The 69,915-nt window shown below is 51.9% G+C and overlaps 1 protein-coding gene and 1 pseudogene across 1 annotated transcript; one reads left to right on the forward strand and one right to left on the reverse strand.

Moving 5' to 3' along the window:
- Positions 1-18,167: 18,167 nt before the first annotated feature.
- On the reverse strand, positions 18,168-58,803 carry LOC147412857 (structure-specific endonuclease subunit EME1-like). The gene is made up of 8 exons (XM_086480963.1): positions 58,236-58,803; positions 58,025-58,152; positions 57,743-57,835; positions 57,141-57,259; positions 56,778-56,913; positions 19,728-19,843; positions 18,707-18,896; positions 18,168-18,344 (listed from the first exon to the last, which is right to left on the reverse strand). Exons 1-8 carry the CDS (start codon positions 58,801-58,803, stop codon positions 18,168-18,170), a joined length of 1,527 nt encoding a protein of 508 aa, XP_086337089.1.
- Positions 28,666-45,052, forward strand: LOC147412858 (glutamine-rich protein 2-like; annotated as a pseudogene).
- Positions 58,804-69,915: the final 11,112 nt, after the last annotated feature.

Below are 69,915 nucleotides of genomic sequence, written 5' to 3' on the forward strand. Positions count from 1 at the left end.
TCGGAGTAGTGGTAAGCCAGATTTTGGGTTGGTTTGTTTTTTTTTTTCAAAAAATTGACTGTTTAAATTTGGCAGTACCTAAAAAGATAGTTGTTGCAAAAAAAAAGAAACCAAAAAACTTCAAGTGGCTGTGTTTTGAAAAAAACAAGCAGCACCACAGCCACACGATTGAGGCTGGACACGAAGCTGGAGGGGGGAAACAGCTCTGAGCTTCTGGGGTGGTGTTAGCCAGATTAATTTAGAAACCCCAGAACCAAACAACAAGAATTGCCATGTAATTATTGCCTTGAATAAGAAGTGCCGTGCCCATCCTTGATATGTCCGTGTAATACGTGGATATTGATAAGTAGTAAAGTTGGTACGTGGAAAGTAGAGTTGTGCGGAGAAGGAAAAAGATAAGGAAGGGTTCAGGTTTGAAAACCAAAAGATGGGGGGAGGAAAGAGTAAACCTTATGAAAAATCCCCTTTAGGATGTGTTCTGACGCATTGGAAAGATAGAGCAGGACAAGGGGGCACAGAAAATAAGAGAAAGTTAATGAAGTATTGCAATCAATGGTGGCCGCTTTATAAGCTGGAAGATGGGGCAAAAGGGCCTAAGGAAGGCGGCACGTTAGACTACAACACGCTCTTACAGTTACTGTTGTTTCTGAGGAGAGAAGGGAAATGGGATGAAGTAACATATGCTGATATGTTCTTTGTTCTCCAGGACAATCCTGAGTGGCAAAGGGACTGCGGATTAGTACCCCCACGAGACCCCAAGATCCTCGCATTCAAACAGAAAACAAAAAGAAGAACAAAAAAAAACTAAAAAGATGCTGCTTGGCTTGTCGCATTGGCCAAAGGTGTACAGAGAAAAGTCAAACTAACCCCGGGTCAGAACAAGATCTGAGTGAACTCTTTAGGCCCCCTCAGCAGCCACAAGGGCGAGATGAGGACTTAGAAAGGGTCCGTACCCCTCCACATCCTCCCTCCTCCCCACCAGATAGCCAGATACCTTCCCGAACCCGGGGAAGGCAGACAACCGAAAGTTTTCCAAGCTCCTCTCTGGGACGCAGTTGGACCGGATGGAGAAACAGGAAGAGTCAAAATACCATTCTCTTGTAACGATCTGAAGCAATGGAAAGATGCTGCCTGAAAATATCGCAGTGACCCAGTAGGCGTTACTCAAAATCTCAAGTTTATAGTAAAACAGTACAGCCCTGATTGGAATGACATGTAACTGTCCAAATGCCTAATTCAGGGCCCAAATCTGCTCTTTTGTGGCCCAAACCATCCTTTTTAGGGCCCAAAGCCTCCTTTTTAGGGTGCAAATCCTCAGTTCAGGGCCCAAACCCTCCTTTTTAGGGGCCAAGTAGTCCTTTTCTTAGGTCCAAATCCCCAAGTCCTGCTCCAAACCCTTCTTTCTAGGGTCCAAACGCTCCTTTTTAGGGTCCAAATCCCCTTTTCAGTGCCCAAACCCTACTTTTTTTAGGGTCCAAATCCCCATTTCAGTGCCCAAAATCTATTTTTTAGAAACCAAACCTTCTTTTTAGGGTCCAAATCCACACTTCAGGGTCCAAATCCACACTTCAGGGTCCAAACCCTCATTTTAGATCCCAAACCCTCTTTTTTTAGCGTGCAAATCCCAATTTCAGTGCCCACACTCTCCTTTTCAGGGCCCAAACCCTCCTTTAAACCTGACAAGATGGACCTTAAAACGGAGGGTTTGGGACCGCAAACTCAGGCTTTGAGCCCTGAAAGAGGGCTTTGGACCCTCCCAGGGAGGATTAGCACGCTCACGATGCAGCTTGGACCCTCAAATGCCTGTCTGGAATCTAAAAGGGAGGCTTTGGAGCCTGAAAGTGACAGATTGCAAAGCCAAACACTCCCCTTGGGCCCTAGAAATGAGGCTTTCGAGCCTGAAATGTGGCTTCAGATTAACAAACCCAAACTGGAAAGTAAGAATGAGGCTGTGGTCACCATTGTGTGCTTTGGGCTCTAGATAGGAGGCTTTGGAGCTTCCAAAGGAGACTTTGGGGCTTCAAAATGACGCTGAGGGCCCTGCAAATGAGTCCTTGCACCTCGAAAGCGTTAACCTCCAAAGTTAGAGATGAGGCTTTGGAGCCTGACACTGAGGCTTTGGAGCCTGACACTGAGGCTTTGGAGACTGAAAACGCAGCTGTGGCTACCAAGCAAAGGCTGTGAGTGTGAAAGAAAGGCTGGGAGCCTAAAAACGAGGATTTGGGCCCTACAAATGGGGCTTTTCAACCTAAAACGGGACCTTTGGTGCTGAAAAGGAGAATTTGGACAAGGAGGAACTGAGGCTTTGAGTCCTAAGTGGGGAGTTTGCAAATTGAAAGGAGGGTCTGGAGCCTAAAAATGAGGCTGTCCCCTCTAGAATCTGAGCTATGGACCCTAAAATGAAGGGTTTCTGACCACAAAGTGAGGCTTTGCACCCTACAAGACGGCTATGGTCCTTCCCGATTAGGGTTTGGACACTCACGATGCAGCTTGGACCCTCAAATGCCTGCCTGGAGCCTAAAAATGAGGCTTTTGGAGCCTGAAAGTGACAGATTGCAAAGCAAAACTCACCCTTTGTACCCTAGAAATGAGGCTTTCGAGCCTGGAATGAGGCTTCAGATTGAAAAACGAAGAAGCTGGAAAGAAAGAATGAGGCCAAAGTCACCACGGTGTGCTTTGGGCTCTAGAAATGAGGCTTTGGAACTTCCAAATGAGAATTTGGGGCGTCAAAATGATGCTCAGGGTCCTTTGAATGAGTCTTTGCAGCTTTAAAAGCATCAAATTTTGAAGCTAGAAACGAGGTTTTGAACCTAACCCTAAGGGTTGGAGACTAAAAACGCAGCTGTGGATACCAAACAGAGGCTGAGAGTGTGAAAGACAGGCCTGGAGCCTAAAAATGAGGCTTTTGGCCCTACAGATGGAGCTTTCCAGCTTAAAACCAAGACTTTGGTGCTGAAAAAGAAGCATTTGGAGATGGAGGAAACAAGGCTTAGAGCCCTAAGTGGGGAGTTGCCCCTTCAAAGGAGGGTCTAGAGCATGAAAATGAAGCTTGCATGCCTAGAAGCTGAGCTATGGACCCTAAACCGAAGCTTTGGAGCCTGAAAGTGAGACTTGGCCAAGTAAAGCTGACCTTTGCAGCCTAAAGATCAGGCTTTGGGCCCTGTGAACGTGGGCCTTTCCAAAGATAAACCTGACAGGATGGACCTTAAAACGGAGGGTTTGGGACCGCAAACTCAGGCTTTGAGCCCTGAAAGAGGGCTTTGGACCCTCCCAGGGAGGATTAGCACGCTCACGATGCAGCTTGGACCCTCAAATGCCTGTCTGGAATCTAAAAGGGAGGCTTTGGAGCCTGAAAGTGACAGATTGCAAAGCCAAACACTCCCCTTGGGCCCTAGAAATGAGGCTTTCGAGCCTGAAATGTGGCTTCAGATTAACAAACCCAAACTGGAAAGTAAGAATGAGGCTGTGGTCACCATTGTGTGCTTTGGGCTCTAGATAGGAGGCTTTGGAGCTTCCAAAGGAGACTTTGGGGCTTCAAAATGACGCTGAGGGCCCTGCAAATGAGTCCTTGCACCTCGAAAGTGTTAACCTCCAAAGTTAGAAATGAGGCTTTGGAGCCTGACACTGAGGCTTTGGAGACTGAAAACGCAGCTGTGGATACCAAGCTGGAACGGGTCTGCGTGGCAAGGTTTTGGTAGCGGGGGGGTTACAAGGGTGGCTTCTGTATGAAGCTGCTAGAAGTCTCCCCTATGTCAGATATAGCCAACGCCAGCCGGCTTTAAGACGGACCCGCCGCTGGCCAAGGCCGAGCCCATCAGCGACAGTGTTTTTCGCCTCTGTGATAATGTGTTTAAGAGAGTGAAAAAGTGATTGCGCAGCAGTAATTGCAGCGAGGGAGAGGAGTGAGAATATGGGACAGAAACATCCTGCAGACACCAAGGTCAGTGAAGAAGGAGGGGCAGGAGATGCTTCAGGCGCCGGAGCAGCGATCCCCCTGCGGCCTGTGGTGAAGACCACGGTGAGGCAGGCTGTCCCCCTGCAGCCCATGGGCGGTGGAGCAGATGACTGCCTACACCCCGTGGAGGGCCCTCACGCTGGAGTAGGTGGATCCCTGAAGGAAGCTGTGACTCCGTGGGAAGCCTGCACCGGAGCAGGCTCCTGGCAGGACCTGTGGCCCGTGGGGAGAGAGAAGGCCACGCTGGAGCAGGTTTGCTGCTGGTGACCCCGTGAGGGGAGCTCACGCTGGAGCAGTTGGTTCCTGAAGGTCTGCACCCAATGGAAGAAACCCACGCTGGAGCAGTTCACGGAGAACCAAACTCGTGGGAAGACTCACGTTGGAGAAGTCACGGAGGGCTTTCTCCCGTGAGGGGGACCCCACATTGGAGCAGGGGAAACGTGTGAGGAGTCCTCCCCCGGAGGAGGAAGAGGCAGCAGAAAACAACAGGGTGATGAACTGACCCCAACTCCCATTCCCTGTTTTCCCCCCTCTGCGGCTGGGGCGGAGGAGGGAGGAAAATCGGGATCTAAGTTAAGCGCGGGAAAGAAGGGAGGGGTGTGGGGAAGGTGTTTTAAGATTTGGTTTTATTTCTCATTACTCCTCTCTGAGTTAATTGGTAATAAATCACATTTCCTTTCAGTTGAGTCTGTTTTGCGCGTGACGGTAAATGCTGAGTGATCTCCCTGTCCTTATCTCAACCCCACAAGCCTGTTGTTATTTTTTTTTCTCTCCTCTCTCTCCTCTCTCCTGTCCATTGACACGGAGGGGAGTGATAAGAGTGGCTTTGGTGGACACCTGGCATTTGGGCCAGGGTCATCCCACCAGAGGAGGAGTCTCACAGAGTAGTTTAAGTACAGTTTAACTCACGCCTCTTCATTACAGTTCTCAGAGCTAATTGTGCCATTCAGAACTTTCCTGGAACTCATGACTGTATGCTGATTCTGCTCCCTGGCCAGTGAGGGATTGTTGGGGGGTAGAGTAAGCGGGTACAGGTCAACATAAATGTGTGTTCAAACAGCTTAAGCCAAAATCTGCTTTGATCGTTCCTGTGTTTCCACCAATGCTCAATGGTTTGTGTTGCTCCCATTATTGCCTCTTCGAGTTTTCCCTAGTCGGGGCTTATTCTGGTTAAGTGATCTAAGAATTGCCTTCAATTTGCTAGCCCCAGCTACGTCTCATCTCTTCAGTGTCTCAGCTTCTGAAGCGCATCTCTTTCTCTCATTGCTCTTAGTATTTTCCTTTTCTGACCATCGCCCTGGCCTGAATGAGAAATACAAGAAAGCACCAACCTGTGAAGGTAAGAGTCCTGGGAAAAGATGTGACAATTTCCTGGGACTTCAGCCTGTCTGAGTCTATAGTCTGTTGTAGTCGTATAGTCTGTTGCCTGGGCAACATTTATACGGTTGAGACTGATTTCAGAACACCAAAGCGTCTGATTCTCATCTTTCCCTGAACACGCGTTTTCAGGAACAAGCCGACTTTAACAAAGGACTTGTGTTTGAGTGGCCATGCCTGTAACCTGTTAGGCACCGTATCTGACTCTTTGTCCATGGTGTTAAAAATTGGGAATAGGTCGTTTTTATTTCCAGCGGTAGTGGGTTGATGTCTGGCGTGCCCCTGTGGCAGTGAGGTGGCAGGGGGCGGTGCATGCCCAGGACCCCATCAGTCACGTCCCTGCTGGAAGCGTTCTAGACTAATCGCGCTCCTAAATCGGAATGGTTGAGATGCTATCAAACCAAGAATGGAGTTTTGGCTTTCCTCTTAACGTGGACTGCCACGTGCCCCCAAGGGAATTGTGAGCAGAGCCATGTCACGGCTGCCCAGCTGGGGCACAGCGCTGAACGCAGCTCGGATGGAGCGCTGTGTGTAGTTCCTTCCGGCTGACTCGTTCCGGGCACAGCCCAAAAGACGAGGGGCTCAGTCCCGCACCCCTGCTGTGCTCGGTGTCCACTGGTGGGCACACCAGTGGGAGCAGCAGGCTTCAAAATCCACCCTACCTCGGGCCTCCCCAGCTGGGCCTCAGTGTTCTGGGTGGGCGGGGAAAGCCTGCTGGGCGGGCAGGCAAAGGCTCGGTGATGTCACAGCGCTAGGCGTGACACCGGCCTGGGGTTGTCACCTCGGCAACCCTTGCAAAATCAGACGTGTGGGGCAGCCACTCGGTTCAGGGGGTCGCTGCCCGCACTCTGCTCAGCCAGCTCCTACGTGGCTGCTCTTTTCTGAGGGAGAGAGCAGGATCATGGCTGGCCTGGTTCCCTGCCCGACCAGGGCTCTCACCGTGGTTTTCCTGCTCCTGGGTGGCGTTGGCCTTCCCTTCCTGCCAGGCTGGGTCAGGGTCAGGACGAGTGTGCTTAAGGAAGACCTGCAGCAAGTGCCCAGTGAAGCAGAGAGCTGGACGGCCGAATGGCCCAGCAGCATGGGCCTTCGGAGCCCCCAGCACTGGGTCAGGTTCGGGATGGGTGGGAGTCCTGAAGGCCTGAAGCAGCCGCCCTCGTTGGTGCAGTCAGCTTCCACCCTGCCTTACCTTTGGGGCCAGCTCTGGGACTGCCTTGCCCACGCAGAAACCAGCAGGATCTTTTTCAACACCTGGCAAGCCGTGCAGCTGCTCTGCATGATTTGGACCTTGCTTGGCCTGTGGAGAAAAGTGACCGGACCCCAGAGCCAGGTGAGCCGTGGAGATCAGTCCCACAGGAAGGGACTGGGCTTGTGAGGAGCAGGGAACACCAGCAGCCTTGATCAAGAAGGCTTGCAATGGAAAAACAAAACGCAGTGCGTGTAAGAAAGCCTCAGCAGGCCCCGAGAGGTCCTCCACCTCTTCTCCAAGGACATGCCAAGCCTCAGGGCTGAAACCCTGCAGGAGCCCCCAGCACGACACGGGGCTTGCTGCAGGTTTCCTCAGCCCAACGAAGCAGTCCTGCAAGGCTGCGGTTCTTTCAGAGGAAGCCAAGCCCAGCAGCGCAATTCTTGGTCCCCAAAGCTTCATTGTGCCCCTGCTCCTGTCATTTCCAGGAAAGCGGACAGCCAGTTTCACCTTCTGAGGAGACAGCCTGCTGCGGGAAGGGCGTCTTTGACCCTGGCGACATAGACTGCTGGCTGAGGGCAAACACCCCCTTGCTGGTCAGATACCTGAGGCGTTACCGCCGCCTGAAAAAGCTCCAGCACCAACAGTCTCAGAAGAAGGTAAACCAAAAATGTAAGAGAGGAGGGCGTGCTCGATCTTCCCTTGCAACTGCAGCCAGAGCAGGCGTCCGACAGAGTGGCCACAGGAAAGGCAGCGGTGCAAGCCAGAGCCGCTGTCCGTGCGTGGTTGGATGAGAGGCAGGAGAGAAGAGGCATCCGTAGCTGTGAGGTGCCCCATGGGTGCCCTGGTCCCAGGAAGAGGGGCCCACAGCCTGGCAGGGTGCCCGTGCTCCCTTGAAGTGCCTGGTGCATGCTCATATCCCGGGGAGGCATGCGGTGGTCTCTCCCCGTGTCCCTGTAAGGTGGCAGTGGCCAGTGCTTGCCCACGACCCACTGGGTTCCTTAGGCCTTAGGACCTGCAAAGCTGGTGCGAGAGCAAGCCCCGCAGCAGAAGGAGGGGCTGGTGTTAGGAATGGGGTGCATAACAATTCCAGCTGCAGTAGTTTCATTCAGCTAACAGGGAATTCTCTTTAGGGTGACAGCCAGCTGGTGCATCAGGACGTGCTTCAGCCCACCGAAGCCTCCTGGGGTGAGGGCACCTCTGCTGACTGACCTCTGCTGCTGACCCGAGGCCATCATCGACTCGATCTGTGACGTTGTTTACTGCCTAGCTGTCAGCAAAGCTTGTCGAGGAGGAGAGTTGCAAGAACTCTCTTTCTGAATAAAATAAACTGTTTAATAGTTTAAAATAAAATAGTTCTAAAAGAAACTGATAGGAGACAAAACTGTGAATTTGACTGCAGACTGCGCTGTGCCCTGTGTAATCGCTTGCCCTGGCAGTGCTCTGTTGTCCTGGTGTGTCTGGTATAAAATCACAGGCCAGCCACGCTAGGCAGGCTCCAGTCAGCCAGGGCAGCTGACCTGAGTTAGATACGGCTGTAGCCCATGCCATAATGTCATGGTCATGTTCAAGGGGGTAGGTTGGCTGAGGACAGGCTCCTGCTGAGGTTCCTCCTGCGGTTCCTTCTCCTGCTGCTCCTCCGGTTTCTCCCGAGGACTGCTCTCTGGTCGATTGTGACCACTGGATATTCATTTGGCTGAGTACGTCTCTGTTGCTATTGGTAGGGTTTTATTTCAATCTGTTGCGCTTCTACCCACGGGTCTGCTCTCCTTTTTCCCAATTCTGCTCCCTGGCCAGTGAGGGTTTGTTGGGGGCTAGAGCAAGTGGGTACAGGCTCAACATAGATGGGTGTTCAAACAGCTTAAGCCAAATTCTGCTTTGATGGTTCCTGTAATTCCACCAATGCCCAATGGTTTGTGCTGCTCCCATTATTGCCTCATCGACTTTCCCCTGGTCGGGTATGATTCTGGTTAAGTGATCTAAGAATTGCCTTGAATTTGCTAGCCCCGGCTACGTCTCATCTCTTCAGTGTGTCAGCTTCTGAAGCGCATCTCTTTCTCTCATTGCTCTTAGTGTTTTCCTTTGCCGATCATCGCCCTGGCCTGAATGAGAAATACAAGTGTAACGGGTCTGCGTGGCAAGGTTTTGGTAGCGGGGGGGTTACAGGGGTGGCTTCTGTATGAAGCCGCTAGAAGTCTCCCCTATGTCAGATATAGCCAATGCCAGCCGGCTTTAAGACGGACCCGCCGCTGGCCAAGGCCGAGCCCATCAGCGACAGCGTTTTTCGCCTCTGTGATAACGTTTTTAAGAGAGTGAAAAAGTTGTTGCGCAGCAGTAATTGCAGCGAGTGAGGGGAATGAGAATGTGGGAGAGAAACATCCTGCAGACACCAAGGTCAGTGAAGAAGGAGGGGCAGGAGATGCTGAAGGCGCCGGAGCAGCGATCCCCCTGCGGCCTGTGGTGAAGACCACGGTGAGGCAGGCTGTCCCCCTGCAGCCCATGGGCGGTGGAGCAGATGACTGCCTAAACTCCGGGGAGGGCCCCCACGCTGGAGTAGGTGGATCCCTGAAGGAAGCTGTGAATCCGTGGAAAGCCTGCACCGGAGCAGGCTCCAGGCAGGACCTGTGGCCCGTGGGGAGAGAGAAGGCCACGCTGGAGCAGGTTTGCTGCTGGTGACCCCGTGAGAGGGGCTCATGCTGGAGCAGTCTGTTCCTGAAGGTCTGCACCCCATGGAGGAGACCCACGCTGGAGCAGTTCATGAAGGAACCCCATTCCCTGTTTTCCCCCTGTGCCGATGGGGCGGAGGAGGGAGGAAAATTGGGATCCACGTTAAGCCCGGGAAAGAAGGGAGGGGTGCAGGGAAGGTGTATTAAGATTTGGTTTTATTTCTCATTACTCCTCTCTGAGTTAATTGGTAATAAATCACATTTCCTTTCAGTTGAGTCTGTTTTCCCGTGACGGTAAATGCTGAGTGATCTCCCTGTCCTTATCTCAACCCCACAAGCCAGTTGTTATTTTTTTTCTCTCCTCTCTCCTGTCCAGTTAAGGAGGGGGAGTGATAGAGCGGCTTGGGTGGGCACTTGGCATTTTGGCCAGGGTCAACCCACCACAACAATAAAGCACCAACCTGTGAAGGTAAGAGTCCTGGGAAAAGATGTGACAATTTCCTGGGACTTCAGCCTGTCTGGATCTAACTTTCCCAGCTCGCCTGGGCATGTATTTATACGGTTGAGGCTGATTTCAGAACACCAAAGCGTCTGATTCTCAACTTTCCCTGAACACGCGTTTTCAGGAACAAGCCAACTTTAACAAAGGACTTGTGTTTGCGTGGCCATGCCTGTAACCTGTTAGGCACCGTATCTGACTCTTTGTCCATTGTGGGGGATCTCAGCTGGACTGAGGTCTTTGGACAGGATGACTTGGACCTTGAGATGATTCTAGTCTACCCGTGAGAGAGCAGACAGGAGCAAGAAGAGCTGCAGCTGCAAGATAAGCCAGTCCTGAGGAAGTGTCAACTACAAGACAAGGCGTACATGTCCTTTTGGCAGAATGCGCGATCACGTGTCCGGAAATAAAACAGAATAGAAGACACAGCCGAACGTTCAATAAACGGCTTTTGCTTGAATCCATATTGGTTGGTAGGCAGAGTCCGTCCTTGCATGAGTGTACTGGGTGGTGCCGAACCTGCAGAAGGCTCAAGAAAAAGGGCGGCTGCCTCTCCCTGCAGGCGGGCGGTGGAGCGTTTGCAGGGGGAGGCAGTCGTGGCTTGCGCGGCTGTTGAACAGATTTGGGCTTTAAATGTGCCCAGCCTGGTACGCCTGGTTCCTTTCTACTTGCTGGTTGTATTCAGAGCTGAAATGCTATTTTTTAAAAAACACGAAAGCAACCAGCAAACAAAAAGCAGCTGGGCAATTCCACCCCACAACGGGTTTTCTCCCCCCGGCCCTGGCCACCCTGCCGTGCGACATTCACCACCACCATCGGGGTGCAGGACCGGGCCCGGGGCAGGGCTTTCACAGGCCGCCCTTATTTTGAGGCTCCTGGCCGTGCAGTTCCTGGGCAGTGCTCAAGCAATGGCAGCAGTGCCCACAGGCGGTATTTTGGGTCTTTCTCCCTTTCTCTCAGGCTCTGGCTCCCTGGTTTCCAGCTGTTCCCTTTCTGCCCTGCAGCCTCTTGTGCTGCTTCTCTTCCTCTTCCTCACTCTGGCTCCTCGTCCCCATCTTCTTTAGCCTCCTCTCTGCCTGCCCGGGCCCCTCGTGCTCCCCCTGCTCCCCCACCCCAGAGGCCATCGCTGCTGGGTCCCTCTCTGCCGCCCTGCCCCACACTCCCCCCTCCCGCTGGCCCTCAGGCTCTGGGGGCTGTTTCCCGCCCTGCTCTGGCCTGTGCCCCGGGGAGGGGCCATGGGGCCCGCGGGGGCGGGGCGGGGCCGGGGGAAGTGTCCCTGCAGGGGCAGGCAGCAGGAAGGAGCCCCGGGGCATGCTGGGAGCTGTAGTCCTGGGGCAGGGGCTGCCGGGCAGCCCTGTTGGTGCCGGGAGGTGCAGGCTCTGCTCCAGCCGTGGCCCAGCTGAGGTGAGGAATGGGGCTGCCCCTGAGGTGAGCCAGGCCCTTGGGCGGGCGACGGGGTATCTCCTGCCTGCTGGCTGCCCGGGGGTGGTGGGTGGGAGCTCCAAGCCGGAGCCGGACTGGCTGGGGCAGCCCCAGGGTGACCCGAGAGCTGGGCAGGGGAAGCAGAAGGAGACAGACCCCCCATCAGAGGCACTGGGCACCCTGACTCCCAGAGCCCCCCTGAGCCGCCTCAGCCATTTTCACCCCCTGCAGCTGCCCCGTCCCCAGCCCCTCCCCTGAGGCCTGTTCCGCAGCCCCAGGCTGCCCCACGGCCTGTCCTGGCAGTGGCGAGCGGGGCCTCGGGCAGGCCCAGGGCTCTGTTAACCCAGAGGCCTTCAGCAGCAGTGCGGGCAAGGAGCGGGGTCTACAGGAGCTGCTGCAGCAGGAGGGGCTCCGGCCTGGGCTGGCTGTGACAGTCAGGGTTCTTTCCCTCTGCCAGAGGCCGTGCCAAGGGCTCGGTTGTCTGTTCCTGCCCTGGGGATGTCGTCAGCTGCATCCAGCTCAGGCTGAAGCTGAAGAGATGGGCAAAAGGAAAAGTGGCTGGAGAAGGACACGAAGGGGATCCGGCTGCGAACTGCCCCCAGTGGCAGACAAGAGACAGCGGGCCTCTCCGCGTGAGGAAGGGTCCCTGTGAGTAGTCCTCAGCAGAGCTGGTCACCAACATGCACGGCGGGGTCTGTGTGCGTAACCAAAGCACGGCACAGCCGTGTAGTGTGTGTGTGTGTGTGTGCGCGCACGTGAGTTTGTGTATTGTCGAGGTAGGGACCGACACCAACAAAAATATAGGTAAAAAAAGGCAGCCTTTATTAAGTTACAAAAGCCAAGATGGTCGAGATGGCGCAGCAGAAAAAACATACCCTTTTATAACCTTTCTTATCTGTCCACCCGTTCATGCACTAAGGCTGCTAAAATGATTCGCTCAGTACCTCTGTCCATTCACCTCTATTCACACACTGACTGGCTGGAGCTCCTACTCTATTTCCCACTTCATTCTCTTGCCAAATTTCTGCTCTGTGGTATTCACTTGTTTAGTCTCTTCTTGCTCAGTCTCTTATCACCCCCTCAACCCTGTTTACAACATTCTTCATCCACTTCTTTCATCTTCTCACGGGTATACTGGGATGCTGTCGAGGCCAATTGCATCTTCCTCCGTCAGGCTATCCCCGACAATTCCCCTTTTTTGTTATTGTGCAAGAAATGTTGCATGAACAGTCTTCTGCAGGGCCCTTTGCAGAAGACTGACAAGACAAGGCAACATCCAAAGCACGGTCCCAATTACCAAGATGACTGCCCTCACCGTTTCAATCAGAGATATTAACTACCCAGACAGGCCCCACCCTTTAAACCTCCTTTTCAGTCAATCTAAGCCATCATCCTCTGTCAAACGCTTCATCTCTTCTTCTAGCTGCTGTATGCTCTTGAAAATAAGTTCTGAATGGTCAGATGTCTAATGGCAACCCAAGCAAACAAGTGGAGAATGGATTTTCAGGGTTCGCAGTAGAAAGGCACAAAGTTTCTTGATACATGACGTTTGCTAAAGTTACCCGGACGTTCTGCTTGGGTTGTGGAACTACCCATTCTTCACCCTGATGCAGGTTCCAGCACAGGCCGAACACACCCAGCAGGAACCCAGCGAGGGCCGGCATCTGTAGAGACACAAGCATAACCCCTGCCCCAGGTGATCAGCTCACACGGTCCACTCCACTGGCCAGTAACTAAATCTTTAATCTGCACTTTGACACCCTTTTGCAAACCCTGTTTTGAAAAAGGAGAAGAAAAATGTAGACAAAGAGGATGTAGAGAACTGTCCCCATAATGAAGGAAGTTAAGAACATAAAATGCTTTATCTAAACATGCCTGAGGCGGTTCCCCAATCATTCCCCCTTGTTTTTTGAAGCTGCCGCTTCAACGTGCCATGTGCACGCTCAACGACGGCTTGTCCTGTTGGGGAATGGGGAATGCCTGTAACATGAGTAACACTCCATAAACTAAACAATGTTTGAGCTTTCCGTGAAGCATATGCTGGGCCATTGTCCCTTTTAATTTGGCGTGGCACCCCAAGCACAGAAAGAGCCCTCTGTAAATGTCGAATCACATCTTTTCCGGTTTCTCCGTTATGTGCTGTTGCTACCAAAGCGCGAGAAGAAGTATCAATAGAAACATGAACGTACTTCTGTCGGCCAAACTCATTAATATGAGTAACATCAGCTTGCCAAATCTGCAAGGACTGCATAGCTCTGGGATTACTACCAAAACACACCGGGGTGTGAGTTCCCTGGCAATCAGGGCAGGCAGCTACAACAGAAGGAGCCTCAGTACGGGACAAACCAAACTGCCGTCGTAAAGCTCGAAAACCTTGATGAAAAAATTGATGTGATAATAGAGCTTGTTGCTTCGTGTTAGGAACAGTAGTTAGAGCCATAGCAGAAACAAGAGCATCACTCTTGAATTACCTTCTGTACAAAATCCGGGTCAAGTGGTATGAGTACGAACATGCATAACAAAAGAAGGTTCTTTTCATTGTTGAACGCTCTTCCAGAGTTCCAAAGCACCCCAAATAAGATTTGATTGTCTGACATAGTCAAGACCACTTTATCCAATGGATTAACCCCATTGGCTACATATGCTGAGTCAGTGACAATATTTAGAGGAGAAGTAAAAATAGAAAAACCAACAGCCATGGCACGCAGCTCTACTACTTGTGGAGAACCTTTTTGATATACTACTGTGTTGTTCCAGTTGTTGTTTTCATACCATACTGCTGCTGCTTTACCTGATTTTCCTGAACCATCTGTAAAGACAGTGGGGCCTTTTACAGGTTCTGGCTGGCTGAAGTTTTTCTGACCAAATGGTATTTCTCGAGCAAATTTCAGTAGCGGGTGCGATGGTAGATGGTACGATATTTGCCCTTGAAAACTCGCCATGGCCTCTTGTAGCTCATAAGTATTTGCCAGACACCATTCAAAATACCAGTTTGGAACAGGGAAAACAATAGTAGCTGGATCACGCCCTGTTAGTTCTAGACATGGCTTTCTGGCTTTTATGATCACATCAGCAGTGAGTTCAAACAATCCAGGAGAAGTTTTTTGTGGCCGGAATGATAAAAACATCCATTCTAAAATATGTAACGGGTCATCCCACTCAGGATTCCACTGCACCAAAGCACCAAATGGTACAGTTGTGTCAATTAGTACAAAGAATTGTACCAATCGAGCCAAGTCTATTCGAGAGACAAATTTCTCATGTCTAGATTGTTCCACCTTATGAATTCCACCTAGTGCTTCCTCATCTAATATTCTGGGTTCTGCTGGATCAGTAGAATTTTTAATAATTCCAATAATGTTTGCAACTGCGAATTTGTCAGCCCAAGATAAGGCCTGATCCAATTCAAAGATCCCATCAGTTTCTGTACATCATTAAGTGTTTTAACCTTAAGGTTGAGTTTCACAGGCTGTGGCACAACCTGTTTACTTGTAATTGTCGTTCCCAAATATTTCCAGGGTTCTACCTTTTGTCTTTTTCAGGGGCAAGAACTAACCCATATTTTTGTAACGAGTTTCTGGTCCAATTCTCCATTTCTCTCAACTGCTCCTTGCTGTTTGATGCTAACAGGATGTCATCCATGTAATGGTAACAATAACTAGTAGGGAATTTTTCCCACACAGATGACAAAGTTTGTGCTACAAACCATTGACAAATTGTTGGTGAATTTTTCGTGCCTTTGGTAAAACCTTCCATTGATACCTTTTTGAAGGTTCCACAGGATTTCAAGAAGGCACAGAAAATGCAAAATTTTCGTTGTCTTGGGTGGCTAGTGGGATAGTAAAAAAAAAAAAAAAAGTTTTAAATCCACTACAATATTTCCCCAATTCAGGGGGATCATGGCCGGTGAGGGTAGGCCCGGTTGTAGAGCTCCCATTGTAGCTATGACAGCATTAATTTGTTGTAGGTCATGTAGCAGTCGCCATTTTCCTGATTTGTTTTTGATTACGAACACTGGGGTATTCCATGGGCTGTCAGAAGGATTTTGTGTCTTTGTGCACCGTCTCGCGCTCTTCTTGCCGTTTCCCTGAAGCGACTGTCCCGCGTGTCCTTTTCTATTTCATCTAAAAGCGGCAAACAAGGTACGGCTAAGAAAATATCATCCATATAACGATAACAAGAACACTGCGTCTCACTCACTCACGCATTCAAACACTGATAACCAGTTTTTACACTATCACACGAGGAGCTCCTTTACACCATTCACACAAAAGACCCAAAAGGACCCTTGCAACTCTGATTACTACAATAGCAACTATAGCATTGAGCAGACTAAGATCCAATATCATACCTATGTCAGACGAGTTCCAATTCAGGTAGTTAAATATCAGTGCGAGTGGTGAAAATACACGTCGACATCAATGCTGATCAGCACACAGTGCGAGCACTGAGCAAATTACAGAAGCAGACCAGAAGGAATACCTGTTTCCGTAGATGGTCCTTGTCCACCCCTGCAGCGAGCCAGATGAGTCAGGGAGTCCCTCCGAGGAAAGGTCCCGGGGCGCGCCTAGGGAGTCCCTGTCCTCAGCGGCTCCTGCAGTCGGACAGAGATTGTTGCCTCTGGGATGTCAACTGAATCTGAGAAAACTCAAGTGTTATTAAGCAGGGATTCCTTATTGCACTTCAAGATTTTTTTTTCCTACGTGAGGTTTGTTTTGTTTTTTCTTTTTTTTAGGGGGGGGAGGGGGAAGGGGGGGTTTAAGGTGACCCCAGGGGTGACGCCGGGGTTCCCCTGTCCCCTCCCTACCAAAACCTTGCCACACACACACCCCCCTTTGCGGGAGCTGCGTGAGGACACTGACACGATCAATGTGATCTAACAAGTGAACCTTTATTTCCGTGTTTCCAGTGCCATTTATAACCCTCGACCACACCCAATAAATACTGATTGGCTTCATCGCAACTAACGGCCCATAGTCCAACCTGATTGGCCACTTTGCGAGTCATGTTCAAGTCACGGTCACAAATTTTCACACCCATCTTCTTCAAAAAATTACAACGGCGTCATGAATGGCGGCTGTCTCTTCTCCTGCACCTGTAAGATGTTCATGCCCCCTGCACTGGAAGTTGTTTATACTTTCAGCAGTTCTGGTACGTCCCAGCTCGGATTCTCTGGAAAGGCTGGATTGTTCACATGTCCCTTATTTCGAAGATATCCTTCCACACTCCTCCTTCCTCGGCTAACAGAGAATGCAAAACCATGCGAAGGTGAAAAATGGCATTTCTCATGTGGGTACATCGGTCAGCTAACAAGTCCAAAGCATCAGCTCTCCGATTGGTTAGGATTTCTAATATTGCCTGTAAGCGGGTTATGCAGTTAATGTTATAGAACGGTTCTCTGGCTCCCGCTATCAGTTCGTTGGGGTTCCAACTAGCTGGGCCATAATGTCGTCTGATTCTCTCAGTGGGCCGCTCATCCTTTCTCCATTTTTGACCACTGTTTCGGGTCAGACTGGTATCAGTCCTCCTGTTCTCACATCTCAACTCATCGTACACCCTAATTCCTAGCTGGTTTCCCTCATCAGAGGCTAACAGGAAGAATAGGGGCCTAAAGGATCCCACCTAGCATATACCAGACCAGTTTGGTGGCAATCTTCGATAGGCTGCCGTCCGCATATCCAGTAATGCCCTTGCAAAGCCCAGGTCCCATTGGCGAAGGGGCCTTCCCACATTGCAGAGTCTATGGGTTGCTCAGAATACAATGTGTTTCCCGGTCCTAGTGCTCCTCCTAAAATGGTTTCGTCTCCATATCGATCACAATATTTACATTTCCACACCCCCGATTCATTTCTCCACACACAGTTACATCCCCACTTACTTTGATTAGTACTAGACCAAAATGTTTTAAACAGTGTGAGGGTTTCATGTCGATGCTGCCACGCCCATTGGTGCACTCGTACAGTAGGATTTTTGCTGGTGGTATTATCTCGCAGGCAGAAAGGGAGTCGGGGATCAAACTTGCTGTCTCGCCGGGCAGCTTTAGCACCCTCTCTGCAGGGACTGGTGAGGGAGCATTTTGCCCAATTGCACAAGTAATCACCAAACCGCCCTTTTCATTTTCAGTGAGCCTCCTTCAATATTGCCACCCTCCTCCCCCCAGCTCACTGACAGGGGGAGGAGGAGATCGTTTGCCTGCTGCTCATTTTTTCTCTCCTCGGTCTTACAGGCGCGAATCGGGAAAGAGGGTGCAGAGGGGATGTTGGGCTTTTCTTTAATCCAATTGGATAGGAATATTTTTAAGATTCTAGTGGGTTTTCTGTCCATTACTTCTCTAGGTATTCCTTTTTTCAGCCCTTCCATCCACAAATCGACCCTCTTTCTTTTTCCCTCACTGTCTGACACTCTCTTAACAACATGTTCCCCAATCTAATGAAAAGAAAGCTTTTTTTCTGCAAACTGTTCAGATCTCATCATTCCATGCATATAATCAGATTTCAAGACCCTCTATCAATCAAGCTGTCTGGAGACTGAACCAGGGCAGTCTAAATTGATATCTGAAAATTAGTCTTACTCCTTCCCATCTGCCACAGTGGAACACTGAGTCTATTTGGTGAGGCAAAGCTCTTCCACCTCACTAGGGCAGGTACTGGGGGGCAGCACCGCGTTGCTTTAGCATTAGGAGTTTTCACAGTGGAGAGGGAAGATAACTACTTGCAGTAGAAAGTATTCCTTTCGACAGATGACGTACCTGTCTTCATTCAAGATGGCATATTAAGAAGCAAAGATCGTTATTATTCAAAATAATTTATTTTGGATAAAATAAATAAAAGGAACTGTCGACTCTCAACCATGTCCAACTCGTGCTCTTCTGGAAGATGTTGACCGTCTTTCTTGTGTAAACTCCACCCGTTCAGCAACTTCATCCAACCTTCTGCTACAATCAATTCTAAATCTGTTTTAAGTCTTTAAACTAGGATCGATGACTGTTTGTTCTCTAAGTCCTTGTGCTAGGCAGAAAACTGAGTACTTGAACCAGGCAAACAATAAAATCCTCATTGCCTGGGGCTAGCCAGTGAAATACAAAGAGAGGCCAGGACTGGGGGCAGTCATCTGCAGATAGATTTGGCGGGAGAGCTCTGGGCCGATCCACCGGGAGCTGGCTGTCACACCGTCGCCGCGGCACACGGGGATATTCGCCAGCATGTTTTCCTTCTCCTGCTCCAAAGAGCATCTGCTATAGGCCTAAAAGCAACACAAAGGAACAGCAGTGTCATCCAGTTGCATCCGTTGCTCAAAAAAATAATCCAAGCTCTGCGCCTGTCAACGCTCCACCCTTTCACAACGGACGCTCCTTTTTCACCCCGTCTCTCCCCAGATCTCATTTGGGAGCTCACAGGCTGACGCAGAACCACTACTGCTCCCTCAGTAGCCTGCTCTGTAAGGCCAAAGCAATGGGTGCCGTGGCACCAGTTCCCTCACTGCCTTACTAAACAGCTCGCACAGAACTGTTGTGTCCAATTTAATACCAATGAAATGATTTCTTCCCCTCCTTACGTTAGCTGGCTGCCTGCACACAGTCCTCAGTATTCCTGAGGCATCCTCACCCGGTACAGAAGCTGAGGAGAAGGGTAGACGGACACAATAGCCTCAGCCGTCTTGAGGCTGACCCGGTTAAATTGTTGTATCTGTCTCTTCCAAGCTTCCAAGAGACCCTTTTGAGAAGGAGCCGCCTTCACCCCTCTGCACCACTCCTTCTCTAAGCTGAAAGGGAGCCCCGTCTTCTCTTGCTCTCGCCTGGGGAGAACAAAGGATGGGAAAGAAAATGAGGCAATGAGGCTGCAAAGAAAATCCTATCCCTGCACCTGTTGTCACACGGCCAGAGAAGGAGAGCCACCTCTCACTCTGTGCTGTTACAGACACCACTGGCATCAAAGTAAATGCTAAAAACTGGGCCCGATTTTCTTTACATCAAATTTCCTACTGAAAAAGAAACGATCCTGTACTTGGGAGCAATCCTGACACAAGCCAACACACATACAAAGTGGTAAACAAGAATTCACTTTCTGACTGTCAACAGTAATGAAACACTTCTACGTGTCACTGTTAATGACATCTCACCTCTTCTCACGGCCGAGATGTGACATACAGCAGCTGCTGTGACAGGAATGCTACGATCGTGTGGGACAGCACAAGGGGGCTTGCTTAGCCACTGCTGTGCAACCTGCTGCTGTTCTTCCTTATCCATGGCAGCAGCTAAGCAGTTCCTGCTCAGTAATATGCCTCTCTTGGCTACACACCGAAGAAAAGCTGGTGCTGTAAAAGCCCAGCTCTACTTGCATTCCCTTCCCACTCCTTAAATCAGACTGACAACAAGAGCTTTGCTCGATGTCAAGTGAGACTCCAATGTGAAACCAGCATCTGTCCCCACCCCTCCCCGGGCAGGACCTCCGTTTCCAAGAACCAACCCTGTGCTGAATGAGCAGCTGCTCTGTGTCGCCTGGTCTTTCAAAATCGTTACACCGTGTTGCCCTGAAGTGCAGCCCCGTACCTGCTGTTCCCCCGCAGTCCCTGTGAAAGTGCAGCCTCTCCAAAGAAGACATGACCAAACCTCGTCTGCTTACTCACTTGAATGGTGCTTCAGCTACAGCTTTTGTGAACACGGTGGCGTATGCTCCGAACTCCCCCCAGGTCTCAAAAAACCTGACTTGGATTTGTTTCCTCAGCTGCACATCGAGCAAGGCCTGTAAAGATCATTGGAAACAAGAAATGGAACAATGGATCTTCTCACATCCAACTCCACTCTTGGTTGAAAGGGTCACAGCATCTTGCTCGAGGACAAGAACATCGAATCTCTCCCCGTTTGGGGAACAGCTCATTTAAGGCACTGAAGTATTATGGGGCAGCCTGTCTCCTGCCAGTTAAGAGCAGTTGAGTGCCATTTCAGCTGCTGCAGCTCCTCAGTGGCAGGCGCTTGTTCCACGCAGGCCAGCCAGCCCAAGGCAGCGCTGACATGCTTTGCCAGCGGGCCACAAAGGGAGAGAGATGCTGAGCGAGACGGACGTCAGGATGGAGATGTATGAGACACGTCGGTCCGTGGTACAGCAGGGACGTCCCTGAGCAGGGGGGAGCTGAGCACAAAGAGCTCTGTCCACAGACACACGGACTAACGGGGGCTAAATCCCCCCCGTCCAAAAAGTGTGGGACTGGGTCAAATGCTCAAGCAATGGCAGACAACAAGAGCTGGTGGCACAATAACCTGACCTTCAGAGGCAGTTCGCCATCCTTCTGAGTTTTTCGTTGCATTTAATAATTGAGCTAATTTCTCATCTTCTTTTGAATATCTAGGAGATCCTTTAGGGAGCATTACAGTTCTGGTGGGAATTAGTGCCATCTGTAATGCTTGTTGTTGGGCTACCTTCCTGGCAACTTGATCTGCCAGTCTGTTCCCTTCGGCTCTCTTTGTATTTCCTGTTTGATGTGCTTTACAGTGCGTGATTGCCACTTGGGCCGGTTTTTGAACTGCCAGTAACAATTGTAATATCTCCTTCTGATGCTTTATATTTGCCCCCGGGAGGACAATAGTCCTCTTTCTTTCCCTAATGCCTATGGACATGGACTACTCCAAAAGCATATTTTGAGTCTGTTCAGGTGTTTACTTTCTTTACTTTACTTAGTTCCAATGTCCGTGTTAAGGCAATCAATTCTGCCTTCTGAGCTGATGTCGTGTTAGGTAATGCCTTTGCTTCTATGACAGAATTTTCAGTTGTTACCGCATATCCAGCCTATCCAGTTCCGTTCTGTATAAAGCTGTTGCCATCTGAACAGTTCCCACTCAGGGTTTCCAAAAGGGACATCTTTTAGGTCTTCACGACTGGAATATGTGTGTCCAATAATGGCTGTCAGTCCACAATTCATCATCCAGAGACGACACCGGCTGCCCATTCCCCAAAACGCTCTTAACTCGTGCATAGTCTGAGGTTCAGGAATGGCACAAATTGCTTCCTTACGAGCAGTTCCCAGCTTTCTCTGTCCCTTTGGAATCTCAAACCCCAAGCAGATGACTGCCTGGCTTTCAATCGGGGCTTTCTTCTTAGACGCCTTATACCCATTAAGTCCCAGGAAATTCAAAAGTTCAACGGTTACCTGGATACAAGCTGACTTTTCTTCAGTAGCTATCAGAATGTGTCCACATACTGTAGGAGCAGGTGTTCTGGTCGCGAAGTTACCATTTTCTCCATTGTCCAGATTCCAGTTCCTTTGCCAGCTGGCTACCGAAGATCATTGGGCTGTTTTTAAAACCTCGGGGTAGTCGTGTCCACGTTAGCTGTACTTTGTGTCCTGTCTGTGGGTTTTTCCATTCAAAGGCAAACAATTTACGACTCTCCTGTTCCAGAGGTATGCAAAAGAAAGCATCTTTCAAATCAAGCACTGTAAACCACTGGTATGTCTCTTTAAGGGCAGTCAGCAATGTGTATGGGTTTGCCACCACTGGGTGGAGGCCTTTGACAGTTTGGTTTACAGCTCGCAAATCTTGCACTAACCTATAGTTGCCCCAAGTCTTCCGTACTGGTAAAACAGGAGTATTATACTCTGACTCCCACTTCTCTAAAATTTTGGACTCCAGAAATTTATCAATTAAATTTTAATTCCCTCCTTTGTTCCAGGTTTGATTGGATATTGTTTAATCCTTACCAGTCTCGCACCTTCCTCTAATTCAATTTTTACAGGTTGTGCCAATTTAGCTTTTCCTGGGCTATCAGTTTCTCATACCATGGGGATTACTGCATAATTCATTTCGGGGGGAATTTCCTATGCCTTTGGTTTTTCTATATCATTAAAGTTTCTCCTATCTTCGATTCAAGTACTTTTAACAACATTTAAACATCCATTTTCAAAAATGATTTATGCATTTAATTTAGATAACAGATTTCTTCCCACTAAGGGTATTGGACGTTCTGGAACATACAAAGATTCATGTGTTACATGGTTGTTTTCAAATTTCAGATCCAGGGGTTGTAGGAATGGCCAGTTATCCTCTTTCCCTGTGGCTTCAATAATATTTGCTGGTTTTTGCTCTTATCATTCCTTTTTGTGTATTCAAAACTGAGAACGTTGCTCCAGCACCTATTAAAAATGTAACCTCTCTTTTTTTTTTTTCTTTTTTTCCTCCCAGCCCTCAGTCTTAAGGGGGTTATTAAATGAGTACGATATTGAGTTTTCCTGGACACTGGTGAAGAGGGTTCTATTTCAGATTCTTTGTCCTCTATTCCACTACTGCCTGGAGAGGCTGGACCCCTTCTGCACCAGTGTCCCGGGACAGTTGCCCAGATCTAGGCTGAGGTTTGTGTTCAGGAGGAGGTACTGGGACAGGGGGGTGTATGAGGTCAGCAGGAGCTGCCGGGGCGGTAGGAGCAACATCTAGTTCAGGACCTGTATCTCCCTGTCCCCCCTTTTTAAGTACTAAATGCCTAAGACAAGTTTTCAACTTAGTCCATGCAGAGCAGCGCTCCTGATCCTTTTTATCCTTTATCATAAGAGACATTACTTGATCAGTCAACCCACATTCTTCCTGCCACTCAGATTTTTCTCTTAGATAAAAGAATAGATCCACATACGGAGCTTGGTCCTGTTTTCCTTCCCTTTTACAAAATAACATCAATTGTAAAATAGTGTTATAGTTTAGGGTCCCATTCAAGGGCCATACTTCTCCATTTTCTAGCTTATACATTGGCCATACATGATGATAATATTCAGTAGGTTGCTTCTTACGTAGCTCTTCATGCATCTTTTTCCAGTGAGCCAAAAGACAACCTAAAGGAGAAGTCCTTGGTATGGGACTCTCATTTCCTTCCTTGTACAATATTGGAAGGAATATTATATTTTAAATTACCACAATGTAATATGATACTTTCAACTCTCACACCGTTCTTTTGCTTCACTTCTCTCCGGATGCACCCCTCGCGGGATAACAGAAACGCGGATTAAAGCTCCACACTCGCTTTGTAGCTGAGCTACGTCTCATTCAAACCACAATTAACAAGGGCCCAATATTACTCCCACACAATAAATCATCAACAACAATAGTACTATCAAAATAACAATTAAAACAGCAGCTTTATAATAATATGTTTATATTAAGGTACCTTTACCGGATTACCACACGGGGACTCACAGCCCTTTACCAATGCGAACCCTGCGGAGCTTTCGCTCCGTCTTACCGGGCGGTGCCCAGGCTTACACAGACGGGAATTCCCCAGCCCCAGCTCTGTGGAACTTTCGCTCCGTCTGACAGGCAGGCTATAATATAATCAGTTGAACGATGCTTCTGTTGCTGGTGAAACTCCTCTTGGGCCTTGAGGGACAGGTGGGGTTTGGCAATGAAGTTTGAGACTTCATCTTGCTTGTCCCCCTTGTTGGAAGGGCATGAATAAATCTCCAGGTAACAAAACAGGAATTGGTGTGGTTACTCTTGGCCTTTTCCTTCCCCTCCTACTCTGAAGAGGATGCTGTCCTCCACAGTATCACAAGCTGATACTTGTCTGCTCCCGGGGCATTGATGTAACTGTATATTGATTTCCAACCATGTCACTTCAAGGAAGCTCAGCTGTGGGAGCTTGTGCTGCTGGAGAGCCCTGTAAGTGGTAGCTCATACAGAAATGGGCCCTTGTCCAGTTTAGTTACGATTCCAGTGGAAAACTGGTTTCAGTCCTCACCTATCCAAACGCAAAGTAATTTGCTGTGTATCACCACTTTCTTACTTTATCTCCTGCAAAAACCACTTGATTAGTGACCTTACCCTCCTGCATGCCTTAGGCAGAAATGTAAAACAATCAAGCTGTGGCTTGGTAGCTGTCTTTTGGCAAGATGTGGGGTAGATTATGGGGTGAACTTGTCCAGAACTCTCAGCAGAAAGTTGCTCTTCTCTCCAGTTTTCTAATCTGATGGATACCTGGTTTTGAGTGAGATAGATATAGTCTGTTACTGGAGGTGTAAAATACAGAGGTAATATCTGCCGAAAAGCAGCCTGTAAGCTCTTAGTGCATCCTGGTTGTGTCGCAGCATCTGCTGTGGAGCTGTGCTGTGCCAGGCAGAGGTGAAAATGCAGCTAGGGTTAGGGCATGCTGTGAGTGTCTGTACTTGCCCTCTCTGCTACACGTTCTTTCTGGTCCAGTTGAGTGATTTGAAAAGTGTCTTCCCACCTCAAGTGGCCCGTCAAACAAAGCCCTTGATCAGCTCTTCCTGCTCTGTTTACCATCACCAGCGATTCTGGTGGTGTGAAGCCTGATGGCAGAGTGAAGCAGGGTTCAGCTTTGTCCCTGTGTTGTTGCTTGTGAAAGGTAGGACGTGTGCTACTCGCTCAGAGCTGTATGCTTCCCTCCGCCAAAACTGGCCAGAAAAACCTCCGGTTGTTGAAACACAACCAGTCTGCAGGTCTGCCTGGCTCAGCTCCCCCAAAGCTGGGTCTGGGCAGTTAGGAGGTGGGGGTACTCCTGTGGCTGAGACTCACCGTGGAGCAGCCTGCTCTGGGCTACAGTGAGATCGGTGTGGAGCATCCTGTCCTCCCTCTCCAGGCTCTGCACTTCAGGATCCCTGGCAGTGGTGTTACAGCCAGAAGGGAGGCGAAAGCCGTGGCTGGGAGCAGCCCCAGAGCCCTACAGTGGTGACTTGTACTTTGTGCCGTTCTTTGTGGGCTTCGTAGTGAGTTGGCTGGGCTCCTGCGTCCTGGCTCGCGCCTTTTCTCCCTGTTCTAGTAGAAATCACGTGCCTTGTTAATTAACGAGTGTTACGCAGTGTAAAGGCTGATTTATTGTCCTGGGAGTGTAGCCTGGTGTGATACCCAGATTTGGTATCCTATGGAGCCATAAGGGAAAAATGCCAAAGGTGCTTAAAATTGCACTTCTGAAAGGGCTGCGCTAAAGCGGCAGCAACAGGTCAAGTCACTCAAAACGCAGAATTCGGAGCCTTTGAGACAGGATGTCACTGCGAGGTTATGCTCTCTGATTGTGTGCTCTTTGTGTCTCAGAGCTTGCAGCTGGCTTGGGGCTGTGCTTTCACCAATGCGTGTGGACTCTTTGGATGTTTCCTCATCCTCAAGAAAAGGAGTGGAGCACCATCTGTTAAATCATTTCAGTGGCTTTGAAATTCAGTACTTTGTACAGAGAGCTGATGGTCTGCTTCAAACCCAGAGCCCAGCAAACTGCCATGAAGGAGGAGAGTGCGGGTGAAAAACTGGAGTGAGCGTAGGGCTGTGCCTACTTCCCCACCCCCATCTCTTTCCTAGGTTTAGACTGGGCACAGGGATGTTATCTGTCCTTCCAGCTCTATCTCTTCACAAAACACTTTGTTCTTCCATTTTGCTCATAGACTCTGTTGTAAATGCAGCACTATTTTTCTTGGTGATTATCACTTGAATGCACACTGTTAGCTCCAGAGTTTGTTTTAGCATTTCTTAACCCGTTTGTCAGCACTTCACGAAAGCAACAGGTTTATGCACCTGGGAATGCTGTTTCTTCATGCCGGTGATAATCTTGCCTTGAACGTGTGGTGCTTTATTACTCCCATCAGAATGAAAGCACAAGTTAGAGTGTGCAGGTTATTTCCCCACCACCCCTCAGTGTTCTTTGGTATTCTTGTTTTATAAAAATGGTGGTTGGTTTGGGTTTTTTCTCTTCTCTCTTTTTTTTTTTTCTTTGTCTTTTTCGGCCCAGAAGCTAAGATACCACAAGCATCTTTTCTGACTCTCCAGAAAAAACCCCCAGCAACTCTTTTAACCCGACTCGTAATCCAAGGGGTTATGCCAGGCAGAAGTGCAGCTGTGGCTTGCTTCTGTTGCCCTCTTCTGTCTACGTACAAATGGAGGTCTTGTGTCTGGGAGAAAAACGTTCTTTATTATTTGAATCATTTTTCAAGCCACCTTCTCATGACAGTTCTGACTTGCACGTCTTGATATGTCCAAAGATCTGGAAGGAAAAGGAACGGACTGTGGTAACCTGTGCATAAGCTCTCGCTGCATCGGAGCAGTTCTCTTGAGATTTGATGTGGTTGTAGGTAGATCTTTGGCTTGCAATATTTTTCTTTTCTTTGCAGAGAAAATTGAAGAAGAAAAAGGGAGAACTTCTCTTTAGGATCCGGGTAGGTCTACCTGTTGCCTACCATACTCTAAAAGTAAAGCAAAATTGCATTTAACACCAGCCATTTGAAAACAGCATTTAAAACCAGAGTGATGTGAAGCACTGCTGTTGTTGCTAGCTGCTGTGTTAGCCTTTAAGCATAGCAAGGAATGTGTCTGCTTTCTTTGTGGAACAGAAGGATATTGATTTGCTGAAACTTCACGTATTCATGAGCAAAATAGTGCTGAATTTGAGCTCTGTAGGCCAGTGCACCATTTGTTTAAAAAAGCCTTTTCCCTAGCCTGGCTGTTGTAAGCAGAAATGGTGCTCATCTGTGGATGCACACGAAGGGTGGGATGGCAGCCAGAGGGAATCCTTTTGGTATTTCACAGCTCCTGCCAGGAGTTTTGTTACTGTCCAGACTAGATAATAAATTAATAACTAATCTAAGCAGGTAGGTAGTGCCTGTAATTGAAATTGATGGTCTGCTGCTCTCTTGTGATGCTTAATCTTAGTTTATTACAAATATTCTTCCTTCTCATAAGAATATTTTCCCTTCAGGATTTAGACGTGACTTTGCATTTGGAAGAGGCCTCAGAAATAGCAGTGCAGGGGAGGCTGGGGAATCTGTGTGCAAACAGCAATTAACTCTTAAGTCCAAGGTAGCTGTGACTTTAACCGCAAAACCTGGCAAGGAGTAATGTCACTTTGGCCAAAACAGAGCCATTGGACACCTTTTATACAGTTCTGGGAGGTTTGCAGCAAACCAGCCCGTGGAGTAGGGCGTGCGTGTGAAGGACAGCTCTGCAGATGGATCTCTGGAGCTGTGGTCCTTCTAAAGGACCTTCTTCCGTCACATCCCTCAGTCTGACTTGCTCACCCAGCTGGGCTTGCACTCTGGGCATTGCCAGGCACTGAGGAGTTGTGGGAATAGTACTGGATCAGCCTGCTGTGCTGGATGAGGAGTTTCGTGTAGGAGTTTTTTGACCCAGGAGGGCTGGAATCAATATTCAGATGGGCTTTTTGATGGGCAGTGGCTTGTGTTCTCATGCTGCTCAAGTATTAGATTGAAGGAGGTTATGTTCAAGGAGAAAAATCTTGCTATCTAGGGTGTCCAAAACGCCTGGGCTCTTGAGAAGCCTCTGTGGCCAGAATCCTGGCAAGACCTGAGCTGACGAAGAGGAGGGGTACCAAGTGCCTCGGTAGGACGCTTGGCTGCGCTCCCTGTAGAGAGTATCAATCCGGGGGGTGCAGGTGGGCCAGGGAAGTGTTACAAAATGCTGGATGTTCCTCTTTGCTTCAGTGGTTAGATCAGCCCAGGTTATCACCTGGTGACACGTGCATGCCCACCACCATGTCCTTTCTGAGCTGGGAAGGTTTGTGCTGAGTTCACTACGTCAACCAGCACCCTCTGGCAAGTGAGAGGTTTGGCTTATGGACAGCAAGTCCCTGGCCAGTATCAGAGGCTGATTGCTGTTTGGTGTGAGTCTGAAGACTCTGTTACGTCTGGACGCTCTCAGTGCATCCTAGTTCATATCTCTGTTATTTTTTTCTACTGCTGCTGGAAGTTTTTCTGGATAAAGGTTAAAGCCAGTTACACCTGTAGTTTTTGCATGAACCATGTGAGTGCCAAAGTAGCGTCAGGAAGGAGTGGAGCCTTATTTCCCAGTGCATCTCTTCACCATGTGTCAGGTAGCACAGCTCATCAGTGTACCTTTTTCCTTCCAATTGCTGGTTGCTCTGAGCTTGCAGAACTGTGTTGGAATTGGTTTTGTCCTGCTCTTTCCATTAATCCAGTTTAAAAAAAAAAAGAAACAAATTTGTTTCTGCAAACTTCCTTAGGCTTTCTTTGCCTGAGCAGGTATTATTAAGGTCCTTACGCCCTCTGAAAGAGCCTTGTGTGTTTGGTGATAGGAGAGAAAGGTAGCGAGCCACAGTGCGAGTCTCCGATCCTTCAGATGAACTAGTGAGTCCAGCAGGTGAAAAACAGCCCGTTGTAATAAAGCATGTGCCCTTTCCAATGAGGAAAGGGCAGGGGCGGGCTCAGGGTGCAGAGGGGGGCCGCTGGGTGCGGGGCCACGGGGAGCCGGGATGGGGGTGCGAGATGGGGGGTTTTAGCTGGGAGAGGGGGGCTGGAGGGTTGAGATGGCGGGGCTGGGGGCCGGGGCGGGGAGAGCTGGTAGGGGGGCTGGAGGTTGCCGGGGTGACGGGGAGGGGGACTCTTCATCCCCCAGAAAGCGCTGCCCTCGGTGGGGGGCACCCTGACAGCGGTTGGATGGGGTTTGGTTGCTTTCTGTGGGGAGGAGGAGGCTGGCGGCTGCCCATCCCTCCTGTCCTCCCAGGACTCCAGGCAAAAAAGCTCCTGGGCTCCCCCCTGTCCTCCCAGGTCTCCAGGCAAAAAGGCTCCCGGCCTCCCCAGGTCGGGCTGTGAGTTTTCGGGCAGGGCAGCAATGATGGCCCTGCTCAGCCTGTCCCAGCTGCTGGACATTGCCATCGGGACGCCCGAGGTCGGGGCCGTCAACTTGACGGTGCTGCACAGCCTGCTGCAGGCCGTGCTCTGGCACCTGGGCCTGCAGGACCTGCCCGCACAGGAGCAGGGGCACCTCCTGGAGGGGGACCAGACCGCCAAGGCACGCCCCAAAGAAGGGGGACAGGGCGGAGGTCCTTTCCCTGGGAAGGACCCGCTGCAGGGGACGGCAAGCAGCCCTGACATCGCCTCCATGGCTGCCGACATGGAGCAGATGAAGAAGAAGATCCAAGTGAACGCGAGCGGCATCTCCAAGGTAGAGGCTCTTGCCAGTCCCCTGGGTGCTCCCTGACGAGACGCCCCCTCCTCTGGGGTTTGCACGGCTGTTGTGCTTCCCTTAGACCAAGGTCTGGTTTAAGCCCAAGCTCATGGCAGCACGTGGGGCTTCACTATGGGGAAGGGATGGAGTTTTGGGGTGGAAGAGCCGAGGCTGAAATGCTGCCCCTCACGTTGCCATCAGCAAGTTGTGGTGGGTCCAATACAGCCCCCGGAGCCCTTAGCTCTGCTGTCCAGAGAGGCTCAGCACCCCTGGAGGTCTGTCCCCACCCCCCTCTCCATCCCTCCCTTCCCTACTCCTGCCCTACGGCTGAGTACGGCGTCAGCTCCCCAGGCAGCTGAGAGGCTCCATCAGCACCTCACGGGTCTCATCTCTCACCGCAAATCCCCTTGGCTCACCCAAGGGCTAAACCCAGCACCGGTGGGGACAGGAGAGGGGCCTCATCCTGCACAGCACTGAGCTGCTCGTGGCCATGCTTCACTTGGGCATCCCCGATGGGAAGAAATAAGCTCAGGTTCAAGGAAAGAGCCACTCTCAGTGCTGCAGGGCCGGATCCTGCTGGGGCTGGGACAGGGAGAAGGCAGCAGGGAGGGTTTCCCTGGATGGCTGAGCAGAGAGCGCTCATCCTGCTCAGGCAGGCCCCTGCTTGATGGCTCCCCGCTTCGTTAGCAGCGGTTGCTGCTGCCCTCCTCGGCCAGGCTGTGGTAGAGAGGGTGGCAGCGACTCTTTGCTCTTTGGATTGGCTTAGTCAATTTTGGATTGGTCCCCTGGCACCCAGACCACCACCCCAGGGATGCAGCCAGGATCCCCTGGCACCCAGACCACCGTCCCAGGGATGGAGCCAGGGACCCCCAGCATGCAGACGACCATCCCAGGGATGCAGCCAGGGACCCCCAGCATCCAGACCACCATCCCAGGGACACAGCCAGTACCTCCAGGGACCCAAGGAGGAGGAACAGGGGTTCGATCAAGCCCCCCCCCCCCGCCTGGAGCCCAGCCGTCCTGGTACTGAGACTGTCCCTGCTGAAGCCACCCACGGTGCTCTGGAGATACAGATGGATGCCACAAGCCCCAAGGAGGGAGGCAAGGCTTTGCCCAGCGCACAGCTTGCCCTGGCAGGCCACCCAGCAGCGGGCACCTTCTCACTGACAGCCCAGGAGATCCCCCTGGATGCCGATCCCAGGGTCACATCCCCTTCGCAAGAGCTCGTGGTGCCCTGAGGGTCCTCGGGCTCCAGCAGCGCCTCCGAGCGCTTCGCAGAGATGGTGGAGGCTCTCCGCCAGATCGGGCACCTCGGCCACCTCTGCACTGCCCTGAAGGAGCAGGTGGCCCAGCTGGAAGACAGCAAGCCAGACCACGCCGAGCTTGAGAAGCTGCGTCTGCTCTTCCTGGAGGGAGGTGAGAGCCCTGACAGGGCTGGTAGGGGGATGTTTTTCATGGGGACACCCAAGGTCAGGGGCTCCTCACACCCAGAGCCTGGCCCCGAGGGTGAGACCCCCTCGCTGACCCTTGGACCATGTCTTTCTAGACAAGGAGAGCATCACCAGTGTCCTGGCCAACCTCTGGGGCTCGGTGTCCTCCTTGCAGGGCCTGGCCAGCGATCTGCAGGGCCAGAAGGAGAAGGTGAGCCAGTGGCAGACCCTGAGGGGGATGCAGGGATGACAGGGGGGCTTTGGTCAGGGACGGGGCAGGTGAAGGGCTCCCATGCTGGGACGACAGGAGGGAGCCGTGCCCTAACTCTGCCACTTCTGTGGTTCCCAGATCAGGCAGCTGGAGGATGCCCTTGGGAAGCTGGGGGTAGTTGGAGCCGACCAGCAAGCGGATGGCATTGGCCAGATCATCCAGCAACTGGGGTAAAAGAATGGGAGAGGGTTTCCTACCCCATGGGGCTGCAAGGGAGAACCCCCCATCCCAGTTTGGGGGGGATGGGAGCCCCCCAAGCAGCCTCGTGGAGGCTAAGCCTGCCTGTGTCCCTGCCTCATTGGCCAGGTCCATGCTGCAGGAGATAAAGCAGGAGCTGAAGGATATGGGAGAGCAGCAGGAGATGTCCAAGGCCACGCTGGAACAGCTGGTGACCAAGACAGCTGACCAGCTGCAGGAGCAGGTGAGGTCCAGGGGGAGCGCTCCCACTGCCCGCCGGCTCAGTGGGGTGGTCCTGGCAAAGGTCCTGGTCACATCCCCTGGCTGGATGGGGCCATTGAGCCTCAGCGTCACCAAGGCTGGTTGGCTGCATCCGTCCCATCTCAGAGCCGATTCCTTCTTCCTTTTCTGCAGCTGGACAAGCTGAGGGTGATGGTGGAGAGTGCGGGGCAGGAGCAGGCAGCGTGCCCCACCTGCAGCACAGACATCAGCACGCAGGTGGGGCAGCTCCTCCAGAGCTACGAGAAGCTCCAGGAGGTGGTGGACTCCTTCATGTCGCGGCAGCCGGTGGGCAAGGTGGTGAGGCAGGTGCCGGGGAGGAGCCAGGTAGGGAGATGCCAGCATGGGGGGCTCGGGAGGGGGTTGCCAGGACCTCCCCTGGCTTGTCGTCCTTCCCTGTAATGGGGGGAAGCCCCTCGCTGCCCCCCACGTTGGCTTGTATGAGTCAGCAGCATGGAAGGAAATTAAAACCTTGATGCAAATGTCCTGCTGGCACTGAGAGCCTGGGGCCACTGGCCCAGTAGCCTGGGTCTTTCCCACTGGGCAGCCAGCCCCTCCTTGCATGGCACTGCCTTGCGTTTTCCTCCCTGAAGCAGGATGAGTCGCTGCTGCAGCACATTGAGGCCGCTCTCGTGAAGGTGCAAGGGGACTACGAGAAGCTCAGGTCTGTCACAGGGAACCTCCTGGATGACCATCACCAGAAGCAGACAGATGTCGAGGCAGGTGGCTGAAACCCCCATAGGGTCAGAGCATCCTCCGGGCAGACCCCAGGCTGGGGACCACAAGGGAGTTGTCCCCCTGCCAACCTGCTCGCAGCCCTGTGGAGGTTCAAAGTACCTTTCCTGGAGGTTTTTTGGGCGGTGGGTGGCAGAGCAGGGAGTGCTCAGCTGCCTGGGAGGCTCCGACCCTGCTGTGGTGCCATGGGATGCTTTCTGTGTTGGAAGGCTCTATTCCAGTCCCTGGAGAGGCTGAAGAAGGAGAAAGCGGGCAAGGAGGACCTGCTGCTGGGAATTGATATGGTATGTCCCCGAGGGGCTCCGGCACCAGCCAAGGGGGTCCCAGGCAGGGTGACAAACACCCCTTGTCCCCTGGGGGCTCGGTGGCAGAACTGGCCAGGGGGAGGGAGGATTTCCAGACCAGATGCAGGTCCCTTGTCAGGTCCCTCCGTCTCCCTCCAGGTCTCTTCAGCTGGTGGGAGCAGCCTCACAGCGGTGATGGGGTGAGCGGGCCACGTAGCCGCTTCTCCGTCTCCTCCCGACACGAGCTGGCCCTGCCCTTCGTACCTCCAGCCTTTCCTTACCCCTCTCCCGCCTTGCCCTGTTGCTAGAAAGCAGACAAATCCGCCCTGGCCAGCAAAGTCAGTCGCACCCAGTTTGATGCAAGCGTGGAGCGGCTGAATGAGATGAGCCAGGAGATGCTGAGCCGGATGACGTGCCAGGAGCAGGGTTGGCAGCAGGCCCAGAGGCAGCTGAGTGAGGAGATGGACTCGAAGGTGAGGGGTGGCTCGTCCCAGCTGTGTGAAGTTGGCACTTTGGGGGCTTGGCAGCCCAAGGCAGCATCCCTCTGAGGATCCCCCCCTCCTGGCTTTTCCCTGGGGACCATGATGTCCCAGCCCGGGGCAGCCAGCTGAGGGGGTGCGTCCGTCCACAGCTGGACCGCCTGGAACTGGGGCCTTTCTGGCAGCAGCTGGAGGAGCACTGGAAGGGGATCCTGGAGCAGCTCAAGGAGAAGCTGAAATTGCCGGAGGCCGACGGTGCGGCTGGGATTAAGAAGGGAGTGCGATGGGGACGGGGACGGCTTTGAGGACAGCACTCACCCCGTTCCCTCTGGCTATCGCAGCCAGTGCCTGCGTGGTAGCCCAGTATCGGCCCAGTGTAGCCAGTGAACCGTGGGGATGCTGGCGAAGCAGCTGTGCCTTCTCCTCCCACCAGTAGCAGGTTCCTGCCTAGGAGGGGGCACCTGCAAGACGGAGCCCTCCTGAATGGAAACCGGGGTGTGGGTGCAAAGGCTTCCTGGAGTAAGGGCAGGGAACAGTGGCTTGTCCCCCCCGGGCAGCGGTGCGATGCGCAGCGCTGCGGAGCGGGGTTGTGACCTGCCCTCCTGGCAAGGCGCAGGGGGGTAATTAGCGCTGACGAAGCAATGAAAGCGAGGTGAGGGCTGGTTCGGATGGCAGGATTGGGCGCCTGCGCCCTTCATCTCGCTTCCTCGCCTGCCCTGAGCAGCCACAGGCCCCTGCCAGGTCTTGGAGGTGCCAGAGGGACCAAGGCGAGCGTGTCCCAGTCCTTGGGGCAGTTGTGACGAAGCTCATCCTAAAAAACCGTGGGAATCCTGCATCCCTCAGGCCTGGCAGTTGCTCCCAGGCTGGGAGCACCCCACCCCAGCAAGAGGTACGGGAAACCCCCCATTTTGTCTTTCCCAGCACCCCCAGTTCCCATGGAACTGGGATGCTGCGGGTGTCCTTCGGAGTACTTCCCATGACAGTGATGGTTTTTGGGCGCTCCCCTCTGCGGATTCTCCGGTGCCTAATACGAGGTGGAGGTTTCTCCTAGGTGGTAGCCCATGAACATCCACTCTCCTGTGGAAGGATATTTACCAAGTAAGGGACATGTGAACAATCCAGCCGTTCCAGAGAGTCCAAGCTGGGACGTACCGGAACTGCTGAATATACAAACAGCTTCCGGTGCAGGGGGCATGAACATCTTAGAGGTGCAGGAGAAGAGACAGCCGCCATTCATGACGCCGTTGTAATTTCTTGAAGAAGATGGGTGTGAACATTTGTGACCGTGACTTGAAGATGACTCGCAATGTGGCCAGTCAGGTTGGACTATGGGCCGTTAGTTGCGATGAAGCCAATCAGTATTTATTGGGTGTGGTCGAGGGTTATAAATGGCACTGGAAACACGGAAATAAAGGTTCACTTGTTAGATCACGTTGATCATGTCAGTGTCCTCACTCAGCTCCCACACTCTCCCCCATCGTACCCCCTTTATTTTGTAACCAGCTAGCAGGCTGGGACCTTACTGGGATGGTGGGGGATAAACGAGGCTCAAAACCCCACGGTTCCCCCCAGCAAACGCTGTAACTCGCTACAGCGAAGGGACCAGCACCTTGCTGCTGCCTGCAAGCCACCTGCCTGCGTGTGGGCCAGTCTGTGTCCCCCCCAGGAGCTCACCCTGCCCTTTTCTCCTCCCCCAGGGCTCATTTCCACTGCTTGTCCTGCGACGGGTCCCTCAGCATGCTGGTGCCTGGCCAGTGAGTAGCACCAAGCACGGGTGCACTGCGGGGGGCTGCATGGGTGGGATGGGGAGGAGATGGGTGGTGGCGGTGCCCTGCTGTGCCAGGCATGGGGGGGTGGCTGCCTGGGTGGGGTCTGACCCTGCCCAGCCCTTCTGCAGCACTGCCCATCAGCAGGGGGACGGGGACACCTCCTCGGGAGGCAGCAGGCAGGGGGAATGCTGGGGGGTACAAGCCCGTGGGTTTTGGGGCATTGCCCTGAGCTGGAGTGGGTCATTTGTCCCCTGTCACCCACCTGCGGCTCCTGCCCTCCTCAGGCGTGTCGTGGCCCTCCCGTACATGCGGCCGTTGCCCCCCTGCCATGCCGGGCGCCCCCACACCGTCCTTGAGCGGGAGCAAACACAGCAGCACAGGTAAAGGTAGGGGACGCAGGGACCCATCCCTGGCCCCTGGGGTGCAGGGGCCCCCTGCCCCGGGGAGGGAGAGCTCTTCCTTGGGTGGGGGTGGAGGGGTTCATGGGGGCCTGGCCAGGGGAGCAGAGATGTGCTGCGGAGCTGTGCTTGCCCCAGGTCTGTGGGGGTTTACAGCCCGCTCTGCGTTGCCCTCTCTAGCCCAGGTCTCTGTCTCAATGGTGCTGAAGCCGCATGTCACGAGTTGTGTCTGGTCTCAGCCTGACCTCAGGCTCAAGGGGGAGTCAGGTGCCTCCTGTGAAACAGGTCACTGAAATTAGGAGCTGCAGCTGGGTCAGCCCAGCTCCTGCCTCCTGGTGTCCTGGGCGTGGGGTGCAGGGACCTGCCCTGGCCATGACCTGCTCACCGGGGCTGTGGGGAAAGAGCAGCTCCAGCCCGGTTGTGGGGGGAGCCGGGAGGGACCTCACTGGGGAGCAGCCCCCTGGCCCCCTCCTCGGTGTAGCAGGGTGAAGCACAGGGTGCCACAGTGCTGGGTGCTGAGCATCCCCGTGCCCCATCCCACAGGGAGCGGGCAGCCGAGTGCAGATACCCCAGCGTGCCGTGGTCCTGTGGGGGCCGGCACACCGTCGGCGAACAGCTGCAGAGGGGCCCTCGCAACCAGCCCAGCACCCCACGGCCGCTCCAGTGCCCAATCGTGCTCTCCCTCAAGGTAGGGACGACAAAGGTAAGGATAGGGTGGGAGAGACCGAGGCTGGGAGGGTGATGCTGAGTGTCTGGAGGGAATCTGTGCCTCAGGTTCCCCCGGGGAGAGCTGGGTGTGGGAGGGTTGCGTGGGGATGCTGAATTCGGTCCTGTGTTTCAGCCAGTCTGCTCTCTCTTCCCAGTACACTGAGATGGAGCTGTTTGGTCAGGATGACCGCATCTCCAGGGGCCAGAGGGACGGGTAGCTGCCTGTGCTCGTGGGTAAGGATGGTACGGCCAGGGATCCGCTGGGTGTGAAGGGAACAGCCAGGCGGGCAAGGCACCTATGGGGTGCCAGGTTTTCCCCCACCCCTGTTGCCCCTGGCTCCCCCTACCCCAGCTCCCTCTGGTCTCTCCTGCCAGGCTTCCTGAGGGACAAGCCCACACTGTCCTCAAGGCAGTGGGACATCCAGGACACTGGCCTCCTGCTCTCACAGCCCCAGAGCGCTGGGTCCTCACTCAGCCAGACGGCTATGGCCCTCTCAGGGCACCGGGGGCGGGGACAGGGCACCCCCCTGATCTCTTCTGGTGGGTGGGGGTGATCAGGGGACTGCATCTGCGGCTGGGAAGGGTGGGATGAAGGTCTGGGGTAGGATGGGGAGGGGCAGGATGGAGGGGGAAGACTGGAGGATGGGGCAAGCAGTCCCCACGTTGGAGGTGGAGTGAGGTGGGGAGGCCATGGGGGGCTTGTTCCCGGCCGGTGTCTGCTTCAGGGTGGGGGCCAGGACCCCATTTCTCAGTGTCTCTGGCCGGGCAGGTGCCTGCCCCGTCCTGGGCTGGCAGAGCTGCCCGCAGCCGGTGCCTGCCCCGTGGGCTGCAGGGGGCTAACCCCTGCCCCTCGCCCCCGGGCACCACCGCCTCGCTGGAGCACAGGCCAGCCTCGTCCCATAGCCACCTCTCCCAAGCGTCGAAGCTCCTCCGGCCCCAGCTGGATGGATCCAGCGCCCCAGCAGCCCGGTGGGACTGGGGGTCCCTGGCCGAACACCCACCACCCCCACCACCGAGCAGGTGAGCAAGTGGCTCCAGCGAGCGGCAATAAAGGGCGATGGGCAGCCAAGCGCCTGCGTGGCCTGAATGGGGTGGCCCTGGGTTGGGATCTTCCCATCATCAAGGAAGGGTCAGCAGCATCCCTGGTCCTGCAGCCACCTGTCAGCGGAGGAGCTGAAACCACCCCCTGTCCAACCCCCTCCCAGGGTCTGTGCTGGCCCCGTGTTGCCGTGCTCCCTCTGACACCCCCTGGCCTCTACGAGCCCCGACGGCCCCTGCCAGGGGAGCTGGTGGCCCCAAAGAGAGTCTGGGGGAGCAGGAGGTTGATGCTGCTGCTGAAGGAGGTGTGACATGGGGACCTCAGTGGGAAGGGTGGCGGCAGGACACGGCTTAATGCCAGAAGCAAATCCCACCCCAAGCCCGCAAGTTTGCTGTCGCCTATCCCAAGGGATGAGCATCACTGAGCTCGTTTCGTTATCTCCAGGTGGAGAAATCCCCTTTGTCACCCCCTTGTCCCTCTTCCAACGCTGCCATTGGTAGGAAAATGGAGGCACCGACCGACCCCACTGCCGCCCAGTTCAGGGGCAGCTGATGCTTCCCACCTCCAGAGCAAAGTACCATAACCCCTTCTCTGCCCCCAACCTTGAGGGGACACATCCCTTCCTTCCCTTTATGCCACCCCCACGGCTTGGGGCTGCTTTTCCCCAGCCCCTTTCTGCCACCCATTCTGTGAGAGGAAGCCCCACTGCGTGCTGAGACCTAGCACAAGTTGTGTCACAAGTGAAGAGGTACCAGGCAAGAAACCCCCTGGAAGCAGTGCGGGGATGTGTGGCCACGCACGTGGGGACAGCCCTGGCTCCCCCAGGCAGGCATGCAAGGACACATGGCCGGGGGCAGGGATGGTACAAAGCTGGTGGGCCTTCTGGGGTGAGCAGGAGGGTGCGAAACCCTGAGGGGAACCCCAGAGCAGACCCGTGCTGGCAGCGGGACAGGTGAGCTCCCATCAGCCTGCGGAGCTGCTGCACCCCAAAAATGCAATCCCAGCCAGGCTGGCACCGAAGGGGTTCGTGGTGAGCCAGGGATGTTCCTGCCTTGCTGCACACAGGCTTTAGGAGAACTCATTTCTGAGCTCACTTCGGAGCAGTGGTAAGCCAGATTTTGGGTTGGTTTGTTTTTTTTAAAAAAATTGACTGTTTAAATTTGGCAGTACCTAAACAGATACTTGTTGCAAAAAAAAAGAAACCAAAAAACTTCAAGTGGCTGTGTTTTGAAAAAAACAAGCAGCACCACAGCCACACAATTGAGGCTGGACACGATGCTGGAGGGGGGAAACAGCTCTGAGCTTCTGGGGTGGTGTTCGCCAGATTAATTTAAAAACCCCGAAACCAAACAACAAGAATTGCCATGTAATTATTGCCTTGAATAAGGAGTGCCGTGCCCATCCTTGATACGTCCGTGTAATACGTGGATATTGATAAGTAGTAAAGTTAGTACGTGGAAAGTAGAGTTGTGCGGAGAAGGAAAAAGATAAGGAAGGGTTCAGGTTTGAAAACCAAAAGATGGGGGGAGGAAAGAGTAAACCTTATGAAAAATCCCCTTTAGGATGTGTTCTGACGCATTGGAAAGATAGAGCAGGACAAGGGGGCACAGAAAATAAGAGAAAGTTAATGAAGTATTGCAATCAATGGTGGCCGCTTTATGAGCTGGAAAATGGGGCAAAAGGGCCTAAGGAAGGCGGCACGTTAGACTACAACACGCTCTTACAGTTAATGTTGTTTCTGAGGAGAGAAGGGAAATGGGATGAAGTAACATATGCTGATATGTTCTTTGTTCTCCAGGACAATCCTGAGTGGCAAAGGGACTGCGGATTAGTACCCCCACGAGACCCCAAGATCCTCGCATTCAAACAGAAAACAAAAAGAAGAACAAAAAGAAACTAAAAAGATGCTGCTTGGCTTGTCGCATTGGCCAAAGGTGTACAGAGAAAAGTCAAACTAACCCTGGGTCAGAACAAGATCTGAGTGAACTCTTTAGGCCCCCTCAGCAGCCACAAGGGCGAGATGAGGACTTAGAAAGGGTCCGTACCCCTCCACATCCTCCCTCCTCCCCACCAGATAGCCCGATACCTTCCCGAACCCGGGGAAGGCAGACAACCAAAAGTTTTCCCAGCTCCTCTCTGGGACGCAGTTGGACCGGATGGAGAAACAGGAAGAGTCAAAATACCATTCTCTTGTAACGATCTGAAGCAATGGAAAGATGCTGCCCGAAAATATCGCAGTGACCCGGTAGGCGTTACTCAAAATCTCAAGTTTATAGTAAAACAGTACAGCCCTGATTGGAATGACATGTAACTGTCCAAATGCCTAATTCAGGGCCCAAATCTGCTCTTTTGTGGCCCAAAGCATCCTTTTTAAGGCCCAAAGCCTCATTTAGGGTGCAAATCCTCAGTTCAGGGCCCAAACCCTCCTTTTTAGGGGCCAAGTAGTCCTTTTCTTAGGTCCAAATCCCCAATTCCTGCTCCAAACCCTTCTTTCTAGGGTCCAAACGCTCCTTTTTAGGGTCCAAATCCCCTTTTCAGTGCCCAAACCCTACTTTTTTTAGGGTCCAAATCCCCATTTCAGTGCCCAAAACCTATTTTTTAGAAACCAAACCTTCTTTTTAGGGTCCAAATCCACACTTCAGGGTCCAAATCCACACTTCAGGGTCCAAACCCTCATTTTAGATCCCAAACCCTCTTTTTTAGCGTGCAAATCCCAATTTCAGTGCCCACACTCTCCTTTTCAGGGCCCAAACCCTCCTTTAAACCTGACATTATGGACCTTAAAACGGAGGGTTTAGGACCGCAAACTCAGGCTTTGAGCCCTGAAAGAGGGCTTTGGACCCTCCCAGGGAGGATTAGCACGCTCACGATGCAGCTTGGACCCTCAAATGCCTGTCTGGAATCTAAAAGGGAGGCTTTGGAGCCTGAAAGTGACAGACTGCAAAGCCAAACACTCCCCTTGGGCCCTAGAAATGAGGCTTTTGAGCCTGAAATGTGGCTTCAGATTAACAAACCCAAACTGGAAAGTAAGAATGAGGCTGTGGTCACCATTGTGTGCTTTGGGCTCTAGATAGGAGGCTTTGGAGCTTCCAAAGGAGACTTTGGGGCTTCAAAATGACGCTGAGGGCCCTGCAAATGTGTCCTTGCACCTCGAAAGCGTTAACCTCCAAAGTTAGAGATGAGGCTTTGGAGCCTGACACTGAGGCTTTGGAGACTGAAAACGCAGCTGTGGATACCAAGCTGTAACGGGTCTGCGTGGCAAGGTTTTGGTAGCTGGGGGGTTACAGGGGTGGCTTCTGTATGAAGCCGCTAGAAGTCTCCCCTATGTCAGATATAGCCAATGCCAGCCGGCTTTAAGACGGACCTGCCGCTGGCCAAGGCCGAGCCCATCAGCGACAGCGTTTTTCGCCTCTGTGATAACGTGTTTAAGAGAGTGAAAAAGTGATTGCGCAGCAGTAATTGCAGCGAGGGAGAGGAGTGAGAATATGGGAGAGAAACATCCTGCAGACACCCAGGTCAGTGAAGAAGGAGGGGCAGGAGATGCTGCAGGCGCCGGAGCAGCGATCCCCCTGCGGCCTGTGGTGAAGACCACGGTGAGGCAGGCTGTCCCCCTGCAGCCCGTGGGCGGTGGAGCAGATGACTGCCTACACCCTGGGGAGGGCCAGCACACCGGAGTAGGTGGATACCTGAAGGAGTCTGTGACCCCGTGGGAAGCCTGCACTGGAGCAGGCTCCTGGCAGGACCTGTGGCCCGTGGGGAGAGAGAAGGCCACGCTGGAGCAGGTTTGCTGCTGGTGACCCCGTGAGAGGGGTTCACGCTGGAGCAGTTGGTTCCTGAAGGACTGCACCCCATGGAGGAAACCCATGCTGGAGCAGTTCATGGAGAACTGAACCCGCAAGAGGACTCATGCTGGAGAAGTCACGGAGGGCTTTCTCCCGTGAGAGGGAGCCCACATTGGAGCAGGGGAAGCGTGTGAGGAGTCCTCCCCCGGGGGAGGAAGAGGCGGCAGAAAACAATAGGGTGATGAACTGACCCCAACTCCCATTCCCTGTTTTCCCCCTGTGCCGCTGGGGGGGAGGAGGGAGGAAAATCGGGATCAAAGTTAAGCTCGGGAAAGAAGGGAGGGGTGGGGGGAAGGTGTTTTAAGATTTGGTTTTATTTCTCATTACTCCTCTCTGAGTTAAATGGTAATAAATCACATTTCCTTTCAGTTGAGTCTGTTTTCCCGTGACGGTAAATGCTGAGTGATCTCCCTGTCCTTATCTCAACCCCACAAGCCAGTTGTTATTTTTTTTCTCTCCTCTCTCCTGTCCAGTTAAGGAGGGGGAGTGATAGAGCGGCTTGGGTGGTGTCCTAGGTTACAGTGTAAAATGTGCCAAAAGGAAAAATAAAGGATTCTATTACCATCTTCAGGAGCTGTTGAGACCAGGTGGGGCGGTGCTCTCTGCCTCCCCCCTCTGGACTATCTTCTGTTAATGGGCACAACAATGCCTTGTCACCTGACCCATGGATAACTGGCTCCTGGACTATCTCCTGTTCATGGCCCATCAAGGAACTGCCTCAGGACTCCCCATCCCATTGTGAGATGCTCCGCCCGGGGGGAAGAAGCCAAGCAGTCCTTGCCAAATAACAACTGAGATTTCGAATATCCTAGCAGCCTTCTTCCACTGGATTCCCAGAGGAGCTTTCCCCCCCAACTGGAGTTCCAGAGGACAAGAGCTACCTACCTACCACTGGACCTTCGGAGGAAGACCAGACTCTTTTACCTGATTGCTGCTTCCACAGAACTACAGCCATCGCTTCAGGAGGACTGCAGCCAGCATCTTATCAGGCTGCTACTGCCACCCTAACAGGGTGTCAGGTTGTATTTCTGACTCTGTCAGTGTAAACCAGTGGGTTGGTTTTTTTTTTTTCCCTGCCTTGTGTTATATATATATATATATATATAAGTAAAGTACTGTTATTCCTATTCCCCATATCTTTGCCTGAAGGCTCGTTAATTTCAAAATTATAATAATTTGGAGGGAAGGAGGTTGCACTTTCCATTTCAAGGGAGGCTCCTGCCTTCCTCCGCAGACACCTGTCTTTCAAACCAAAACAGATGAGCACTTGGCATTTTGGCCAGGGTCAACCCACCACAACAATAAAGCACCAACCTGTGAACATAAGAGTCCTGGGAAAAGATGTGACAATTTCCTGGGACTTCAGCCTGTCTGCATCTAACTTTCCCGGCTCGCCTGGGCGTGTATTTATACGGTTGAGACTGATTTCAGAACACCAAAGCGTCTGATTCTCATCTTTCCCTGAACACGCGTTTTCAGGAACAAGCCGACTTTAACAAAGGACTTGTGTTTGAGTGGCCATGCCTGTAACCTGTTAGGCACCGTATCTGACTCTTTGTCCATGGTGTTAAAAATTGGGAATAGGTCGTTTTTATTTCCAGTGGTGCTGGGTTGATGTCTGGCGTGCCCCTGTGGCAGTGAGGTGGCAGGGGGCGGTGAATGCCCAGGACCCCGTCAGTCATCTCCCTGCCAGAAGCGTTCTGGACTAATCGCGCTCCTAAATCGGAATGGTTGAGATGCTATCAAACCAAGAGTGGAGTTTTGGCTTTCCTCTTAACGTGGACTGCCACGTGCCCCCAAGGGAATTGTGAGCAGATCCTTGTCACGGCTGCCCAGCTGGGGCACAGCGCTGAACGCAGCTCGAAAGGAGCGCTGTGTGTAGTTCCTTCCGGCTGACCCGTTCCGGGCACAGCCCAAAAGACAGGGGGCTCAGTCCTGCACCCCTGCTGTGCTCGGTGTCCACTGGTGGGCACGCCAGTGGGAGCAGCAGGCTTCAAAATCCACCCTACCTCGGCCCTCCCCAGCTGGGCCTCAGTGTTCTGGGTGGGCGGGGAAAGCCTGCTGGGCGGGCAGGCAAAGGCTCGGTGATGTCACAGCGCTAGGCGTGACATCGGCCTGGGGTTGACACCTCGGCAAGCCTTGCAAACTCAGACGTGTGGGGCAGCCACTCGGTTCAGGGGGTCGCTGCCCGCAGTCTGCTCAGCCAGCTCCCACGTGGCTGCTCTTTTCTGAGGGAGAGAGCAGGATCATGGCCGGCCCGGTTCCCTGCCCGACCAGGGCTCTCGCCGTGGTTTTTCTACTCCTGGGTGGCGTTGGCCTTCCCTTCCTGCCAGGCCGGGTCGTGGTCAAGACGGGTGTGCTTAAGGAAGACCTGCAGCAAGTGCCCAGTGAAGCGGAGAGCTGGACGGCCGAATGGCCCAGCAGCATTGGCCTTCGGAGCCCCCAGCACTGGGTCAGGTTCAGGATGGGTGGGAGTCCTGAAGGCCTGAAGCAGCCGCCCTCGTTGGTGCAGTCAGCTTCCACCCTGCCTTACCTTTGGGGCCAGCTCTGGGACTGCCTTGCCCACGCAGAAACCAGCAGGATCTTTTGGAAGACCTGGCAAGCTGTGGAGCTGCTCTTCATCATTTGGACCTTGCTTGGCCTGTGGAGAAAAGTGACCGGACCCCAGAGCCAGGTGAGCCATGGAGATCAGTCCCACAGGAAGGGACTGGGCTTATGGGGAGCAGGGAACCACAGCAGCCTTGATCAAGAAGGCTTGCAATGGAAAAACAAAACGCAGTGCTTGTAAGAAAGCCTCAGCAGGCCCCGAAAGGTCCTCCACCTCTTCTCCAAGGACATGCCAAGCCTCAGGGCTGAAACCCTGCAGGAGCCCCCAGCACGACACGGGGCTTGCTGCAGGTTTCCTCAGCCCAACGAAGCAGTCCTACAAGGCTGCGGTTCTTTCAGAGGAAGCCAAGCCCAGCAGCGAAATTCTTGGTCCCCAAAGCTTCATTGTGCCCCTGCTCCTGTCATTTCCAGGAAAGCGGACAGCCGGTTTCATCTTCTGAGGAGACAGCCTGCTGCGGGAAGGGCGTCTTTGACCCTGGCGACATAGACTGCTGTCTGAGGGCAAACACCCCCTTGCCGGTCAGGTGCCTAAAGCGTTACCGCTGCCTGAAAAATCTCCAGCACCAACAGTCTCAGAAAAAGGTAAACCAAAAATGTAAGAGAGGAGAGTGTTCTCGATCTTCCCTTGCAACTGCAGCCAGAGCAGGCATCCGACAGAGTGGCCACATGAAAGGCAGCGGTGCAAGCCAGCGCCGCTGTCCATGCGTGGTGGGATGTGAGGCAGGAGAGAAGAGGCATCCGTAGCTGTGAGGTGCCCCATGGGTGCCCTGGTCCCAGGAGGAGGGCCCCACAGCCTGGCAGGGTGTCCGTCTCCCTTGAAGTGCCTGGTGCATGCCCATGTCCCAGGGAGGCATGCGGTGGTCGCTCCCCGTGTCCCTGTAAGGTGGCAGTGGCCCGTGCTTGCCCACGACCCACTGGGTTCCTTAGGCCTTAGGACCTGCAAGGCTGGTGCGAGGGCAAGCCTCACAGCAGAAGGAGGGGCTGGTGTTAGGAATGGGGTGCATAACAATTCCAGCTGCAGTAGTTTCATTCAGCTAACAGTGAATTCTCTTTAGGGTGACAGCCAGCTGGTGCATCAGGACGTGCTTCAGCCCACCGAAGCCTCCTGGGTTGAGGTCACCTCTGCTGACTGACCTCTGCTGCTGACCCGAGGCCATCATCGACTCGATCTGTGGCGTTGTTTACTGCCTAGCTGTCAGCAAAGCTTGTCAAGAAGGAGAGTTGCAAGAACTCTCTTTCTGAATAAAACAAACTCTTTAATAGTTTAAAATAAAATAGTTCTAAAAGAAACTGATAGGAGACAAGACTGTGAATTTGACTGCAGACTGCGCTGTGCCCTGTGTAATCGCTTGCCCTGGCAGTGCTCTGTTGTCCTGGTGTGTCTGGGATAAAATCACAGGCCAGCCACGCTAGGCAGGCTCCAGTCAGCCAGGGCAGCTGACCGGAGTTAGATACGGCTGTAGCCCATGCCATAATGTCATGGTCATGTTCAAGGGGGTAGGTTGGCTGAGGACAGGAGAGGGGGCTCCTCCTGAGGTTCCTCCTGCGGTTCCTTCTCCTGCTGCTCCTCCGGTTTCTCCCGAGGACTGCTCTCTGGTCGATTGTGACCACTGGATATTCATCTGGCTGAGTATGTCTCTGCTGCTATTGGTAGGGTTTTCTTTCAATCTGTTGCGCTTCTACCCACGGGTCTGCTCTCCTTTTTCCCAATTCTGCTCCCTGGCCAGTGAGGGTTTGTTGGGGGGTAGAGCAAGAGGGTACAGGCTCAACATAGATGGGTGTTCAAACAGCTTAAGCCAAATTCTGCTTTGATGGTTCCTGTAATTCCACCAATGCCCAATGGTTTGTGTTGCTCCCATTATTGCCTCACAGACTTTCCCCTAGTCAAGGATGATTCTGCTTAAGTGATCTAAGAATTGCCTTGAATTTGCTAGCCCCAGCTACGTCTCATCTCTTCAGTGTCTCAGCTTCTGAAGCGCATCTCTTTCTCTCATTGTTCTTAGTGTTTTCCTTTGCCGAACATCGCCCTGGCCTGAATGAGAAATACAAGTGTAACGGGTCTGCGTGGCAAGGTTTTGGTAGCGGGGGGGTTACAGGGGTGGCTTCTGTATGAAGCCGCTAGAAGTCTCCCCTATGTCAAATATAGCCAATGCCAGCCGGCTTTAAGACGGACCCGCCGCTGGCCAAGGCCGAGCCCATCAGCGACAGCGTTTTTCGCCTCTATGATAACGTGTGTAAGAGAGTGAAAAAGTTGTTGCGCAGCAGTAATTGCAGCGAGTGAGAGGAGTGAGAATATGGGAGAGAAACATCCTGCAGAAACCCAGGTCAGTGAAGAAGGAGGGGCAGGAGATGCTGCAGGCGCCGGAGCAGCGATCCCCCTGCGGCCTGTGGTGAAGACCACGGTGAGGCAGGCTGTCCCACTGCAGCCCATGGCTGGTGGAGCAGATGACTGCCTACACCCCGTGGAGCGCCACCACGCTGGAGTAGGTGGATACCTGAAGGAAGCTGTGACTCCGTGGGAAGCCTGCACTGGAGCAGGCTCCTGGCAGGACCTGTGGCCCGTGGGGAGAGAGAAGGCCATGCTGGAGCAGTTTTGCTGCTGGTGACCCCGTGAGGTTGGCTCACGCTGGAGCAGTCGTTTCCTGAAGGACTGCACCCCATGGAGGAGACCCACGCTGGAGCAGTTCATGAAGGAACCCCATTCCCTGTTTTCCCCCTTTGTCGCCGGGGGGGAGGAGGGAGGTAAATCGGGATCAAAGTTAAGCCCGGGAAAGAAGGGAGGGGTGCAGGGAAGGTGTTTTAAGATTTGGTTTTATTTCTCATTACTCCTCTCTGAGTTAATTGGTAATAAATCACATTTCCTTTCAGTTGAGTCTGTTTTGCCCGTGACGGTAAATGCTGAGTGATCTCCCTGTCCTTATCTCAACCCCACAAGCCAGTTGTTATTTTTTTTCTCTCCTCTCTCCTGTCCAATTAAGGAGGGGGAGTGATAGAGCGGCTTGGGTGGGCACTTGGCATTTTGGCCAGGGTCAACCCTCCACAACAATAAAGCACCAACCTGTGAAGGTAAGAGTCCTGGGAAAAGATGTGACAATTTCCTGGGACTTCAGCCTGTCTGCATCTAACTTTCCCAGCTCCCCTGGGCAGTATTTATACGGTTGAGACTGATTTCAGAACACCAAAGCGTTTGATTCTCATCTTTCCCTGAACACGCGTTTTCAGGAACAAGCCGACTTTAACAAAGGACTTGTGTTTGCGTGGCCATGCCTGTAACCTGTTAGGCACCGTATCTGACTCTTTGTCCATTGTGGGGGATCTCAGCTGGACTGAGGCCCCTGAACAGGACGACTTGGACCTTGAGATGATTCTAGTCTACCCGTGAGAGAGCAGACAGGAAGAAGAAGAGCTGCAGCTGCAAGATAAGCCAGTCCTGAGGAAGTGTCAACTACAAGACAAGGCGTACATGTCCTTTTGGCAGAATGCGCGATCACGTGTACGGAAATAAAACAGAATAGATACCATATTGGTTGGTAGGCAGAGTCCGTCCTTGCATGAGTGTACTGGGTGGTGCCGAACCTGCAGAAGGCTCAAGAAAAAGGGCGGCTGCCTCTCCCTGCAGGTGGGCGGTGGAATGTTTGCAGGGGGAGGCAGTAGTGGCTTGCGCGGCTGTTGAACGGGTTTGGGCTTTAAATGTGCCCAGCCTGGTACGCCTGGTTCCTTTCTACTTGCTGGTTGTATTCAGAGCTTAAATGCTATTTTTTAAAAAACACAAAAGCAACCAGCAAACAAAAAGCAGCTGAGCAATTCCAGCCCGCAATGGGTTTTCTCCCCCCGGCCCTGGCCACCCTGCCGTGCGACATTCACCACCACCATCGGGGTGCAGGACCGGGCCCGGGGCAGGGCTTTCACAGGCCGCCCTTATTTTGAGGCTCCTGGCCATGCAGTTCCTGGGCAGTGCTCAAGCAATGGCAGCAGTGCCCACAGCCGGTATTTTGGGTCTTTCTCCCTTTCTCTCAGGCTCTGGCTCCCTGGTTTCCAGCTGTTCCCTTTCTGCCCTGCAGCCTCTTGTGCTGCTTCTCTTCCTCTTCCTCACTCTGGCTCCTCGTCCCCATCTTCTTTAGCCTCCCCTCTGCCTGCCCGGGCCCCTCGTGCTCCCCCTGCTCCCCCACCCCAGAGGCCATCGCTGCTGGGTCCCTCTCTGCCGCCCTGCCCCACACTCCCCCCTCCCGCTGGCCCTCAGGCTCTGGGGGCTGTTTCCCGCCCTGCTCTGGCCTGTGCCCCGGGGAGGGGCCATGGGGCCCGCGGGGGCGGGGCGGGGCCGGGGGAAGTGTCCCTGCAGGGGCAGGCAGCAGGAAGGAGCCCCGGGGCATGCTGGGAGCTGTAGTCCTGGGGCAGGGGCTGCCGGGCAGCCCTGTTGGTGCCGGGAGGTGCAGGCTCTGCTCCAGCCGTGGCCCAGCTGAGGTGAGGAATGGGGCTGCCCCTGAGGTGAGCCAGGCCCTTGGGCGGGCGACGGGGTATCTCCTGCCTGCTGGCTGCCCGGGGATGGTGGGTGGGAGCTCCAAGCCGGAGCCGGGCTGGCTGGGGCAGCCCCAGGGTGACCCGACAGCTGGGCAGGGGAAGGAGAAGGAGACAGACCCCCCATCAGAGGCACTGGGCACCCCGACTCCCAGAGCCCCCCTGAGCCGCCTCAGCCATTTTCACCCCCTGCAGCTGCCCCGTCCCCAGCCCCTCCCCTGAGGCCTGTTCCGCAGCCCCAGGCTGCCCCACAGCCTGTCCTGGCAGTGGCGAGTGGGGCCTCGGGCAGGCCCAGGGCTCTGTTAACCCAGAGGCCTTCAGCAGCAGTGCGGGCAAGGAGCGGGGTCTGCAGGAGCGATTGCAGCAGGAGGGGCTCCGGCCTGGGCTGGCTGTGACAGTCAGGGTTCTTTCCCTCTGCCAGAGGCCGTGCCAGGGGCTCGGTTGTCTGTTCCTGCCCTGGGGATGCCGTCAGCTGCATCCAGCTCAGGCTGAAGCTGAAGAGATGGGCAAAAGGAAAAGCGGCTGGAGAAGGACACGAAGGGGATCCGGCTGCGAACTGCCCCCAGCGGCTGACAAGAGACAGCGGGCCTCTCCGCGTGAGGAAGGGTCCCTGTGAGTAGTCCTCAGCAGAGCTGGTAACCAACATGCACCGCGGGGTCTGTGTGCGTAACCAAAGCACGGCACAGCCGTGTAGTGTGTGTGTGTGTGTGTGCGCGCACGTGGATTTGTGTATTGTCGCGGTAGGGACCGACACCGACAAAAATATAGGTAAAAAAAGGCAGCCTTTATTAAGTTACAAAAGCCAAGATTGTCGAGATGGCGCAGCAGAAAAAACATACCCTTTTATAACCTTTCTTATCTGTCCACCCGTTCATGCACTAAGGCTGCTAAAATGATTCGCTCAGTACCTCTGTCCATTCACCTCTATTCACACTCTGACTCGCTGGAGCTCCTACTCTATTTCCCACTTCATTCTCTTGCCAAATTTCTGCTCTGTGGTATTCACTTGTTTAGTGTCTTCTTGCTCAGTCTCTTATCACCCCCTCAACCCTGTTTACAACATTCTTCATCCACTTCTTTCATCTTCTCACGGGTATACTGGGATGCTGTCGAGGCCAATTGCATCTTCCTCAGTCAGGCTATCCCCGACAATTCCCCTTTTTTGTTTTTGTGCAAGAAATGTTGCATGAACAGTCTTCTGCAGGGCCCTTTGCAGAAGACTGACAAGACAAGGCAACATCCAAAGCACGGTCACAATTACCAAGATGACTGCCCTCACCGTTTCAATCAGAGATATTAACTACCCAGACAGCCCCCACCCTTTAAACCTCCTTTTCAGTCAATCTAAGCCATCATCCTCTGTCAAACGCTTCATCTCTTCTTCTAGCTGCTGTATGCTCTTGAAAATAAGTTCTGAATGGTCAGATGTCTAATGGCAACCCAAGCAAACACGTGGAGAATGGATTTTCAGGGTTCGCAGTAGAAAGGCACAAAGCTTCTTGATACATCACGTTTGCTAAAGTTACCCGGACGTTCTGCTTGGGTTGGGGAACTACCCATTCTTCACCCTGATGCAGGTTCCAGCACAGGCCGAACACACCCAGCAGGAACCCAGCGAGGGCCGGCATCTGTAGAGACGCAAGCATAACCCCTGCCCCAGGTGATCAGCTCACACGGTCCACTCCACTGGCCAGTAACTAAATCTTTAATCTGCACTTTGACACCCTTTTGCAAATCCTGTTTTGAAAAAGGAGAAGAAAAATGTAGAAAAAGAGGAGGTAGAGAAGTGTCCCCATAATGAAGGAAGTTAAGAACAGAAACTGCTTTATCTAAACATGCCCGAGGCGGTTCCCCAATCATTCCCCCTTTTTGTTTTTTGAAGCTGCCGCTTCAACGTGCCATGTGCACGCTCAACGACGGCTTGTCCTCTTGGGGAATGGGGAATGCCTGTAACATGAGTAACACTCCATAAACTAAACAATGTTTGAGCTTTCCGTGAAGCATATGCTGGGCCATTGTCTGTTTTAATTTGGCGTGGCACCCCAAGCATAGAAAGAGCCCTCTGTAAATGTCGAATCACATCTTTTCCGGTTTCTCCGTTATGTGCTGTTGCTACCAAAGCGTGAGAAGAAGTATCAATAGAAACATGAACATACTTCTGTCGGCCAAACTCATGAATATGAGTAACATCAGCTTGCCAAATCTGCAAGTACTGCATAACTCTGGGATTACTACCAAAACACACTGGGGTGTGAGTGCCCTGGCAATCAGGGCAGGCAGCTACAACAGAACAAGCCTCAGTACGGGACAAACCAAACTGCCGTCGTAAAGCTCGAAAACCTCGATGAAAAAATTGATGTGATAATAGAGCTTGTTGCTTCGTGTTAGGAACAGTAGTTAGAGCCATAGCAGAAACAAGAGCATCACTCTTGAATTACCTTCTGCACAAAATCCGGGTCAAGTGGTATGAGTACGAACATGCATAACAAAAGAAGGTTCTTTTCACTGTTGAATGCTCTTCCAGACTTCCAAAGCACCTCAAATAAGATTTGATTGTCTGACATAGTCAAGACCACTTTATCCAATGGATTAACCCCATTGGCTACATATGCTGAGTCAGTGACAATATTTAGAGGAGAAGTAAAAATAGAAAAACCAACAGCCATGGCACGCAGCTCTACTACTTGTGGAGAACCTTTTTGATATACTACTGTGTTGTTCCAGTTGTTGTTTTCATACCATACTGCTGCTGCTTTACCTGATTTTCCTGAACCATCTGTAAAGACAGTGGGGCCTTTTACAGGTTCTGGCTGGCTGAAGTTTTTCTGACCAAATGGTATTTCTCGAGCAAATTTCAGTAGCGGGTGTGATGGTAGATGGTACGATATTTGCCCTTGAAAACTCGCCATGGCCGCTTGTAGCTCATAAGTATTTGCCAGACACCATTCAAAATACCAGTTTAGAACAGGAAAAACAATAGTAGCTGGATCATGCCCTGTTAGTTCTAGACATGGTTTTCTGGCTTTTATGATCACATCAGCAGTGAGTTCAAACAATCCAGGAGCAGTTTTTTGCGGCCGGAATGATAAAAACATCCATTCTAAAATATGTAACGGGTCATCCCACTCAGGATTCCACTGCACCAAAGCACCAAATGGTACAGTTGTGTCAATTAGTACAAAGAATTGTACCAATCGAGCCAAGTCTATTCGAGAGACAAATTTCTCATGTCTAGATTGTTCCACCTTATGAATTCCACCTAGTGCTTCCTCATTTAATATTCTGGGTTCTGCTGGATCAGTAGAATTTTTAATAATTCCAATAATTTTTGCAAGTGCGAATTTGTCAGCCCAAGATAAGGCCTGATCCAATTCAAAGATCCCATCAGTTTCTGTACATCGTTAAGTGTTTTAACCTTAAGGTTGAGTTTCACAGGCTGTGGCACAACCTGTTTACTTGTAATTGTCATTCCCAAATATTTCCAGGGTTCTACCTTTTGTCTTTTTCGGGGGCAATAACTAACCCATTTTGTTGTAATGAGTTTCTGGTCCAATTCTCCATGTCTCTCAACTGCTCCTTGCTGTTTGATGCTAACAGGACGTCATCCATGTAATGGTAACAATAACTAGTTGGGAATTTTTCCCTCACAGGTGACAAAGTTTGTGCTACAAACCATTGACAAATTGTTGGTGAATTTTTCGTGCCTTTGGTAAAACCTTCCATTGATACCTTTTTGAAGGTTCCACAGGATTTCAAGAAGGCACAGAAAATGCAAATTTTTCATTGTCTTGGGAGGCCAATGGGATAGTAAAAAAAAAAAAAAAAGTTTTAAATCCACTACAATATTTCCCCAATTCACAGGGATCATGGCCGGTGAGGGTAGGCCCGGTTGTAGAGCTCCCATTGTAGCTATGACAGCATTAATTTGTTGTAGGTCATGTAGCAATCGCCATTTTCCTGATTTCTTTTTGATTACGAACACTGGGGTATTCCATGGGCTGTCAGAAGGATTTTGTGTCTTCGCGCGCAGTCTCGCGCTCTTCTTGCCGTTTTCCTGAAGCTACTGTCCCGTGTGTCCTTTTCTATTTCATCTAAAAGCGGCAAACCAGGTACGGCTATCAAAATATCATCCGTATAACGATAACAATAACACTGCGTCTCACTCACTCACGCATTCAAACACCGATAACCAATTTTTACACTATCACACGAGGAGCTCCTTTACACCATTCACACAAAAGACAGAAGAGGACACTTGCAACTCTGATTACTACAATAGCAACTATAGCATTGAGCAGACTAAGATCCAATATCATATCTATGTCATACAAGTTCCAATTCAGGTAGTTAAATATCAGTGCGAGTGGTGAAAATACACGTCGACATCAATGCTGACCAGCGCACAGTGCGAGCACTGAGCAAATTACAGAAGCAGACCAGAAGGAATACCTTTTTCCGTAGATGGTCCCTGTCCACCCCTGCAGCGAGCCAGATGAGTCAGGGAGTCCCTCCGAGGAAAGGTCCCGGGGCGCGCCTAGGGAGTCCCTGTCCTCAGCGGCTCCTGCAGTCGGACAGAGATTGTCGCCTCTGGGTTGTCAACTGAATCTGAGAAAACTCAACAACAACTCAGTGTTATTAAGCAGGGATTCTTTATTGCACTTCAGGATTTTTTTTTCCTATGTGAGGTTCGTTTTGTTTTTTCTTTTTTTTAGGGGGGGGAGGGGGAAGGGGGGGTTTAGGGTGACCCCAGGGGTGACGCCGGGGTTCCCCTGTCCCCTCCCTACCAAAACCTTGCCACACACACACACCCCCCCTGTGCGGGAGCTGCGTGAGGACACTGACACGATCAATGTGATCTAACAAGTGAACCTTTATTTCCGTGTTTCCAGTGCCATTTATAACCCTCGACCACACCCAATAAATACTGACTGGCTTCATCGCAACTAACGGCCCATAGTCCAACCTGATTGGCCACATTGCGAGTCATGTTCAAGTCACGGTCACAAATGTTCACACCCATCTTCTTCAAGAAATTACAACGGCGTCATGAATGGCGGCTGTCTCTTCTCCTGCACCTGTAAGACGTTCATGCCCCCTGCACCAGAAGTTGTTTCTACTTTCAGCAGTTCCGGTACGTCCCAGCTCCGATTCTCTGGAAAGGCTGGATTGTTCACATGTCCCTTATTTCGAAGATATCCTTCCACACTCCTCCTTCCTCGGCTAACAGAGAATGCAAAACCATGCAAAGGTGAAAAATGGCATTTCTCATGTGGGTACATTGGTCAGCTAACGAGTCCAAAGCATCAGCTCTCCGATTGGTTATGATTTCTAATATTGCCTGTAAGCGGGTTATGCGGTTCTCTGGCTCCCGCTATCAGTTCGTTGGGGTTCCAACTAGCTGGGCCATAATGTCGTCTGATTCTCTCAGTGGGCCGCTCATCCTTTCTCCATTTTTGACCACTGTTTCGGGTCAGACTGGTATCAATACTCCTGTTCTCACGCCTCAACTCATTGTACACCCTAATTCCTAACTGGTTTCCCTCATCAGAGGCTAACAGGAAGAATAGGGGCCTGAAGGATCCCACCTAGCATATACCAGACCAGTTTGGTGGCAATCTTCGATAGGCTGCCGTCCGCATATCCAGTAATGCCCTTGCAAAGCCCAGGTCCCATTGGCGAAGGGACCTTCCCACATTGCAGAGTCTATGGGTTGCTCAGAATACAATGTGTTTCCCGGTCCTAGTGCTCCTCCTAAAATGGTTTCGTCTCCATATCGATCACAATATTTACATTTCCACGCCCCCGATTCATTTCTCCACACACAGTTACATCCCCACTTACTTTGATTAGTACTAGACCAAAATGTTTTAAACACTGTGCGGGTTCCATGTCGATGCTGCCACGCCCATTGGTGCACTCGTACAGTAGGATTTTTGCTGGTGGTATTATCTCGCAGGCAGAAAGGGAGTCGGGGATCAAACTTGCTGTCTCGCCGGGCAGCTTTAGCGCCCTCTCTGCAGGGACTGGTGAGGGAGCGTTTTGCCCAATTGCACAAGTAATCACCAAACCGCCCTTTTCATTTTCAGTGAGCCTCCTTCAATATTGCCACCCTCCTCCCCTCAGCTCACTGACAGGAGGAGGAGGAGATCGTTTGCCTGCTGCTCATTTTTTCTCTCCTCGGTCTTACAGGCACGAATCGGGAAAGAGGGTGCAGAGGGGATGTTGGGCTTTTCTTTAATCCAATTGGATAGGAATATTTTTAAGATTCTAGTGGCTTGTCTGTCCATTACTTCTCTAGGTATTCCTTTTTTCAGCCCTTCCATCCACAAATCGACCCTCTTTCTTTGTCCCTCACTGTCTGACCCTCTCTTAACAACATATTCCCCAATCTAATGAAAAGAAAGCTTTTTTTTTTTTTTGTGCAAACTGTTCAGATCTCATCATTCCATGCATATAATCAGATTTAAAGACCCTCTATCAATTAAGTCGTCTGGAGACTGAACCAGGGCAGTCTAAATTGATATCTGAAAATTAGTCTTCCTCCTTCCCATCTGCCACAGTGGAACACTGAGTCTATTTGGTGAGGCAAAGCTCTTCCACCTCACTAGGGCAGGTACTGGGGGGCAGCACCGCGTTGCTTTAGCATTAGGATTTTTCACAGTGGAGAGGGAAGATAACTACTTGCAGTAGAAAGTATTCCTTTTGACAGATGGCATAGCTGTCTGCATTCAAGATGGCATATTAAGAAGCAAAGATCGTTATTATTCAAAATATTTTATTTTGGATAAAATAAATAAAAGGAACTGTCGACTCTCAACCATGTCCAACTCGTGCTCTTCTGGAAGATGTTGACCATCTTTCTTGTGTAAACTCCACGCGTTCAGCAACTTCATCCAACCTTCTGCTACAATCAATTCTAAATCTGTTTTAAGTCTTTAAACTAGGATCAATGACTGTTTGTTCTCTAAGTCCTTGTGCCCGGCAGAAAACTGAGTACTTGAACCAGGCAAACACTAAAATCCTCATTGCCTGGGGCTAGCCAGTGAAATACAAAGAGAGGCCAGGACTGGGGGCAGTCATCTGCAGATAGATTCGGCAGGAGAGCTCTGGGCCGATCCACCGGGAGGTGGCTGTCACACCGTCGCCGCGGCACACGGGGATATTCGCCAGCATGTTTTCCTTCTCCTGCTCCGAAGAGCATCTGCTATAGGCCTAAAAGCAACACAAAGGAACAGCGGTGTCATCCAGTTGCATCCGTTGCTCAAAAAAATAATCCAAGCTCTGCGCCTGTCACCGCTCCACCCTTTCACAACGGAAGCTCCTTTTTCACCCCGTCTCTCCCCAGCTCTCATTTGGGAGCTCACAGGCCGACGCAGAACCAACACTGCTCCCTCAGTAGCCTGCTCTGTAAGACCAAAGCAATGGGTGCCGTGGCACCAGTTCCCTCACTGCCTTACTAAACAGCTCGCACAGAACTGTTGTGTCCATTTTAATACCAATGAAATGATTTCTTCCCCTCCTTACGTTAGCTGGCTGCCTGCACACAGTCCTCAGTATTCCTGAGGCATTCTCTCCCGGTACAGAAGCTGAGGAGAAGGGTAGACGGACACGATAGCCTCAGTCGTCTCGAGGCTGACCCGGTTAAATTGTTGTATCTGTCTCTTCCAAGCTTCCAAGAGACCCTTTTGAGAAGGAGCCGCCTTCACCCCTCTGCACCGCTCCTTCTCTAAGCTGAAAGGGAGCCCTGTCTTCTCTTGCTCTCGCCTCGGGAGAACAAAGGATGGGAAAGGAAATGAGGCAATGAGGCTGCGAAGAAAATCCTATCCCTGCACCTGTTGTCACACGGCCAGAGAAGGAGAGCCACCTCTCACTCTGTGCTGTTACAGACACTGCTGGCATCAAAGTAAATGTTAAAAACTGGGCCCGATTTTCTTTACATCCAATTTCCTACCGAAAAAGAAACGATCCTGTACTTGGGAGCAATCCTGACACAAGCCAACACACATAAAAAGGGGTAAACAAGAATTCACTTTCTCACTGTCCACCGTAATGAAACACTTCTACGTGTCACTGTTAATGGCATCTCACCTCTTCTCACGGCCGAGATGTGACATACAGCAGCTGCTGTGACAGGAATGCTGTGATCGTGTGGGACAGCACAAGGGGGCTTGCTTAGCCACTGCTGTGCAACCTGCTGCTGTTCTTCCTTATCCATGGCAGCAGTTAAGCAGCTCCTCCTCAGTAATGTCTCTCTTGGCTACACACGGAAGAAAAGCTGGTGCTGTAAAAGCCCAGCTCTACTTGCATTCCCTTCCCACTCCTCAAATCAGACTGACAACAAGAGCTTTGCTCGATGTCAAGTGAGACTCCAATGTGAAACCAGCGTCTGTCCCCACCCCTCCCCGGGCAGGACCTCCGTTTCCAAGAACCAACCCTGTGCTGAATGAGCAGCTGCTTTGTGTCGCCTGGTCTTTCAAAATCATCACACCGTGTTGCCCTGAAGTGCAGCCCCGTACCTGCTGTTCCCCCCCAGTCCCTGTGAAAGTGCAGCCTCTCCAAAGAAGACATGACCAAACCTCGTCTGCTTACTCACTTGAAAGGTGCTTCAGCTACAGCTTTTGTGAACACGGTGGTGTATGCTCCGAACTCCCCCCAGGTCTCAAAAAACCTGACTTGGATTTGTTTCCTCAGCTGCACATCGAGCAAGGCCTGTAAAGATCATTGGAAACAAGAGATGGAACAATGGATCTTCTCACATCCAACTCCACTCTTGGTTGAAAGGGTCACAGCATCTTGCTCGAGGACAAGAACATCGAAGCTCTCCCCGTTGGGGGAACAGCTTATTTAAGGCACTGAAGTATTATGGGGCAGCCTGTCTCCTGCCAGTTAAGAGCAGTTGAGTGCCATTTCAGCTGCTGCAGCTCCTCAGTGGCAGGCGCTTGTTCCACGCAGGCCAGCCAGCCCAAGGCAGCGCTGACATGCTTTGCCAGCGGGCCACGAAGGGCGAGAGATGCTGAGCGAGACGGATGTCAGGATGGAGGTGAACGAGACACGTCGGTCCGTGGTACAGCAGGGACGTCCTTGAGCAGGGGGGAGCTGAGCCCAAAGAGCTCTGTCCACAGACACACGGACTAACGGGGACTGAATCCCCCCCTGTCCAAAAAGTGTGGGATTGGGTCAAATGCTCAAGCAATAGCAGACAACAAGAGCTGGTGGCTGCGTGCCATCAGTTTGAAAAGGACTCACCTCTTCCACGTCCATTCTGGTTACCACTGGGCCAGAGTCCTCAGCTTTCCTTTTTCTCCCTTTTCGCTGTCCCTCCTCTTGGTTTCCATTCACCGCTGCCTGTCCCAGTGTGGTTTTTGACGGAAATAGGAAAGACCTAAGAAGAGTAAAGCAAGGTTGGGAGCTCACACTCTTCCCCAGGTCATTGTGGTGACAGGCTGGATGGACCTTTGCTTCTGTTTCTATACAACAAAGCGTGGAGCAGTTCTGGGTGGGAACACCTCTTACGCTCCGGTCTTTGCTAGAAGGAGTTAATGTAAGCGCTGATGGTGTTTTTCAAGGGCAGAGACAACACAGAAACATTTGGAGGGAAAAGAGTTTAACCTGAAACAATTTTGTGCTCCAACTACGGCCAGCGCCAGAGTTTTCCCGGGCATTTTCTCCATCGCACGAGCTACGTAGCTCTGGAGGGTCTCCTGTCCTTCTGCAGAGCCCTGGGCCTCCTGCAAAGATCAACAGAGAAAAGGAGTTAAACCCTTCTGAGGTGCACATGCAAGCGCAGCAACCTATGGCTCTGATTCTGCAGCTGGATCTGCAGATGAGAAAATCTGTTTGCGATGCTCCTCAGGGGCAAGCAGGCAATACTTGATGCAGCACAAAGTTACGGCAGTGGCCTCACTGCCCTTTATTTCCTGCCCTAACCCGTGACAGGCAGAAGGAATTCAAAAATAATCTCACTTCATCTGCCAATGTTACCTCCTCAAAAATCTGTGACAAGTTGTAACTGGGAATGAAAAATTGTCAGAACTTTGCATTGTACAACCCTAGTGGTTTTGACCCGTTAATGGCTTCTAAAACCAGATTTCTGGTTTACTGAAACTGTGGCTCCAACCCCCATCAAAACCTTCCTGCCGTGAAGGGGGATGACAACCACCACCTTCACAGCAAGGCGTGTCTGGGGGCACAGAAGTCATCAGCACTCTCACTTGTACGCAGTTGTGAACCATGGACAAAAGCTCCTCCAAGTGAAGCACAGCCAGGACATTGGGATCTTCTGCCCGTTCATCTTCTTCTTCCATCTGTCCAGACAGGAAAACCAACAGCCAGACCAACAGTCTGCTTCTGAGTCGCTCCAACCAGCGCTGCCACTCAGAGCTCTGAGGCAGGGAGATTCGAGGGTTTTTACTTGGGTTGCTAAATACAACTGCTAACGAGTGCAAGTAACAGAGGAAGGAAAGGGCAAGAACAAGGAGATTTTGCTCACAAACCTGAGATGACACGATTTTCCTCCTCCAGGTGATGCTGCAGGGAACAGTCTGATTCTCAACCAGGCAGGAATAATTCGTGGCCTGCAAGGCACCGAGGATCTGTTCACCGCATTCGGACTGGAAGAGAGCTGGAACCGGTGCCTGGGTCAGGCTTCCACAAAGAGGAGACCCCACTCAGCCCAAGGCAGAGGTGGGCTGTGGGGACAAGTACCAGGATCCAGCACCGCCGTTAGGTATTTCTGGCAGTCCCCTGGTCGCTGAGCTTTCAGCATCGTGTCAAAGACCCTCTTCCTCTCTTTTTCCTGCTCCTGCTGCCTCCTCCGTGCTTCTCGCTCCTTCCTCCTCTGCCACGCCACCTGGCAGGGTGCCTCCCTGTCCCTCTGACTGTATTTGGACTTCTTGGGCAGGGGGGATGTTTCTGGGCTCGCTCCGCTTAGCAGGGACCTACTGGGCTGCTCTGTGGAGTCCCGCCGAGAGGCCGGCAGCAGGGACCAGGAGGGCCTCTCGGCATCAGCCGTGCCATGGCAGCTGCTGCCAGACCCTGCTCCAAATGCCAGGGCTTCCCACGGCCGTCGGCTGCCCAGTGCCACCGGGTCACCACGGGCACAAGGGCCAGTTCTCCAGGCTGCATCCCCACTGCCCAGGTGGGGGACCTTGAAAGCCACCTCCCTTCTTACTTCCACTCTTCTCTGGATCCTCTCAGACAAAGGGATGACCTCTACCACGTCTTCGTCTTCGTCCTCCTCTTCCTCTACCGCCACCACATCGTCTACCACCATGTCGCCTACCACCACCCCATCATAATCCTCCTCCTCCACATCTAGCACCTCCTGCTCCGCCTCCTCCTCCAGATTTTCCTCCTCCACCAGCTCTTCCTCCTCCTCCCCCAGCGCCTCCTCCTCCTCCTCCTCGCTGTCACTGCTCAGCACCACCACGGGCACTGAAAGCCTCTCCGGACGGGCACATAGGGACAGGCCGCGGCCCGCCTCGCCGGGCCGTGGCGGTGGCGTTGGCGGGGGGTGCAGCAGGGAGGCGAGGGCTGGCAGCTCCCCGTCGCTGTGTGAGTGCGGGGGGCTCTGCGGCTGGGCCGCCTCGGCGGGGCGGGGGTAGGGCCCGGCGGCGAGAGGGCCCGGCGGCGAGAGGGCCCGGCGGGGAGGCTGTGCTTGAGGAGGGGGGTGCCCCGGGGGAGGGCCCTGCCGGGACAGTGGGGTCAGGACCTGCGGGTGGGAAGGGCCTCGGGTGGTTCCCGGCGCAGCCTGCTGGGAGCCATCTCGGAGCGGCGGCCGCGGTGCTGGCGGCGTCCTCTGTTGTGGAGGCCAAACTGGGCGAGGATGGGTCCTGCGTGACCTCTCCAGGCTGCTGCTGGGCTGCCCTCGCAGTGGAGAAATTGATCGTCCTTGGAGAAACAGCGTTTGTGTGCGCCGGGGAGAGACCGAGCCACGAGGGGGGCAGGAGTCGGGAGGCTTCAAAAGTCCCCTTTGTTCCTCGGGCAGTGTCGCGGGCAGAAATATTCCCAGGGTGTCCCTGGGGCGGCATCAGAACGGTGAAGTTTTGCCGCTGATGCCCGATAGGACTTCAGTCGAGTTCCAAACTCTCTGTTTCGGCCTTCTCTAGGTAAGCGCTGTGCCCTGCATGTCTGATGCTTTGGGGTTCAATTTTTTTATGGGGAAGCTTCTTTCATGCAACACAAAATGTAGCCCAGGAGTTTTTCTGAGAAAAGTTCGTTGGGCTGTAACTCTGTGGCATTTGTGTGATTGAGACTAGCTCGTGTTCATCTTTGCCTCCTTCCCTGTAGTCTGTCAAGTCTCAGAGCCTTTCTTTTCCTTAATGGGTAAGCTCCTGAAATTCATGGCTCTTTGTAGAGCAATTAGCCTTCTCTCAACACTACCTCTAGCTCACTGTGCATGTATGGTAATTTAATTAAGATTAAATTAATGCAGTGGCTTCCCTCAAGTTAAGGAGAGAACATGACGAGAACCACTCTTCCATACGAAGCTGCTGCTCAAGAGGCTAAATAGAGAGATTCAGAAAAATTGGATTTGCCTGCTCACTGCATGAAAAGCAGTACGGAAGAGATTTACAAGAAGAACTAATTCTATCTCAATCATTTTTAGCGGAGAGGAGGTCATGAGAGGGTCAGCTTTCTTGATAAGAAAACCAGTGTTTTCTGTCTGTGTCTTTTGTTGCTTTGTTTAAGGAGGAATTCTGTGGCGTGAAAGGTAGTCTGTGTTCCAGAGAAAGTCAGTGTCTACAACAGCTGATTATTTTTTTTTCCTTGACTTGCCCTGGTTGTAACTCGAGAATTTGCACAAAATGCTTCACTGAGCGTGTTCAGGGTAGGAATTCTATGTACGCCGGTGTGTAGTCCTGGCTTGGAGTCTTCTCGTCTGTAAGAGTTCAGAGTATGACTGTGTAAGGTACCGCCCCGCGGCCGAGGAGGAAGCTGAAAGGGAGATCACAGCTTGTCTGTTCTCCAGGCCATGTCAGGCCCATCCCAGCAACCAGCAGTGCCTGTGCCTCATGTGACGAGGCCTGGCTGGAACAGGAATTTGTGCCAGGCCTTCGGCATCGCTGCCGAGAGTTTTATTCCTCCCTGGGCAGCAGCAGCAGCAGCAGCACTTGAGATGGGGCCTTTTTGCAGGGGCCTTAGGCCGTGGGGGTCTTGTTGCAAATCTGCAGTGGGTAAGAAAAACTCCTCTACCCACAGTGAGATCAGTAGAGACGTCCTTTAATAACGATGCGCCCCGGGGACATGGGATCCTTCCCCAAGATGTCCGCCTGCACATTGCAATCAACAGAGATTTAGACAGTAAATTGATACATAGTTAATTTATACAATACAGATTTAATTTCATCCTCTCGATGATTGGTTCTTCTCTCAAGACAAGTACCATCCAAGGCTGTTGGGGTGTGGACTAGCATTCATATGAAGGAAAACCACATAGCTCGTGTGTAAACTGTAGGAAAATGGAAGAGTTGGTGGTTTAGTGACACGCTCAAAGCAAAAGGAGTCTTTTAGTGCTGGGTGTTGGTGCTGAGGGTTGCCAAGTCGATTGGCAGCTTCACGTAAGCCATTTGAGAACAAGGCCCTGAGAGCAAGGATCTCCAGGGATGTCTCGGGCAGGGCTGGGAAGGGGTGAGGGAGGCTCCAGGCTGCTGCAGAGGGGTGGGTGGTAAGTAGGGTGTGGGGGATAGCTGGGCTGGCTCTAAATGTCCTGGTAATGAGCTGACAGTCCCCGTGTGCGGTCTTGGCTCAGGCTTTCCAGCAGTAGCTGTGAGCGCAGCTTCAAGGCAGGAGGCGGGGAGGGCAGTGAGGAGGCTGGGATGCTCTCCTGGGTACCCGTCGTGGAGATGCTGTGGCTGGAGTTCCACTGCAAATGTTCTTTCCCCCAGTTGGTCCCCAGCCCGAGCCAGGCCCTTGGTTGGGGTCAGTGCCCGTGGCAGAGGAGCAGATCAGAGTGATGGCTGGCTCAGCATGAAGCATCCAGGAGGGTGCTCCTTGCCTCAACGAGCTCCCCCCCATCCGGGGCCTTGCTGGAGACAAACACATCCACCTCTGCCTTATGCCTGTGCCGGCTGGTCTGCAGGAGCTTTGTGCAGCATGGGGTCCTGCTTGAATATCAAGAGAGGTGCTCCTCCTTGAGTAATTGCTCATCGAGATGGCTAGCAGTGTCCCACCGCAGCACCAGCACTGCTGACGCCTTTTGAAATCAGTGGTAACCCTGTCTCCTAGGAGCAGTCTTGTTCTCTATCTCCTTTCCGTGTGAATATATATATTTTTTTAAAGATTCTGTGATGAACTTTAAATAGGCTTAAACTTGTCCACTTTGTTTTTATACAACACTGATAGTAGCATCCTTTTCTCCTCTCGTGGCCCCACTGGCACAGCTAAAATGCCAAAAGGAAGAAACAGTTCTTTGTTTGCTCGTTGTCCTACGTGGCAGGGGGCTATGTTTTATGTAATTCTTGTCCGGGTGCTTCAGAGCTGACAAAGCTTTCTTGTGTGTGAACGGCATTGTGTGCGAGGGCTGGCGGGGCCAGCAGGAGAGCAGAGACCCAGAGCACTCACAAATGAAGAGGCACAAATGGAGGTTAATTTCGGAAGGAAGGGAGAGCGATGGAGAAGTGGAAATGGTGAGAGGTTTGTCATGGGTCACAGAGACGGTGGCTTGGAAAATGGTAGCTCTGAGCTCTTGGGGAAGCCATTGCCGGTGGTCAGGAGGAAAACGGGTCCTCGAGCAGTGCCTGGGTAACATCCAAAAAAGCTCTGCAGAGCTTTAAGCTGCTCTGTGCTGTTTATTCCTCTGCTGCTGCATGGAAAGATGGCCCGGTCAGCCCCTGCTCTGTCACCATGGGCTCCACGGCTGAGCAACCGCCAGCGTTGTCCTCCTGGGGACCCGTCTGGGGAAGTGGTGTGTTATTTGGGGCTGTCGGTGCTCAAAACGCCCAAGCAAGAGTGTCTGCATTGTAGGAGGATTGCCTGTCCCTGTGTCTTCTCTGAAGTGCTTGTTCTTCAGTTCCCAAACGGTCTCGAGTCAATTTGTGGCGATGCAGTGTCTCTTGGTGTTGGTTTTAAGGAACTAAAAGGATTTGGCTGTTTTTTCCCCCTTTCCCAAAATGAATTAAAATGCAGAATTAATTACATTCGTGCTGGGCCACACCAGTCATCATGGTGAAGCTCACTGAAAATGGGGTTTGGCATGTGTTCTGTGCTGGTCTACAGAAGTGTTCTGCCTAGGTTGTTTTTTTTGGTTTTTCTTTCAAGAAACAGTCCTTTAGCATTTACTGTGCTGTTGCTTCTTCCATCTCTAGGCAGGCTAGAAAGCGTGGAGATGCTGACCTCTGCCAAAGTGATGCAACTGGACTTTGTACTGCTCCAAAATGCAGTCTTTCTTAAGGCAGGAAAAATAACCTGCCTTACATTGTGAAAAGTAAAACTACCCTAATAAATCCAGTGTGGGTGAAGTTGTGTTCGCTGCATGCGTGCTGCTTTCTCATAAGATTTTACTTCAAAATACACTGTATCCAACATAAATGAAAGAATGCCTTTTTTTGTGGTGATGCTGGAGGGAAATCATCATATACCTCATGTTAGAATACAAAATTCCGGTCCACAGCTCTTGGGTGCTGGAGTCATGTCCTCTACATGCAAGTTGGTTTTAATGTGCTGTGGCACAACGCAAGGAGCTGTACGCTGACAGTCTGGGTCTTGCATACAGTAGTGTAAGACGTAGCACTGTTTGCCTGGAAGTTTGGTGAGGAGAGGCGTGGGTATAAAAGGAAAAGGAGTTGCACTGGCAAAACACCTACTGATATTTGGAATGGCTTTCAAATCTCCTAGAGATGTGAATATCGCTGTCATGGAGCTGCTGATAATGGCGTATGCACTGAAGACTTCCTGTGCCAGGAACATCATTGGGGTCATCCCCTACTTCCCCTACAGCAAACAGAGCAAAATGAGGAAGAGAGGCTCTATAGTCTGCAAGCTGCTGGCCTCAATGCTCGCCAAGGCAGGTGAGTGTCACAGGGAGCAGCAGTGTGGCAGGCTTGGGCGCTGCTGGGCATCCCAGAGAGCATCTCTCCTTCTGCTCTTCTTCTGTTTGATGTGGGGACCTGCTGCTGAGCCCTTGAGCCACTTGGGGGAATTAAGTTTCTTTGGTTTAATTTTAATTGTTTGCAACTTGCCCCTGGGGAAGCGGCCTAGAAGTGTCATATTGAAGTGCAGTGTCAGCCTAGTGCTGTGACTTGTCGCATGCCTGTTTCTCCTTGTGTCTTTGGAACTTTTTTTGTTAATCTCTTTATGCTTCCTTTATCACATGGCACAATAGTCGGAGTAATAGCTAAAACAGTCTGGAAAATGGAGATATTTGAGGAACTCCAGCCATGTGGGAGTTGTGTCAAGGAGTTGTGGGGGTTTTTTCTTTCTTTTTCTTTAGGTTTAACACACATGATCACTATGGACCTTCATCAAAAGGAAATTCAAGGCTTCTCTAGCTGCCCAGTCGACAACCTGAAAGCATCCCCTTTCTTGCTTCAGTATATACAGGAAGAAGTGAGGTTCCTTTAGTACTCTATATATCAACTTGTCTTAACGTGACAGCAGCATTGGGCCTCTGCTTATGTGGAGGTTGTGTTGTCAGGCTAGGTCAATCGTTCTGAGAATTAATTCTTTCTTAGGAGGTACCTATTGCATGTTTCTATGGGAAAATGTTCTATTGTACGATTGTGCCTGGAAAGCAAGTGAACTCTTGATGATAAGCAGAAGATGAGCTCGCCCTCTGTAGAGTTAGTGCCATTTGAGAGATGCTGTTTGTGTTCCTGCATGTAATCACCTTTTAAGTCCCGTTAAACTGTCTCCTCTCACCCTTTGTTCCGGGGTGGATGTCTGACTGCTCTGAATTATTGATAGGCTTTGTCTTGGGCTGAGTGTAGGAATGCTGAGCACAGCAGGGCTGGGGGCAGGGCACGGAGGTTTTATTTGCCGTGTGCAAAAGACTGATGATTTACGGCCACACAGTGCGAGCAAGGCTTCCCGCTATGGGGAGGTGGGCCCTGGGTTCAGACCTTCCTCTGCAGACAGCAGTAGCTGCCGCTGGTCCGTGTAGGGCAGGTTAAATACAGTGAATGTTCCCACCTTTGCCCGTTTTGAGTGCAAGGCCAAGGCCTTCTCTGCGCTGGCAGTGGGGCTGTGCATGCTGGTGAGAGCCAGGGTTTGATACCTCTGCCCCCCAGAGCCCATCACCACACCTTCCCCTTCCTTCCCCTCGCTGTGTTGCCACAGAATGAAGATTTGGGCCTGGGGAAGGAGAGTGGGTGCGATGGTTCAGGCATGTATCAAATCAGCTACTTGCTGGCAAGAAGGTCTTTACTTACAGAACTTTTTATCACATCCCGATTCCAGAAATGCAGTTATTGTAGCCAAATCTCCTGGTGCAGCTAAAAGGTAAATGGATGCTTTCCTAGATGGTTAAAAGTAACTTGGAAAAGATCTGAGCTGATGGGAAATGCACCAGGAAAAATATGGGAGGGTGGCAAATGGATCAGCCATCTGGTCTGTAAGTCCTCCGTGTCTTGAAACAGGGGGGGAGTCTGTAGTGGTGCAGATGGGCAGCTGAACTGTGCAGTTCCAACCCTGTGGGAGTAAACTCTGGAGGTCTCTGCTGCTGCAGGGCTAGGTGGTTCACCTGGGGCCAGGATCAGCCTTGCTGCCTGAGTTTCAGCAGTGGCTGACTGTCTCAGAAAGCATTTAACATGTGGAGGAATGCCAGGAGAGCCCTGTGGTGGAGCCGAGGGGTAGAGTGGGCTTTGGGATATTCAGGAGGAATGAAAAGTCGCTTGTGGTGAAGTTTCTTGCGGGGGAACAGCCACAGAGGTGCAGCCTTTGCTTGCCCTCTTGGGTCTGGGAGAGGCCTGCTGCACTGGGCTGTGAAGTTGCATCGGCCCAACATCTTCCTGACATGCTGCGGTTGTCCTGCAGGGCTCAGTCTTACGCTGAGAGACTACGGCTGGGACTAGCAGTGATCCATGGAGAGGCTCAATGTACAGAGCAGGACATGGACGATGAACGTCACTCCCCTCCGATGGTCAAAAATGCAACTGTGCGTCCTGGTCTGGAGCTGCCGTGTAAGACTAAGCTTCTCTGCTTACCTTTGGGCAAAACCAGAGAGAAGTTTGGTGGAAATTGCTGTTGCTTTAGCTGTGTCGGTAGAACCAACCTAATGGCAGTTGGATCAGTGGAATTTTTCTCATGGAAAGGTTGATATCAGTGAGTTGTAGGAGAAGGTACAGGGGAAGGTTTTTATTTGACTCTTTCTGGCCATGCAGAGCATCAGTGTTGTCCTTGGCTGCGCCCACTCAACAGTGTCAGACTGACGAACCTCTGGTAAAGGCGGTGTTTTTACAGTGCTCAGCAACAAAACTCATTGAGCTAATGAACAGAAAAGAAACGCAGAAGTGTACCTCACGTGGGACCAGCCACCGAGACTGCTGCCCCCGCTGTGGAGGGGAGGGCTGGCCTTTGTCTTCCCCTCTTGCTGCAGCCGTTGTTACGGCTGGAGACTTTCTTCGTATTGGCAGCCAGGTGATGATGTTCCAGGGTCTGTTTTGAGAAGGTTTTGAGGCTTGTGTGGCTAGGGTGAACAGGTTCTCCAAGAGCATTGCTGAGCTTCTTCCTGTGCTCTTGCCATCGACGATTAAGCTGCTGATCTGGGAGCACGGAGCAAAAGAAAAAAGGAAGAAACCTGTGTTCTGGGAAATGCCGTTTTCTTAGGATTGGTTGTGTTCCTGCAAAAGCAGCGGTCAAGTAAGATCAGTACAATCAAGATCAGCTCCCTCTTGGGAGGATTTTATCTTTCTAGGTAGATGGGGGTAGGACAGAAATGGAGTGCAGTGACTGTGGCTGAGAAGTGAGCGTGGGAAAGGGTGCGTGGTGCTGTGTGTGGTAAGGAGCTACCCATCAGGCAGCCAAACTCAATTATACCGTTGGTGGCTAGGTCTACTGATAAGCGTCTCCTCCCATCTTTTGAAGTTTAAGGAGAACATCCCCCTGGAAGCAGTGCGGGGATGTGTGGCCATGCACGTGGGGACAGCCCTGGCTCCCCCAGGCAGGCATGCAAGGACACATGGCCGGGGGCAGGGATGGGACAAAGCTGGTGGGACTTCTTGGGTGAGCAGGAGGGTGAGAATCCCTGAGGGGAACCCCAGAGCAGACCCGTGCTGGCAGCGGGACAGGTGAGCTCCCATCAGCCTGCGGAGCTGCTGCACCCCAAAAATGTAATCCCAGCCAGGCTGGCATTGAAGGGGTTCGTGGTGAGCCAGGGATGTTCCTGCCTCGCTGCACACAGGCTTTAGGAGAACTCATTTCTGAGCTCACCTCAGAGCAGTGGTCAGCCAGCTTTTGGGTTGGTTTGGTTTTTTAAATAAAATTGATTGTATAAAAATGGCACTACCTAAAAAGATAGTTGTTGCAAAAAAAAAGAAACCAAAACACTTCAAGTGGCTGTGTTTTGAAAAAAACAAGCAGCACCACAGCCACACGATTGAGGCTGGACGCGATGCTGGAGGGGGGACACAGCTCCGAGCTTCTGGGGTGGTGTTCACCAGATTAATTTAGAAACCCCAAAACCAAACAACAAGAATTGCCATGTAATTATTGCCTTGAATAAGGAGTGCCGTGCCCATCCTTGATACGTCCGTGTAATACGTGGATATTGATAAGTAGTAAAGTTGGTACGTGGAAAGTAGAGTTGTGCGGAGAAGGAAAAAGATAAGGAAGGGTTCAGGTTTGAAAACCAAAAGATGGGGGGAGGAAAGAGTAAACCTTATGAAAAATCCCCTTTAGGATGTGTTCTGATGCATTGGAAAGATAGAGCAGGACAAGGGGGCACAGAAAATAAGAGAAAGTTAATCAAGTATTGCAATCAATGGTGGCCGCTTTATAAGCTGGAAGATGGGGCAAAAGGGCCTAAGGAAGGCGGCACGTTAGACTACAACACGCTCTTACAGTTACTGTTGTTTCTGAGGAGAGAAGGGAAATGGGATGAAGTAACATATGCTGATATGTTCTTTGTTCTCCAGGACAATCCTGAGTGGCAAAGGGACTGCGGATTAGTACCCCCACGAGACCCCAAGATCCTCGCATTGAAACAGAAAACAAAAAGAAGAACAAAAAGAAACTAAAAAGATGCTGTTTGGCTTGTCGCATTGGCCAAAGGTGTACAGAGAAAAGTCAAACTAACCCTGGGTCAGAACAAGATCTCAGTGAAATCTTTAGGCCCCCTCAGCAGCCACAAGGGCGAGATGAGGACTTAGAAAGGGTCCGTACCCCTCCACATCCTCCCTCCTCCCCACCAGATAGCCCGATACCTTCCCGAACCCGGGGAAGGCAGACAACCAAAAGTTTTCCAAGCTCCTCTCTGGGACGCAGTTGGACCAGATGGAGAAACAGGAAGAGTCAAAATACCATTCTCTTGTAACGATCTGAAGCAATGGAAAGATGCTGCCCGAAAATATCGCAGTGACCCGGTAGGCGTTACTCAAAATCTCAAGTTTATAGTAAAACAGTACAGCCCTGATTGGAATGACATGTAACTGTCCAAATGCCTAATTCAGGGCCCAAATCTGCTCTTTTGTGGCCCAAACCATCCTTTTTAGGGCCCAAAGCCTCCTTTTTAGGGCCCAAAGCCTCCTTTTTAGGGTGCAAATCCTCAGTTCAGGGCCCAAACTCTCCTTTTTAGGGGCCAAGTAGTCCTTTTCTTAGGTCCAAATCCCCAATTCCTGCTCCAAACCCTTCTTTCTAGGGTCCAAACGCTCCTTTTTAGGGTCCAAATCACCTTTTCAGTGCCCAAACCCTACATTTTGGGGTCCAGATCTCCATTTCAGGGGACAAATGCTTCTTTTTAGGGCCCAAATCCTCATCTTTAGGGTCCAAATCCCCATTTCAATGCCCAAACCCTATTTTTTAGAAACCAAACCCTTCTTTTTAGGGTCCAAATCCACACTTCAGGGTCCAAACCCTCATTTTAGGGCCCAAACCCTCTTTTTTAGCGTGCAAATCCCAATTTCAGTGCCCACACTCTCCTTTTCAGGGCCCAAACCCTCCTTTAAACCTGACATTATGGACCTTAAAACGGAGGGTTTGGGACCGCAAACTCAGGCTTTGAGCCCTGAAAGAGGGCTTTGGACCCTCCCAGGGAGGATTAGCATGCTCACGATGCAGCTTGGACCCTCAAATGCCTGTCTGGAATCTAAAAGGGAGGCTTTGGAGCCTGAAAGTGACAGATTGCAAAGCCAAACACTCCCCTTGGGCCCTAGAAATGAGGCTTTTGAGCCTGAAATGTGGCTTCAGATTAACAAACTCAAACTGGAAAGTAAGAATGAGGCTGTGGTCACCATCATGTGCTTTGGGCTCTAGATAGGAGGCTTTGGAGCTTCCAAAGGAGACTTTGGGGCTTCAAAATGACGCTGAGGGCCCTGCAAATGAGTCCTTGCACCTCGAAAGCGTTAACCTCTGAAGTTAGAAATGAGGCTTTGGAGCCTGACACTGAGGCTTTGGAGACTGAAAACGCAGCTGTGGATTCCAAGCAAAGGCTGTGAGTGTGAAAGAAAGGCTGGGAGCCTAAAAACGAGGATTTGGGCCCTACAAATGGGGCTTTGCAGCCTAAAACGGGATCTTTGGTGCTGAAAAGGAGAATTTGGACAAGGAGGAACTGAGGCTTTGAGTCCTAAGTGGGGAGTTTGCAAATTGAAAGGAGGGTCTGGAGCCTAAAAATGAGGCTGTCCCCCCTAGAATCTGAGCTATGGACCCTAAAATGAAGGGTTTCTGACCACAAAGTGAGGCTTTGCACCCTACAAGACGGCTATGGTCCTTCCCGATTAGGGTTTGGACACTCACGATGCAGCTTGGACCCTCAAATGCCTGCCTGGAGCCTAAAAATGAGGCTTTTGGAGCCTGAAAGTGACAGATTGCAAAGCAAAACTCACCCTTTGTACCCTAGAAACGAGGCTTTCGAGCCTGGAATGAGGCTTCAGATTGAAAAACGAAGAAGCTGGAAAGAAAGAATGAGGCCAAAGTCACCACGGTGTGCTTTGGGCTCTAGAAATGAGGCTTTGGAACTTCCAAATGAGAATTTGGGGCGTCAAAATGATGCTCAGGGTCCTTTGAATGAGTCTTTGCAGCTTTAAAAGCATCAAACTTTGAAGCTAGAAACGAGGTTTTGAACCTAACCCTAAGGGTTGGAGACTAAAAACGCAGCTGTGGATACCAAACAAAGGCTGAGAGTGTGAAAGACAGGCCTGGAGCCTAAAAATGAGGCTTTTGGCCCTACAGATGGAGCTTTCCAGCTTAAAACCAAGACTTTGGTGCTGAAAAAGAAGCATTTGGAGATGGAGGA

This window comes from Leptosomus discolor, unplaced genomic scaffold, assembly GCF_034619465.1.
Source record: "Leptosomus discolor isolate bLepDis1 unplaced genomic scaffold, bLepDis1.hap2 HAP2_SCAFFOLD_29, whole genome shotgun sequence".
NCBI classification, from domain to species: Eukaryota; Metazoa; Chordata; class Aves; order Leptosomiformes; family Leptosomidae; genus Leptosomus; species Leptosomus discolor.

Coding starts and splice junctions, on each gene's coding strand:
- LOC147412857 (XM_086480963.1), bottom strand. CDS start 58,803: ATGGTGGTAGACGATGTGGTGGCGGTAGAGGAAGAGGAGGACGAAGAC. Junction 56,914..57,140: donor GGAGCACAAAATTGTTTCAG/GTTAAACTCTTT, acceptor TACTCTTCTTAG/GTCTTTCCTATTTCCGTCAA. Junction 18,345..18,706: donor CTCCTCAGCTTCTGTACCGG/GTGAGGATGCCT, acceptor TGTTGCTTTTAG/GCCTATAGCAGATGCTCTTT.